Source organism: Lathyrus oleraceus, chromosome 3, assembly GCF_024323335.1.
Source record: "Lathyrus oleraceus cultivar Zhongwan6 chromosome 3, CAAS_Psat_ZW6_1.0, whole genome shotgun sequence".
NCBI lineage: Eukaryota > Viridiplantae > Streptophyta > Magnoliopsida > Fabales > Fabaceae > Lathyrus > Lathyrus oleraceus.
Genome location: NC_066581.1, coordinates 385,073,114 through 385,145,202, shown reverse-complemented (window position 1 = coordinate 385,145,202; position 72,089 = coordinate 385,073,114).

The window sequence follows — 72,089 nt, the reverse complement described above, 5'->3', positions numbered from 1 at the left end:
TCTGAGTTAACAGGGGACAGAAAATCTTCACCATCCATAGTTGTCAGCATCAAGGCTCCACCATAGGAAACCTTTTTAACAACATATGGACCTTCATAATTAGGAGTCCATTTGCCCCTGTTATCTGTACCGGGAGGAAGGATCCTCTTCAAAACTAAATCACCAGTCTGATAGCTTTGAGGACGCACTTTCTGATCAAAGGCTCTCTTCATCCTTCTCTGATACAACTGCCCATGGCACACAGCTACTAACCGTCTCTCCTCAATAAGGCTCAGCTCGTTAAACCTTGTTCGGATCCACTCAGCTTCGTCAAGCTTGACATCCAACAGCATTCTCAGAGAAGGAATCTCCACTTCAACAGGTAGAACAACTTCCATACCATACACAAGGGAGTAAGGGGTTGCCCCGATCGACGTACGTACTGAGGTACGGTACCCATGCAAAGCGAAAGGCAGCATCTCATGCCAATCCTTGTACGTCACGACCATCTTCTGCACAATCTTCTTAATATTCTTGTTTGTCGCCTCTACAACACCATTCATCTTCGGTCTGTAAGGAGAAGAATTATGATGTTCAATCTTGAAGTTTTTGCAAAGCTCTTTCATCATCTTGTTATTGAGATTCGAACCATTATCAGTAATGATTCTCTCAGGAACCCCATAACGACAGATGATCTCCTTCTTAATGAACCGGGCAACCACTTTCTTGGTAACATTAGCATAGGAAGCTGCTTCCACCCACTTGGTGAAGTAATCAATCGCAACCAGGATGAAGCGATGCCCATTGGAAGCGGTAGGCTCAATCTTCCCAATCATATCAATGCCCCACATTGCGAATGGCCAAGGCGAATTCATGACATTCAGAGGGCTTGGTGGTACATGCACCTTATCAGCATAGATCTGGCATTTATGGCACTTCCGAGCATATTTGAAACAATCGGATTCCATAGTCATCCAATAATAACCGGCTCTCAACAACTTCTTGGACATTGCATGACCACCAGCATGGGTACCAAAAGATCCTTCATGCACTTCTTGCATCAACATGTCTGCTTCGTGTCTATCCACGCATCGGAGCAGAACCATGTCAAAGTTCCTCTTGTACAACACATCGTCCTGATTCAAATAAAAGCTTCCAGCTAGCCTTCTCAGGGTTTTCTTGTCATTCTTTGACGCTCCTTCAGGATACTCCTGACTCTTGAGGAAATTCTTGATATCATAGTACCATGGCTTCTCATCCACAACAGACTCGGCTGCAAACACATACGCAGGCCTTTCGAGTCGATTCACAGCAACATGTGGCACATGATTCCACCAATGGACTTTGATCATAGAAGACAAAGTAGCTAAAGCATCATCCATCTGATTTTCATCTCGGGGGACATGATACAGCTTCACCTTCTTGAAGAAAGTCAGGATCCTTCTAGTGTAATCTCTGTAAGGAATCAAATGCAGCTGATTGGTATTCCAATCTCCATTGACCTAATTAATCACTAGAGCGGAATCTCCATAAATGTCCAGAGTTTTGATCCTTAAATCAATGGCTTCTTCTATCCCCATGATACAAGCCTCATACTCAGCCTCGTTGTTGGTTACATCAAAAGTCAGTCTGGCAGAAAAAGGTATATGAGCCCCTTTTGGATTGATAAGCACAGCCCCAACACCGTTGCCATTCACATTCACAGCCCCATCAAACATCAGTGTCCACTTGTCATCAGGATCCAGTCCTTCCTCGACAAGAGGTTCTTCACAATCTTTCATCTTCAGATACATGATGTCTTCATCAGGGAATTCAAACATCATCGGCTGATAATCATCAATCGGTTGCTCGGTGAGGTAGTCTGACAAAATACTACCTTTGATGGCCTTCTGCGACGTGTACTGGATATCATACTCAGTTAGAATCATCTGCCAACGGGCAACACGTCCGGTGAGAGTCGGCTTCTCAAAGACGTATTTCACTGGATCCATCTTAGAAATCAAAGGAGTATATGGCCTCAGTCGGCGAGCAGCCCAGGCCAAAGCACAGCAAGTTTTCTCGAGCTGCGAATATTTTATTTCACATTCGGTAAACTTTTTGCTAAGGTAGTATATGGCATGCTCTTTTCGACCAGACTCGTCATGCTGTCCCAATACACACCCCATCGAGTTCTCAGTCACTGACAGGTACATTATCAGAGGCCTCCCAGGAACTTGAGGTACAAGGATTGGAGGTTTATGCAGATATTCTTTTATCTTATCAAAAGCTTTTTGACAATCATCGTTCCACCTGATTGCTTGATCTTTTCTTAGAAATTTGAATATCGGTTCACACGTGGCAGTTAGGTGAGATACGAACCGTGCAATGTAGTTCAACCTCCCTAAAAACCCACGAACCTGCTTTTCAGTTCTTGGTTCAGGCATTTTTTGAATAGCTTTTACTTTCGCTGGATCAACCTCAATCCCTTTCTCACTGACAATGAAACCCAACAGCTTCCCGGATCTCACCCCAAATGTACACTTGTTCGGATTCAGCCTCAGTTTGAATTTTCTCAGTCTGTCAAACAACTTCTGCAAATTTACCAGGTGCTCCTCTTCTGTCTGCGACTTCACAATCATATCATCCACGTACACTTCAATTTCTTTGTGCATCATGTCATGAAAGAGAGTCGTCATAGCCCTCTGATAGGTAGCACCGGCATTCTTCAGCCCAAATGGCATCACCTTATAGCAGAACGTGCCCCAAGGTGTAATAAATGTCATCTTTTCCATGTCCTCTGGCGCCATCTTAATCTGATTATAGCCAGAGAAACCGTCCATGAAAGAGAAAACCGAGGATTGAGCAGTATTATCAACCAATACATCAATGTGAGGTAATGGGAAATCATCTTTCGGACTGGCTCTGTTCAAATCCCGACAATCGACACACATCCTGACTTTGCCATCCTTCTTCGGCATGGGAACGATGTTGGCCACCCACGGGGGATAAGTAGTAACTGACAGAAAACCCGCATCCAACTGCTTCTGAACCTCTTCCTTGATCTTGACAGCCATATCAGGACTAGTTCTTCGAAGCTTCTGCTTGACTGAAGGACAATCTTCCCTGAGAGGTAGCCTATGCACCACAATATCTGTATCCAACCCAGGCATATCTTGATACGACCAGGCGAATATCTCCACATATTCTCTCAGCATTTCAATCAGCCTTCTCTTGACATCTTCCTTCAAAGCGGCCCCGATCTTGATCTCTCTTCTGGCGTCCTCAGTACCAAGATTAATAATCTCCAACTCCTCCTGATGAGGTTGGATGACCCTTTCCTCTTGCTTCAATAATCTGACCAGTTCTTTAGGGAGTTCACAGTCTTCCTCACTCTCCTCTTCAGCTTGGTAGATGGGATTATTGAAATCATACTGAGCCATAACAGAACTGTTTATAGTGGAGTCCGTAAGATCGATTTTGCATGTTTAATGCTTTATTTTAGAAAAAAGAGTTCAAGAAAGTCACAAAAAACAAAAACATTGCCATTTTTATCGTTTTGAAAGTGAAAAATAAAACAGAACGACAAGGATCACAAAATTGTTTGCAAAACGTCCTTTATTAATGATATCATTGAAAATCATGATGAGGCCCTACAATGAACCACTACGCCTTGGGTAGAACGTAGGGTTTTGTGCAAAATGAAAAACAAAAGAAAATTACTCTGTTTCAAGAGTAACTTGGACCACTTCTTCAGTCGTCCAGTTGTTGATCGTCTCCCCTGGAGCACACGGGCGAACCCAGTTGTTCAGATCACAATCACTGTCTCCGTCTTCACTACTGGCTGCAAAGACATCTCCATGATTCATCAGCCCAGCGCTGGTGAAGGTACTCGGCCCCTTCTGCTCACCCTGCTCTGCCTGCAGGGGCTGATAACCAATATCGAATTTGTCTTCTTTGATGGGCAGGTCAACCATCTTGCCCCAGCCTTCTGTATTGCCCGAGTTGACAACCTCCATAGCCTGCTTGTATGATGCAATTGAGGCACTTGGCTTCTTCTGCTCAGCAAAAGCCACCTTCTCAAGAGCAACGGTCTCAAATGCCTGGCATAGAGTCTTATGGATCTCGCCATCCACCTCCACATACTTGAAAGAGGATAAATGACTCACCAGAATGTCCTCCTCGTCGCACACAGTCACAATCTGACCGTTCCAAACATACTTCAGCTTCTGATGGAGAGTTGACGAAACTGCCCCAGCCCCATGTATCCAGGGACTCCCCAATAAACAACTATATGCTAGCTGGATGTCCATCACATAAAAGATAATATCAAACACCTCCGGGCCAATCTTCACTGGCAACGTGACTTCACCAAAAACAAACCGTTTGGATCCATCAAAAGCACGAACAATGAGATCGCTTGGAGTGAGGACAACCCCTTCAACATCTATCTTACTCAGAATCTTCTTGGGCAACACGTTCAACGAAGATCCCGTATCCACCAGCACATGAGACAACACTGCACCCTTACACTCCATAGTGATATGCAGGGCCTTGTTATGATTACGACCTTCAGGTGTCAGATCCAAGTCTGTGAACCCCAAACCATGCCTTGTACTAACATTAGCAATAACACCCTCCAGTTGGTTGACAGAAATCTCCTGAGGCACGTAGGCCAGATTCAACATTTTTAACAAGGCGTTACGGTGTGCCTCAGAGCACAATAGCAATGAGAGTATAGAAATTTTGGACGGAGTTTGATTCAGCTGATCTACAATCTTGTAGTCACTCTTCTTAATAATCTTCATAAACTCCTCCACATCTTTCTCAAATGACCCCTCAGGCGCCTCTTTCTGCACAGGTTCTTCATCAACCGCAGCTTGTTTACCCTTTGCTTTGGCGAGAGCCTCAGCATTGTTGTCTCTCAAAGGCTGCGGTGCAAACAAACGACCGCTTCTAGTGAAACCTCAGGGTCCTCCTACATTGTCCACAACTGGACTCACAGTCACAGGAGCTTTACTCGGCAAACCAATTGTCACGGGAGACTGATTAACTGGCCTGATCTGACTTTCTGACCTTCGGTTGTTGCGGTAGGCAATATCATACTTCCACGGTACAACCCTACTATTCTCAACAACCCTTCTACCAGACACAACAATAGTAGTGGGAGCACTGACAGTTACTGGAGCAGATATGGTAACAGGAGTACCAACGGTCACTGGTGCATTAACAGTTCTCTGGCCACGTCCAGAACCCTCAGATGGTTTGAAATAAATGGTGACGGTTGACACCACTCCACGATCTTTCACGGCCCTAGCAAATTGCAAACAGCCCTCATCAATCAAACCCTGGATACCATTCTTCAACTTTTCACAACCATTCTCTGAATCTTCACAGTCTGAACAGCCCTTATCGCAGCCCGGGAACACTCCCCCATTCAACAGACGCTCTTTCACAACAAACAGTGACGTCTGAATATCTTCAACATCAACTACCAAATCCAAGGCCTCCTCACCTTCCACATTATTCACCATGGGCCCACCATGTTGAGGCATAGGGTTGTTCACAACATTCGGCACGGGAGCAAAATTGATTGTTTTGGCGTCAATTAAGTCCTGGACCTTATGATGAAAAGCCCGACAGTTCTCAATATGGTGCCCCGGTGCACCGGAGTGGAAATCACAACGAACGTTGGCATCATACCCAGCAGGTATCTTCGTCAACGGAGCCATCGTACGTAACTCAACAAACCCCAATCTGAGCAATTCTGGCAGCAACTCAGTGTACGCCATAGGTAACGGGTCGAATCGACGGTCTGACATTCTCTGTCTCGGCTGAAATGGACGTTGATGTTGTTGTTGTTGTTGTTGTGGTTGTTGAACTCTTTGTTGTTGCTGTTGTCGTGGCTGAGGTGCTGGGATAGTTACAGCAGCAACCTGGTGGTACTGGCCTCTGTTCATATTTCTTCTACTGTACACAGCATTAGTCTCACCCTCCCTCCTACGAGGTGCCCCAGAAAATGGCTTCTTTGAAGACGAAGAACCAACATCCTGAATCTTTCCAGCTTTAATGAGACTTTCTGTCCTCTCCCCACAGATCACTACATCAGAAAAGCTACCAAACGGGCAACTTCCCATCCGGTCCATAAACACTCCTTGTAAAGTTCCAATGAACATATCGGTCAACTCCCTTTCCAGCATAGGAGGTTGCACCCTTGCAGCTAATTCACGCCATCTCTGGGCGTACTCTTTGAAACTTTCTCCTAATTTTTGACATAAGCTCTGTAACTGAGTTCGGCTCGGCGCCATATCCATATTGTGCTTGTATTGCCTCAAAAAGGCTTCACCCAAATCTCTCCAACTTCTGATGGATTCTCTTTTCAGCTCCATGTACCAATCCAAGGAAGCTCCAGACAAGCTATCCTGGAAAAAATACATCCACATATTTTCATCGTCTGTGTAGGCGGAGATTTTTCTGTAGTAGGCCTGCACATGGGTGCAAGGACAAGAGGTACCGTTGTATTTGTCAAAGGAAGGCGCTTTGAACTTATAAGGAATTCTCAGTCCATCAACCAAGCCCATGTTTGTCACATCAAACCTCAGAGAATTCTGACACTCCATGGCTCTGATCTTCTCAGCTAGGGCATCAACTTTTCTGTCCTTCTCTTCAACTCTTCCATCCTCGTCTTCATCACTGAGCAAGGTAAACATATCCTCCTGCCTGTCAACCAGCGGAGCAGGATGGCGAACCGGAGCGTGAGTCATTCTGGCATTAACAGTCTCTGCAGCAAGAGGCTGTCTGTTGATTCTGATTCCCCTCAACTCATCACCCACAGCATAATCATTGACGGGAGCAGCAGCAGCAGCATTATCATTCACAAGAACACCCACTGGCGAAGCACGACTGGCAGGTGGGAGCACGGCTTCCTGTCTCTGGGCTAAGGCACGCAGCTCCTCTTGCCCTTGAACGACCCCTTGCATCATGGTCATGAATTGGGCCATGTTAGCCCTCATCTCAGCCAACTCTGCTTGCACTTGGTCCATATTCCTCCGTTGATTCAACCTCGTAGCGTAGCGGTGCGGACGTTGATCAGCAATCCTGCCTAAAACAGGAACCAGAGTGAGAAGTCTCGATCAAGAACACCTGTTATGCAAAATGATATGTGTATGATGCTAATGATGCATATGATGCACATGATATGTTCATTTCACAGGAATTCAAGAGCCTAATTCATCTTTCAAGAAATGGCACCCTGCAATACAAGCAACAAAGAAGCAACCTACACAGGATAATGAGCACAAAGTGAAACATCAACAATCTCCTCTATAGACATGAGCAACAAGGATCATACAACAGTATTCAAGCAAAGATACAAATGATCAGAGTACAACAATGAATCCCATCCAACAATCCTGGATGTGATTCTCAACATAAACAACAGATACAAGCTAAGAAAGGCATCCTCCTGGAATGAGAGTCTTCAGATACTGGCACTGGTCTATCAACAGGTCACATTCTGAACACTCAGGCAAAGGAGTGAGCTTCTCCTTCAGTTGTCTTCTGAGCTTCACAACTTCTCCTCCAAGCTGGCTCTCTGATGCATGTCTTAGGTCTACCTCCTTCTTCAATTGGATGTATTTGTCCCTAAGTTGCTTTTCCAGGTCTCTTATCTTCTTCTGATAATTAGCCTTAGCTTTCTGCAACCTCAAGCACTCACGGTGTTCTTCATTCAACAATGTCTCTATCTCATCATAGGACCTCTTCTTGCTCTTCAATCTGCTAGCATCTTCACCCTGCATGCCTTTGAGTTGATGAGCCAAGTTCAACTTGTCAGTTTTCGCTTTGTAAAGCTCCATATGGGTATCTTGTTCCTTCTCTTTCAACCGACGATTCTCCATCAAGGCTTGTTTGTAGTGCTCAGCAGGCACACTCTCAGAAAGGATCAAAGGTGGTTGCTCTTGCAATGACTCCATCCTATCATAGGGCAACAACAAAGTCTCCACTCTCTTCTTGACCCACTCAATGTAGTCAGGCATAGCAATGGCAAACTTCTTCCCTAACACAGCTCCATCCTTGACACCAATGGTCTTCCAAGCTCTTCCTACTTGCTCCAATCTAGCAGGGTCACTCCGCTTCTCAAAATACACACTCTCAGCTATCTCAGCATCAAGTGGTCTTCCATTCATAACAAACCCCAACTGGCGAAGAGAAAGAACCGGGTTGTAATTGATGCAACCCTTAGTCCCTATGAGTGGCACATTACGAAACGCTCCACAACTCATGATGACATTATGCACATCCATCCGGTAAGATTGCCACCTGATATCATAGGAGGTAAGAGACATAATCCTCTGAGTCTACCTATGAGTGCTCTGAGAATCCACAAAAGGTCCACTGGTTGGCAACAAGGACAAGAACCATCTGAGCAATAAAGGGAGACAGCATCTGATAGCTCCACCCTTACCATGTCTACTGTGTATAGCATAGTAAGTGTCAGCTAACAAGGTAGGAACTGGGTTTCCTCCAAGGAAAATAGTGACAGCAGCAAAGTCCACAAAGTTAGGCATACTCGGGAACAGCACAACTCCATAGATCATGATAGCCAACTGAGCATGAAAAGCTTCCCAATTTCCCTTCTTTGCTTCTTCTTTATCCATCCTTACTAAGTACTTCAAAGGCAACCCCACCACATCACCACTTGACCTCCAATTGTCACTCACTTCCTTGATACTCAAATGAAGAGCTCTGGCAATGACTCTGAAATCAACCTCCTTTGGCACATCCAAGAAAGGCACCTGAAATCTGATTGGGACATTCATCAAGATGGAGTACTCTTCAAGAGTAGGCGCTAACTGATAGTCTTGGAAGGTGAAACAGCGGAGCTCTGGATCATAGAACTGTAGAAGAGTCTGCAACGGTACTGGATCTACCACCATCTTCAACAGTGTCGACAAATCCCCATACTGATCAACAAACACCTTCTGATTACCGCCGGTCACAAAGTTGCTCAACTCTATCAAAGACGTCAATGGCTCACGGTGAAAACTGTAGGTGCAAGTCTGCCTCTTCAACTCTGGAACGATCGCCATCTCTCACAGTGAATAGACTCCTGAATGAGCCTGAGAAATGATATGCATGAGGAGATTAGCTTTTTTCTTTTCTTTTTCTTTTGATTTTTTCCTTTCAAAAATTTTTTATTGCATTATTTTTTTTTGAAAATAAACATGCTATGATGCAAATGATGCAAACACGACTGGTTGGCTGTGTATCTCGGAGCACAGGTTCAAAGCTTCGGCTTGAATTCGGAACCACAAAGTCATCTGAGGCCCAAAGTCATCTGGAACCCATATATCTCTGAACCACGTCACCAACAGGAGCCAAGAGTCACCAACAGATCAATAGTCACCAATTGTACCTGTAATGATTCATTTCCCTCCCCACTCACGGGTGTCATCTAGGCCAGGGTAAGGTCAAGAGAAACGCAGGATAAACAACCCTTTCATAGAATATCATCATGTACACACCAGATGTGTGTACCGATAATACCCCATCAAGATCTGAACTGCTCGTGATATCATGTTCCGCTAAGTGGCGCAATACCACCCGCTTCCCAAGAATCACTCTATTCCTAGGTGCCCTAGAGTTCACTCATAGCCTGGGTATTGGGCCTTTTACCTCTTGTAACTCCCACCCCACAGAGAGACAAACACACAACCAGCACAGATGAAAATATGATGCATGCAAACATAAATGCAAACATAAATGCAAATATACACAAATAAATGCAATAAATGAAACAGTAAAGCAACCAAACCCTGTCCTAGAGAGCGCTAGGAGTGACTCGCTTAGGGAAGATGGACCAGCAAGAGGTCAACTTCTCAGGAATTCCCCAGCAGAGTCGCCAGCTGTCGCATTACGCGAAAAACCGGCGGGAAAACGAAACAACAGAGCCGACACCGTGCGTTATTTATCCCAAAAGAGGGAAAGGAAACGCTCGAAGTAATCCTGGAAAGGACATGGTCTCGCGACCAGAGATGGATGGGATCGGGAGTCGGTTATGCGAAGGGAAGGTATTAGCACCCCTACGCATCCGTCGTACTCGACGGGATCCATGCTCAAAAAGAATAGAAAGAAGGTTTCTAGAAACTGCTCAAACACTGCACAAGGCTGGAAGGAAACACAGAAAAGACGGAAGAAACGGACTCGGCAGGATATCGCATCCTGGGCCTACGTAGTCTGTCAGACACAAACATCAGAGTCGACGTAGTTCGGGACAGGGGAAACGTGCTCGCTAGGATGTCGCATCCTATGCATACATATCTTCTCTGACCAGAGAAGAATCAGAGCACTCGTAGCTCGGCTAACGCACGCCAAACAAGACCACACAGGAAACCGATTGCCAATCGTTGGACTTACGTCAGACTCCACACAAATAGGCAAACATGGAAACCGAATGCCAATCGCTGGACTTACATCAGACTCCGAACCAACAAACACACATTAGAAACCAACTGCCAATCGCTGGACTTACGTCAGACTCCAACAAGCAAACAAGACACAGGAAACCAACTGCCAATCGCTGGACTTACGTCAGACTCCAAACGCACACAAAAGGGTTGAAAAAGAAAAAGGGCGCCCGGAGAGATCAGCTCATCTCCTGCCTACGTACCTCATCTGGTATGAGGATCAGGGCGATGTAGTTCCCCTAAACAGGGAAAGAACTTCTAACCTAACCAGAGACAAAGGGAGATAACAGACTACTAGGGAGACTACGACTCGAGCCTAGAAGTTGTCATGCATACGATCCCTATGTTGAGGTTTCTATCCTAACTTGCACAGGAAGCAAGCTATCCTAAACAGCACAGTCAAGCAAATACAAGCACAATAAAGCAATCACACACACTATATGCAAACAATCGGCTCATACAAGGCTAGGTTGTAGAAACAAGCACCCTGGAATGGGGTGTTTTTAGCTCTTAACCCTAACATTGAGAGTTAGGGTGAAGCATATGAAATGGAGATGAGGGTTATGCCTCATGGCTCTTATCCCTGGCCTGGGGGAGCTTGAATCAAGTAGAAAGTGTGGGAGTTCAGAATGTAGGAACTCTTCTCCACAGATGACTGACACAACAAGATCTTGGGTTCTTATTCAAGATGCATCAACACATGGTGTGTGAGCAAAGTGAATGACACAACTGAATAGCAGGGGATGGATTGCACATCCCTTTTATCTGCCCATTGCCTCTTAAGAGGTCTTTACCTGCTTGGCTAAAAATTAAACATCCACAAACATTGCCTCTTAAGGAGGGCTTCAGACAGGTGCCTGCCAAAGTAACATGACAGGTCTTCCAGACTACATGAAGATCAAGGAATTATACCTCAGTGGTATGCCAACCACAAACAAGCCAAGCAAAGTTCAAATGAACTTAAAGCAACTTAGGTACCTGTGGAAACAGCTAAACCAATCAGTACAACTTTCAGACAAACAATCAACAGTTAATAACCAACAGACAGATAAATCCAATCAGGCAACAATGGTGCAAGGCATAAGGAAAACACAAATGAATTGTCCTTAAAGCCTACAAAACACACAAAGGTTAACAAATGACAACAAATGACCAAGCTTAAATGAAGGAGCCACTCCAATCATGGAAATGTACACTTGAACCTGAAATCACAACTCAAAGGTAAGTAACAAACCACTAGGTCAAAGCCTAGGGTCAAAAGTGAATCAAAAATCCAAAACAGAACCTCAAACTCAACACAAAGCATGTTTATTCACTCAAGAACAAATCCTAAAAAGGACCAAATCATAATCAATAAGCAAGTCCATTTCATGTGCAAGATAAGTCAAAGACCAATTCAAGGCATCCAAATGATCAACATGAATGAAAATTCTCAATCAAAACAGAAATGATTCAAATAATTCTGGAAAAATTCATGAACAATCAAGACATTCAAAACATCCATCACACAAAAAATCAGAAACATTAGGGGTCATTTGGCATGGAAATCACATTGTACAAGTTGGATAATCAAATGTGTGACACAAATTGTCACACATTGTTAACAGAAGCATAAAACAGCAATGGTGAATGAGAAAAATGCCAAACCAAAACCAAAACATCCATCAATGTGTCTAGAATCAACATGTAAAATTTCAAGTTCATTGGATTAAAATCAAGCATTTCGCAAAGGAAAGAGTAAGGCAAGGTCACAAATGCATATATGTTCAATCATCCTAGAGCAAATTAATTTTCCAGCCAGTCACAACTTGCAAATTCATGATCATAAAAAACTAGACACTCTAAGGAGCATTTTGCAAAAAATTGGGATTGATTTGGATGATTTTTCAATTTTATATGATTTTATGAAGTTGATGGAAAAAATAAAAAGCAAAATAATCATGGCATGGCAAAATATGGAGGGAAAGTCTAAAAATCATGAAGCATTTGAACATTTGGAGGCGCCAAGGATCGAACCCGGTGTGGATTCAAAATGTGGCGCGCGCCAGGTGCTAAAACGCACCGTTTCATTTAATATGTGGCATTCAACGCTGAGGTGGCATGGTCAAAACACCCAAGGCCAATGGAAATGCAAGGTAAGCGCGCACATGGACCAATCAGGATGAAGCCCTAGCACAACATGGCAAATAACCAGGAAGCATTGCTAACTGGAAAAAACCGTTGCCATAGGATGATCTTCATCTTCTTCGTGAGGAAGAAGATGAACAATGTACAAGCTTCAACAAATTTCCAGAAATAAAAAACAATTACATCAACATGTAGCATTTTCCATGGAGATCAAAGATCAAGCAAAAGCTAAGCCTAGTTCCACATATTAAGGGAGAATCGATAGAAAACATTCATGGATGCAAATCTTTAAACACACATATCTTGCTCAATATTGCACCAATTAACACGATCTTTAGCTCAGAATGATCACCAACACAAGATCTACACAAATATAACAATGAATTTGAGAATAAGTGAGATCGAAACTTGACCTCTTGAAGAACAGCAAGTTGGAAACGCGTGCTACAAGGCTCAACAATGGTCCAAATCTCTTCTACAATGATTGTTGAGATGATTGATGGAGAGATTGAAGCTCAAACAAGCACGAATCCAGTAGAATTTAAAATTTCCATTAATGCTTCAAGCTTCATGTGTGGTCAAAACTGGCACGAATTCCTCCAAATTCACGTTCAAATCTCCTCAGAAACACTTCATGATCATGATTCCAACAAGAGAAATGGCCTTTGTGTGAGAAAATTGGAAGTTCTTTGTTGAGAGAAAAATTTGATCCAATTCCAAAATCTAGATCTAAAAGTGTTGTTAATGGCAAATGCAGTTGTGATTATACTTATATATGTCTTGCTAATGAACCTGAAATCATGCTTAAGCCAAAACTAAATGGGATTAACAAGTTACAAGGTGTGTGAGAAATTGGATTTTCACCTCATGCATGAGATGCATGCGTGAACAGTACCCAAAGCTGGCCCAAATCCACTTAAAAATAGCCCATGCACACTTTGGAATTGGTATTTCATGCATATGATCAACCAAATTGATTTTAGTAATTTTCCTTCAAAAAACTTCATGAATGAGTAAATGATCATGCAAATCAATTTCATGCCATGTAATGAGATATTTGGAAAGTGCATGTCATGAGGAACAAAATGCAAAAAGAACCACCAAATTTGGAGACTTGGTTCAAAAGATATGGCCATTTGAATTTTTAAGCACACTTTGCCATGATTGGATCATATCTCCTCAACCACACATCATAAATCCATGATCTTGGACTTTTTGGAAATGGGAGAGAAAGATCTTCAACTTTCATGTTGGACACAATTTCATTTGAAGCTGTCTTGATGATGTAAAATTGAGTTGAAGTTGGTCCAAAACCTTTCCATTTTTGGAAATTTCAAATTATGGGTCACTTTCTATTTTTGGGAAATTTTTGACTTGACTTCAAATTCTTCAATGTGAGTGTTTGAAATGTCAAATGAGACTTGTTTGAACATGAATGAAGTATCTCTAATCACTTCCCACCCCCAAATCCACAGTTGACTTTGCAGTTGACTTTTATGGGCCTCAGATGACTTGGACATGCACTGTGGACTCTGAGCCTTCAACACTTGGCCAAGTTGCTTCAAAATGATCCTTGGGTCATGTAAACTCATTGGAACCACTATAGGGCTTTCATCTCATGGAAAATGCTCTTGCTCTCTTGTACAGCTGAATCTCCTGACCAGTCTTGACTGATGAGGTGTAATGGACTATGCTATGTGAATGCAATATTAATGACTTAAAAATGAAATGAATGTACAACTGGGAGGTGAAAATTTGAGGTGCTACACGATCAATGGTCATTTGCTTCGGAATCCGACATTAGTATGGTGAAGCAATGACCTGTTGATCAATCATACTGAATCAACAATCGAGGTGTGTTTGACGGTCTGAAATTGGCGCATTAGGGTTGGTGACGGCGCAAGGGTTGTGCCACCAAGGAGTTGTGAATTTAGGGCTTTTTGGAACAGGTCTGTTGACTATTTCAAAGTTCTGTTATTTGGCCGTGTGACGTTCGTCACGAGCTTGTGACGATCGTAACAAGCTGGACGTGACGGTCGTCACGTGCTTTGTGACGGTCGTCACATTCACAAGTCCAGCATTATAGGCGTTTCTATTTTTGGCTGCGTGACGGTCGTGACACGCTGGGCATGACGTTCATCATGGGCTGGGTGACGATCGTCACATTCACCAAGTCAGAATTCTCGGGGTCTCTGTTTTGTGAATGCGCAAGAGTTGTGTTGATGCAAAATGATGTCCATTTCAAATGAATTGTTCATTAAAAATTTTGGACAGGGGCGCTGCCCCTTCAACCCCGCAAGGGGCGCTGCCCCCTTGACCCCCATTCCCGCTGTCCGGGCAACGGACCCCCGGCTAACTCTGCGTAGTGTGATCGGTCGCCGAAATTTAATTTTGTTTTAATTAATTAAAGGAATTAAAATTAATAATAATGTGTTTATTATTATTGCCTTGTGGTGATCAGTTATGGCCTTAGTCTTCCTTCATTTTGTTTTGGGTTTTTAAATACGACCTGCGTGTCGTGCCTCTCCTTTTGATCTCTTAATGTAACTTCTTTTCTCATCTCAAACCCTCGTATGTAAAACGAGTTTCTTCTGGAATGTAATGTTATGAAGAAAGAGAAGAAGACAATGTTATGAAGAAAGAGAAGATTTCAATATCAAAGGAGGACAACCTTGAAGATCTTGCTTGGAGAAGCTTAGAGAAGAATTCAATATTAAAGGAGGACAACCTTAAAGATCTTGCTTGGAGAAGCTTAGATCGTTATTAGGTTAGCTTAGGTTCTCTCATTGGCTTGGGAGAACAATTGCGCTAGGGGCCATAACTGTTTCATTATGTATGTTGATGCATGTGTATGTATGTTCATGCATGTGAATATATGTTGATGCATGTGAGAGACGATTTATATGATAAATAAGCCGGTGAGATCAGGACAATTGCAATTCCCTCAAACTAAATATTAAGTTTATGCTTTCCAAGTTTTAGCACTCATCAAGACTAATATCGGATAATGTAGGTTTCGCCTACGCGAGGTGCATGTTCTATATTAGTAAGGTGCGATGGGATAATTGTAATATCCAACTGTTAAAACAATGGGTCAAACTTAACTAAACAAATTATGAGAATATTATATATGTTTGCTTTCCAAGTTTTAGCATTCATCAAGACTGGTATCGAATAATGTAGGTTTCGCCTACGCGAGGTGCATGTTTTGTATTAGTTAAGGTGCGATGGGATAATTGTAATATCCAACTGCTAAAACGATGGGTCAAACTTTATTATAATAATATTATATATGTTTAGAAGCAAGAGTTGGAAATGATCCATATGATGGATTGGAATAAGGAGTTATTCACCCAACTGAAATTTTTTAGAGTTGTATGAGATACAATTGGAAGGAGTTCCTACCTAAATAACCTAGTTTTGTGTAATCCGCCTACGCGGACTTAGAACGAAGTGAAATATGGATCTCGACCCACTAGAAAATATTTCAACGGGATTTTCCGAATCAAATGATGAGGGTCATTTGTTTTGAGTAAAATAGTGGGAGCATATTTAATTAAAGGCCTAATTAAATATGTCAATGATACTTATATTTTCATTAATCCTTATGTAGATTACCATGACAGCAAACACCTCTAACAACATTTTATGATCAATCCTTGATAAGGAAAAATTGTCTGGGACAAATTTTCTGGATTGGCACCGAAACTTGAGGATTATCCTAAAACATAATAGAAAGCTGTATGTCTTGGAGACACTTGTTCCTGAAGAGGAACCTCCTAGTTCTGCACCTAAGGCAGAAAGAGATGCTTATAAGAAGCATGTCGATGATGCCAATGAAACTGCTTGTCTCATGTTGGATGTCATGAACTCAGAGTTGCAAAAGCAACATGAGAACATGACAGCGTTCGATATGATCGAACACATGAAGATGCTTTATCAAGAGCAAGCAAGGCATGAAAGGCTTGAAGTTTCAAAAGCCCTTTTTCAAGGCAAGTTAGCTGAGGGAGCCCTTGTAGGTCCCCATGTGCTCAAGATGATTGGGTATGTGGAAAACCTTGAAAGGTTGGGTTTTCCCCTCGGAAAGGAACTTGCGACTGATTTGATCTTGCAATCGTTGCCAGATAGATTCAGTCAATTTGTCCTAAATTTCAATATGAATGATTTGGACAAATCTCTTCCTAAGCTGCTAGCCATGTTAAGAACTGCTGAGCAGAATCTGAAGACAAAAGGGAAGTCCATTCTGATGATCGAAAATGGAAAGAGACAGAACAAAAGGCCCACCAAGCAGGGTGATAAAGGGAAAGGCAAGGAAGTTGCCAAACCCAGACCCACTGTTGCTGCTTTGAAGCCTAGTGGAGGCATAACAAAGGCAGACACCTGCTTCCATTGCGGTAAGACCGGACACTGGAAGAGAAACTGCCCAAAGTACTTGGAAGATGACAAAATCTCCATTCACAGGAAAAGGTGAAAGAGCTGATGATATTTTGGCCCTCATACATACTGATGTATGTGGACCACTGAACATACCAGCCAGAGGAGGTTTTCAGTACTTCATTTATCGATGATTTCAGTTAATACGGTTATGTGTATCTAATGAAACTCAAATCGGAGTCCTTTGAAAAGTTCAAGGAATTCAAGAATGAAGTACAAAACCAACTAGGTAAGAATATTAAAACTCTTCGATCAGATCGAGGTGGTGAGTATTTAAGCCTAGAGTTTGATGACCATCTGAAAGAGTGTGGGATCCTATCCCAACTCACTCCTCCTGGAACACCCCAATGGAATGGTGTATCTGAGAGAAGAAATCAAACCCTGTTAGACATGGTCTGATCCATGATGAGTCACGTCGATCTTCCAAACTCCTTTTGGGGACATGCACTATTGACAGCATCTTACACACTTAACTGTGTTCCATCCAAAAGGTTGAGAAGACACCATATGAGATATGGAGTGGTAAGAAACCACATATGTCTTACATAAAGATTTGGGGTTGCGAGGTTTATGTGAAACGACAAATTTCAACTAAGCTTGAGCCCAAATCTGACAAATGCTTATTTGTGGGGTATCCTAAAGAAATAAGAGGGTATTACTTCTACAATCCTTCTGAGGGCAAAGTGTTTGTCGCTCGAACTGGAGTTTTCCTAGAAAAGGATTTTATTTCCAAAGGAACCAGTGGGAGGAAAGTAGAGCTTGAAGAAATTCAAGAATCACAAAGCATATATACACCTATGGAGGAATTAGAGCAGGAAACACAAGAAGTTGTGGAAGAGCAACCTGCTCAAGTAGAACAAGACCAGCGTAGGTCAAGCAGGATACGTCAACTACCTGAGAGATATGGATATCTCATAACTGATCAAGGTGATGTATTACTCATGGATCAAGATGAGCCTGTGACCTACCAAGAGGCCATAACTGGTCCCGAGTCTAAGAAGTGGCTAGAAGCCATGAAATCTGAAATGGATTCCATGTTCACAAACCAAGTTTGGACCTTGGTAGATCCTCCTGTAGGTGTTAACCCTATAGGATGCAAGTGGGTCTTCAAAAGGAAGACTGACATGGATGGTAAGGTACATACCTATAAGGCAAGACTGGTTGCAAAAGGATATAAACAAATTCATGGGATTGACTATGATGAAACCTTTTCACCAGTTGCAATGCTTAAATCTGTTCGGATTTTACTTGTTATCGCTGCATATCATGATTATGAAATATGGCAGATGGATGTCAAAACTGCTTTCCTTAATGGAAATCTCCTTGAGGATGTGTACATGACACAGCCTGAAGGATTTGACATACCAGAGGAAGCCCAAAAGATATGTAAGTTACAAAGATCAATCTATGGATTGAAGCAAGCTACCAGAAAGCTGGAATCTTCGTTTTGATGAAACAGTAAAACAATATGGATTCATCAAGAACGAATATGAGCCTTGTGTCTACAAGAAGGTTAGTGTGAGCATGATCGTTTTCCTGGTATTATATGTAGATGACATATTACTCATTGGAAACGATATCCCTACCCTACAACAAGTAAAGTCTTGGTTGGGGAAATGCTTTTCTACGAAGGACCTAGGTGAAGCAGCCTATATATTAGGAATCAGAATCTATAGAGATAGATCATAAAATGCTTGGCCTAAGTCAGAGTACATAGACAAGGTGCTGAGACGCTTTAATATGAATGATTCCAATGGTTATGTGTTTTGCTGAAATGGTGGCGCTGTGAGCTTAAAAAATTCAAAGCAAGATACAGTTGCTGATTCTACAACCGAGGCCGAGTATATTGCTGCCTCAAATGCAGAAAAGGGAGTTGTTTGGATCAAAAAGTTCATTAGTGAACTTGGAATAGTCCCTAGCATTGTGGATCCCATTGGTCTCTATTATGATAACAATGGTGCTATCGCACAAGCTAAGGAGCCTAGATCTCACCGACGATCCAAACACATACTCAGGCGTTATCATCTCATTCGAGAGATAATAGATAGAGGAGATGTGAAAATATGTAAAGTACCTACACTTGACAATATAGCTGACCCACTGACAAAGCCTCTTGCGCAGCAGAAGCATGATGGCCATACTAGATCAATGGGCATACGAGGTATGCCTGATTGGCTCTAGTGCTAGTGGGAGATTGTTTGTGTAAGCCCTAGAGGCCAATACTTTTTGGTACTTGTATCGAATTATTTATTAATAATAAAAGGCATTTTCTTTATTATGGTTGATTAATAAAGTCCCTGGAATAGATAATCCGTTTAATGTATTAAGTGTGACTTAATCATGAGAACACATTAAACATAAGGACACTATTCTTAAAGTATCCGTAGTCGAGCTTTAGTGTGAAGTGGGATAATATTAAAGCATAAAGACTATTATTTTTATAGACTGATGATCACATCTCATGGATCATGGATAAAGAGTTATCAAGTCTTAAACATAGGTATGAATATTAGGAGTAATATTTATACCGGATTGACCCGCTATGAGAATACTATATAGAAAGTTATGCAAAGTGTCATAAGTTATTCTCATGGTGACAATAGTGTATTCCACTCTTCGACCTGAAACCACTATGGATCCTAGATGTAGAGTCGAGTGCTTTATTGCTGATCCAACGTTGTCCGTAACTGGATAACCATAAAGACAGTTGATGGGTACTCCACGAAGCATGCTAAGGGCCATGAGTGACCTAGATGGAATTTTCCCATCCTGCGTAACAGGATAAATGTCTATGCGCCCAATATTGAACTGGACAAGGATGACACGGTCTATGCCTTGTGTTCAATATAGACATAAGGGCAAAAGGGTAATTATACACATAATTATTATCATAGAAGGATTTGTCAGATCACATGACCTTTTCGTGTCTTGGGTAGCAGTGATGTGTTGCTAGATACCGCTCATTATTTATTATGTTAAATACGTGATTTAATATAATTGCCAATGCCGTGAAAACCTACAGGGTCACACACAAAGGATGGATTGATGAGAGATAGAGTAACTAAGGAATACCGTAAGGTACGGTGCCCTTAAGTGAATTATAGAACATCGTAAGGTACGGTGTACTTGAGTAGAATACGAAATATGGTAAGGTACCATGGGCTTAAGTGATTTTGGGCATATTATAAGATATGGGCCAAAATACACTTAAGTGGGCTTCTTAGCTTGAAGCCCACACAAGTGGTTCTATAAATAGAACCCTTGTGCAGAAGCATTGATGGCGGTTGCATTATTTTCGTTTTCTCTCTCTCTCTCACTCAAAGCCTTCATTCGTACCAGCTAGCACTGAGATTGAAGGAATCCGTTTGTGTGGACTGAGTAGAGATGTTGTCATCGTTCAACATTCGTGATCGCTCCGTGAATCTGCACCAAAGATTCCAATCGTCACAAGAGGTAAATATTTTATCACTGATCATGACCATTCGTAAGGATCTCTAAAGGAGAAAATTTTAATTTCCGCTGCGTTTTGGATCGCAATTCTCCTTCACAAAGGAATCCAGACTGAGAAAAGAGACAACGTCTTTGTTTCGGACAAGAGGTGCAACAAGGTTTGGAACCTGAAAAACCTCCATAACAAGGGGAATGAACCGTCGAGCCATGCGACGTTAAACGAAGCGCTTCGTGGGAGGCAACCCACACTTTTTATTTTTTAATCAGTTGTGTGTGTTTGTAGGTTTATACAGGAGTTCTACAAGGAGGGAACATCTCATAGCCAGAGGAACCAGCGGTTGACCTGACAAGAAAACCAAAAAACAGCCAAAAGGACAGTCCGACACGGCCACCCGTGTCAGCTGACACAGGCCGTGTCAGAAGTGGGAAAAGGGATGGAGGATCTTGGAAAACAGTGGCCTGACACGGCCACCCGTGTCAACTGACACGGCCACCCGTGTCAACTGACACGGGCCGTGTCAGGACCACTGTAAGAAAAATGGTTTTTGGGAATGGTAAACAGTGGCCTGACACGGCCGGCCGTGTCAGCTCACACGGCCCGTGTCAGGAGCACTGTAAGAGAATTTTTGGAATGTGGTAAACTAGTAGCAAGACACAGCCACCAGTGTCAGTTGACACGGTCGTGTCAGGCAGGCGGAATTTTTGAATTTTTTTTGAAATTTTTGATTTTTCGTGGGGCCCACCCACTTAGTCCACTCTTAACCACACATTTTCCCCTATCACCTCATCATTATCAGATTTTTACTCCACACATCATCACTCTCTCTCTCATAATTCTTCATCTCCTTCTCTCACTCTCTTACAAACTCCATTAAACCTCACTCACCTCACCACACAAAACCTTCCATACAACCAAGTTCCACTCACCTATCGTTAAAACACCCTTCACAAATATTACTCACCTCGTCGTCCCGGTCATAACCACGGTTTCAGATTTTCCTAACTCGAAAGTTCGGAATATTTCTATTTTTTGCAGGTCCAAAATGCCCCCGCGAAGAATCCTTACCGGAAAGCAACAACTTGCAGAGAGTGCGAAATCACGGAAGTGCCCGAGTCGAAATCCTAATCCACACAACATTGTGTTTGACAATCCGGAGCAAGAACGACGATACCAAATTCACCGGAAGCGAAAGCTCACGCCGACCAAGTATATGTGTGAGCATACTGATCGGTCACCATTTTACTTGATCTTCATCATGTTTTCGGCCAAAATTCATCAATGTGGTAACACTTTATTTTGAGTTTTAGTGTTTGAGTTTTAAGTATTTCATATTTGAGTATTTTTATGCTTATTTTGCTTTTGGTGTTAATTTAAGTTTTTAGATGCGTTTGATGTCGTTTCCATGGTATTGTGCATGTTTCAGAAGTAGTTGAAGAGTCGGAAGTGTCAAGGCAACAATGGAAGAGGATGGAAGAGTTAAAGAAAAAAATAAAAAATAATAATCCTAGAGCCAAACACGGCCCGTGTCTCCTGACACGGCCCGTGCTGCAAGCACAACTTCTTCCCATACAAAAACCAGAGAGCCAACACGGCCGGCCGTGTTGCTTGGCACGGCCCGTGTTGGCAGGTGCGCTGAATTTTCTGATTTCTTATTTTCACTCATGAGGTGATCCCATAGGGCATTTTGGACTTTTTGGCTTGGCTGTAATGTGTACTGTGCTATTTAGACCTAAGAAAAGGAGAAAAGAGGATGACGGGACAGAGAGAAGAAGAGAATCAAGATTTTTGGAGAACGAAGATCATCAAGCGCGGAAGCAATTGAAGATCAAAGCTATCTAATCTCTTGTAATGTCTAATCTTAAATTTGTACCTTCTTTGAATAGTATGATGAGCTAACCCCCCCCCCCCTATGCTAGGGGGGTGTCCCTGAATTGCTTTTGTAATGAACCTTCTTCCTACAATTTTATGAATGTTTATGTTTTTATGAATTCAATTTGTTATACACGAGTGTAATGCTTGCCGTATTGGAAAATTAGGTATTGATTTGGAGGTAAAGGAGGTCGGACAAATCCCTTTATCACTATGTGTATAATAACATCGCTAATTTCTCTTAGGAATGGGGATCTAATAGTGATGATCGGAAATTCTTGATATTCATACATGGGATTAATATTCTTTTAAATGGCTAAGGAATTGGGATTTAAAATTGAATGTTAATGGTTTCTGGCTAAGGAATTAGGGGAAACTACTCTTGAGAATCATATTGAATCATTCTAACATAGATGTCATAAAATAAGGATTAAGTTTATTTCAGAGCAATTCATACACCCCGGACCTAGCATGCTTAACTTTACTGCGTTCAAAATTCTCTATTTTTCTTTTATATTTTACAGAGCAAATTTACTCTTCACTTACCAACCAAAGGTTCTTTTGTTTAATTGAATCATTGCCAACACTGATAGTTCCTACGCAGTCCTCGAGATCGATACTCAGGATAATTCCTTTTCATTACTACATCGGTAAAAATAGTACACTTGCTATTTTCCCGATCACATACTCTGAACGCTCTAGGGATGAAAATTGAGGTAGACCAAATGTTCCATGTTTTGGGCATGCTCGAGTTTATGAGTTTGGAGGCGCCGACCTACAAGCGCATTACTCTCGAGTTCCTCGGCACTTTGGAGTTCCAACTGGAAAAGCGGTGGATTAACACAACCAGGTATTTTGGCGCCGTTGCCGGGGATTGCCAAACTATCTGTTAATAATTATTCAATTGGAATTTTGTTGCTCTGCAACTAAAATTTTACTTTATTTTAATTGTTTATTTCACTTTGCCTATCCTAACAATTGTCTAATATTTTTCTGCGAGGTAAGGCCTCAGCTGAATTTCTTTTTGACACAGAACCAAAACGATCGTTGCGAGCACGAATCAGAAAAGCCAGACACGACAGACTGGAAGCGCCAGAAGAACCGCCGATAGTTTCTGATTCCGAGAAAGAGGGAACTGTTTCAATTCATTCGGAACACTCTGATTCTGAAAATTCGGATACCGAGCCTGAAACTTTGGCAGCTGACCCACCTCCTGTGGAGAGACTATTAGGTGATTACGGGGGAGGAAATGCCCCGCTTGGAAGGATGACAATCGTGAATCAACCAGTTAATGTTACCCACTTTCAACTTCACCCCTCAACGATACGGCAACTAGAAAGGAGACCTTTCTCAGGAAAAATTAACGAAGATGCCAACAAGCATTTGCAAAGGTTTCTGACTATGACTACGTCGTTAAAGATTGAGGGGCATTATGAGGAAGCTAAGAAGCTGGTCATGTTTCCGTTTACATTGTCAGAAGATGTTGAAGAGTGGTTCTACTCTTTACCTGCTGGAAGCATCACAACTTGGCAACAGATGGAGACAACTTTTCTCAACGAGTACTTTCCGGCATCTGTATACATCCGAAAGAGGTACGACATAGTGAATTTTAAACAGAAGGAAGGAGAGTCACTTGGAGATGCGTATAAGAGGTTCAAATGATTGTTGGTTGCATGTCCTACTCATAATATGGATGCAACGGAGCAAATGCAGAATTTTGTAAATGGTCTTCCGATGAAGACTAAGCAACTCATTGACACAGCAGCTGGTGGCTCAACCAACTTTACAACATCCACTAGTATTAAAAAGATTATCGAAGCCATTGCAGCCAATGAGCACCTGGAGTTGTATGACCGCAGTGTTAGTCAACCCGAAGGGATAATTGACCTGAAATTGGCAAGTCAAGTGGTGAAGATGGAAGATCAAATAGCAACTGAAGTAGAAAGGAGACTGAAGAATATGGCTATCGATACTCAAACTGTGGCACAAGTTCAACCGGTTCAACCAACTCAAGCTAGTAATTGTGAAATTTGTGGAGGACCTCATCTTACTGCACATTGCGTTGCAACCGCACAACAAATTGAGGAGATCAAGTTTCTAAGGCAGAACAACCCTTATTCAAATACACACAATCCGGGTTGGAAAAACCATCCAAATTTCTCATGGAAGGATCAACAAGGACATGTGCAGAACCAACCACAGCAACAACAATTTCGACCTCAGCAACAACAACCATATCAACAACCTCAACAACAGTTTCAGCAACAGGTACCAAGAAAAGCTGATTGGGAGCTTGCCATTGAGAAGATGGCCGCTCAAAGCTCTCAATTTCAAGAAGAGACTCGAAGTAATTTAAAAAATAAAGGTGCTTCAATTAAGAATCTTGAAATACAGATGAGTCAGATAGCCCAACAACTAGCGGGTTCTCAACAACAAGGCGTGTTACCAAGTTCTACGGTTACTAATCCAAGAGAAAATAATCATGTGAATGCGGTGACCACAAGGAATGGTAAGTCGAAAGAAGTACCTGAGAAGAGTTCTGAAGAAGAAGACTTATTGCTTGAAGTTGATCTAGAGATAAAAGAAAATGAGGTTGCAAATGAAGAGGTTACTAGTGATGAAAGAGTGGTCAAAGACAAAGTTATTGATCCAAAACCGGCCGTCAAACTGCCATACCCAACAAGAAATAAGAAGAAAGGGCAGCATGAGAAAAACTTTGAGAAGTTCTTGGAGATGTTTAAAAAGCTTGAGCTAAACATTCCGTTCTTGGAGGCGCTTGAGCAAATGCCTACCTACGCAAAGTTCATGAAAGACATCATCTCGAAGAAGCGGACCATAGAGACTAACCCGATTATTCTAACGGAAACTTGTAGTGCCATTTTGCAGGGTATGAAGGTTCCGGTGAAGAAGAAGGATCGAGGTTCTGTAACTATTCCTTGTACCATTAGAGATAGATCCTTCAAGAAAGCTCTAATTGATTTGGGAGCGAGTGTAAGTCTTATGCCGCTATCCATCTATAAGAGGTTGGGGATAGGTAAAATTCAAGATACAAGAATGACACTCCAGTTTGCTGACCACTCTGTGAAGAGACCTTATGGGATAGTAGAAGATGTGTTAGTAAAGATCGACAAGTTTGTGTTTCCGGTGGATTTTGTCATTTTGGAAATGCCGGAAGATGAAGAGATACCAATCATTTTGGGGAGACCATTTTTAGAGACCGGGAGATGTTTGATCGACATAGAAGAAGACACGATGACTCTGAAAGTGTATGATGAAGAGTTAAAAATTGATGTGCGAAACACCATGAAGTACAAGGATGAGGTTGCCACTAGTCAACATATTGAGACAATCGATCAAATATGTGAAAAGGAAAATAGCTTGACAACACAAAAATTACCCTTGGAAAGGGTGTTGAGCTTATCAATTTTTAATGAAAAGGAAGTAGTTGACGAGAAAGATATGGAAGTATTAACCATGATGGAAGCATCGCAACCTTTTAAAGGTTATCGACACAACCGGTGGGAAGATTTAAGGCAGCCCTTAGTGGAAGAAAAGAAAGATGAACAAAAGAAGGGGACCGAATTGAAACAACTACCAGAGAACCTCAAATATGTCTTCCTAGACACAGAGAGTAAGTGCCCGGCCATCATAAGTTCACATCTAGAAGTTCTTCAGAAAAATAAGCTTGTCAAAGTTTTAAAAAAACATAAGAGTGCTATTGGCTGGTCTATTGAAGATTTGAAGGGAATAAACCCTATAATATGCATGCACAAAATTCTCATGGAAGATGATCACAAGCCGGTTGTCCAACCTCAAAGACGACTTAACCCAGCAATGAAGGAAGTAGTCAGAAAAGAGGTGGTTAAATTGTTGGATGCAGGGATGATTTATCCCATATCTGATAGTTCGTGGGTAAGTCCAGTTCATGTGGTGCCAAAGAAAGGTGGAACTACTGTGATAAAAAATGAGAAGAATGAGTTGATACCCACAAGGACAGTCACTGGATGGAGGGTATGCATTGACTATAGAAGATTGAATCTTGCCACAAGGAAGGACCATTTTCCCTTACCATTCATTGATCAGATGTTGGAAAGGTTAGCCGGTCATGACTATTATTGCTTCCTCGATGGCTACTCGGGATACAATCAGATAGCTGTTACACCAGAAGATCATGAGAAGACTGCATTTACATGCCCCTTTGGTATTTTTGCCTATAAAAGAATGCCATTCGGGTTATGTAATGCACCAGCAACTTTTCAGAGATGCATGCAATCAATCTTTGCAGATATGCTTGAGAAGCATATGGAAGTCTTCATGGATGATTTCTCAGTTTTTGGTAAGTCCTTCGATAATTGCTTGACTAACCTGGCTCTTGTGTTAGAAAGGTGCCAACAATCAAATCTTATCCTAAACTGGGAGAAGTGTCACTTCATGGTACGTGAAGGGATAGTCTTGGGTCACAAAATTTCCTACGAAGGAATAGAAGTGGACCAAGCAAAGATTGAAGTCATCTCAAAGCTTCCCCCACCGATGAATGAAAAAGGTATTAGAAGTTTCTTAGGGCATGCGGGTTTTTACCGTAGGTTCATAAGAGATTTCTCTAAAATAGCAAAACCCTTAACGACTCTTTTAGTTAAGGATAATACCTTTGTTTTTGATAAAGAGTGTGCTGTAGCATTTGAAACACTAAAGCAAAAATTAGTATCAGCACCAATTGTTGTAGCCCCGGACTGGTCTCTCCCTTTTGAGATAATGTGTGATGCAAGTGATATTGCAGTGGGGGCAGTTCTTGGGCAGCGTCAAGAAAAATTGTTACATGTCATTTATTATGCTAGTCATGTGTTGAACCCCGCACAGATGAACTATGCAACGACTGAAAAGGAGTTGTTAGCTGTAGTGTACGCCTTTGATAAATTTAGGCAATATCTGATGGATTCTAGAGTCATTGTTTATACTGACCATGCTGCTTTGAAGTATCTTTTTGCTAAACAGGACTCTAAGCCAAGACTTCTTAGGTGGATATTACTCCTTCAAGAGTTTGATGTGGAGATTCGTGACAAGAAAGGATGCGAAAACACTGTTGCCGATCACCTCTCCCGAATATCACCTATAGAAGAGACAGAAGACAAGCGTCCAATAAAGGATGAGTTCGCCGATGAACACATCCTCGCTGTCAATGGAGTGCCTTGGTTTGCAGATTATGCGAACTATCTGGTCGGTGGGGTAATCCCCGATGATTTTGATTCTAGCAAGAAGAAAAAGTTTTTGCATGATTGCAGGTTCTACTTGTGGGACGATCCTTTCTTGTATAAGAGAGGAGTGGATGGACTTATCAGGAGATGTGTTCCAGAGGAGGAACAAAGGGATGTGTTGAAAGCATGCCACGATTCTGACTATGGAGGACACTTTAGTGGTGACAGAACCGCCGCCAAAGTTCTCCAATCTGGGTTATACTGGCCAACTCTATTCAAAGATGCTCAACAAATAATTAAAGAGTGTGACAAATGCCAGAGAACGGGCAACATCTCAAAAAGAAATCAGATGCCCTAAAATGCCATGTTAGAAGTTGAACTCTTTGATGTGTGGGGTATCGATTTCATGGGTCCCTTCCCACCATCTTTTGGGAAGCAGTACATCTTAGTGGCGGTGGATTATGTCTCAAAGTGGGTGGAGGTCGTGGCCCTACCAACTAATGATGCTCGAGTGGTGATTAGGTTTCTAAAGGAGACTATCTTTGCTAGGTTCGGAGTACCAAGAGCTTTAGTAAGTGATGAAGGAACACATTTTCTGAATCATCTAATGGAGAAGCTCCTCTTGAAATATAATGTGAAGCATCGAATTGCGACTCCGTACCACCCTCAAACTAATGGGCAGGTGGAAGTGTCAAACAGGCAACTTAAACAAATCCTTGAAAAGACTGTAAACTCATCCCGCAAGGATTGGGCAAGCAAGTTGGATGATGCACTTTGGGCTTACCGAACGGCTTTCAAAACGCCAATTGGTATGTCACCGTACCAGTTAGTTTATGGAAAGGCATGCCATCTACCGCTTGAATTAGAACACAAGGCATTTTGGGCTTCAAAATTTTTGAATAATGGATTTATCCAAGGCAGGAAGTTCTCGGATCCTTCAGCTCCACGAATTAGAAGAATTTTGGAATCGTGCGTATGAGAATGCTAAGGTCTATAAAGACCAAACAAAGAAATGGCATGATAAAAGGATAGTGAGAAAAGAGTTTTATGAAGGACAACTGGTCCTTTTGTATAATTCTCAATTAAAGTTATTCCCCGGGAAGTTGAAATCCAAATGGTCAGGCCCGTTTGTTGTTCACAAAGTTTTCCCTCATGGAGCGATTGAATTAAAGAATCTAGCAAACGGGGATACCTTCAAAGTCATAGTCAGAGGTTAAAGTCGTACTACCAAGGACAAGAAATCGGTCAAATACATGTTGCTCGTCTCACAGGATGAGATGAACAACCGTCGAGCCATGCGACGTTAAACGAAGCGCTTCGTGGGAGGCAACCCACGGGTTTTCAATTTTTCTCTCTAATGAATTTTTTTTGGTGTGTTTCTATTTTTTGAGTTTGAATGTTTGTAGGTAATCGCAGTTGTAGCGGTGTATTCGTCGCTATATGATCTATCGATTAAATCATAAGCAAGGTATACAATGAATTCGAGTCGCCACCGCACTTTTATTTATCCAAAGGACTGGCTAAAAAGCGAACAAAAGCCTAAGAAGTTTTACACGTAGAAAACTAATAAAAAGATCAGAGAGTCTGGGTAAGGGGTAAATTACGTAATGGGAAGGTGTTAGGCACCCACTACGTCCTAGGTACTCCTAGGGAGCCCTTTTCACACTTGTTGTATAAAATTGTTATTTGTTATGACATAAGTATTGTGCAAACATGATTGGGATGATGAGAAAAGAATATACAATTTTATTGGGTTTGAACGGATGAACCCGTTGCCTACGTACCTTCCATCAAAGGTAAGGATCAAAACGCCGTAGTTCGGCTAAAAGATTTCCAAAAAGTTAGTGGATTCAATTTTAAACACAAGCCCTAAGGTCTTACGTTATCCACGGGAGAAAACTCAACCTTATACAAACAACAAGTCCACCATGTGAGAACAACTTCAACTTGCTAGTGAGGGGTTAACCCTATAATAAGCAAGGAAGACTTACAATTCAATCAACTAAGGACAAATAGGTGATATTAACATCAACCAACTAGGATAAATCAAACCTATAGCTCATGTATGAAAAGATTAAAAATGGACAAAGCCAAAACAATTGAATGGGTGAAATTAATTGATTATGATTATGAAAGTAGAGTCAAAATATGATTAAGATTAATTCAAAGAAGTATTATGAAAATGGAGTTTGAAAAAAAGTCAAGGACTTGGGGTCCAGGTTTTTAATTTGAAAAGCATGAAGATGTTTGCACAATATCTATCTCAAGTTTTGAAAGTAATGTGTGAAAAGGTTTAAGACATAATGGGGATGAATGGATGAAAATGGGATGTAAAAACTTCTTAGGAGGTTCACCTCTTGAAATCATATAGAAGATGATTCAAGTGTGTCCTTTGGAATGGGAAATGAGCAATAATAAACAATCAAAGCAAATGATACCGGATGCCACTCAATGGTCTTACTCCAATCTCACAAACAAAAAGCGGATACCGGATACCAATAGATGGATTTACACCAATCTCCTAAAACAAAACGGGATATCAGAGGCCACTCAATGGACTTACACTAATCTCCTTAACAAAGAAATAAAAAGTGGATACCGGATGCCAATCTATCTGGACTTATACCAATCTCCAACAAAGGAAGCAAACACTTGGATGTCAGATGCCAATTTATCTGGGCTTACTCTAAACTCAACAGATGGAGACAACTTTTCTCAACGAGTACTTTCCGGCATCTGTATACATCCGAAAGAGGTACGACATAGTGAATTTTAAACAGAAGGAAGGAGAGTCACTTGGAGATGCGTATAAGAGGTTCAAATGATTGTTGGTTGCATGTCCTACTCATAATATGGATGCAACGGAGCAAATGCAGAATTTTGTAAATGGTCTTCCGATGAAGACTAAGCAACTCATTGACACAGCAGCTGGTGGCTCAACCAACTTTACAACAGCCACTAGTATTAAAAAGATTATCGAAGCCATTGCAGCCAATGAGCACCTGGAGTTGTATGACCGCAGTGTTAGTCAACCTGAAGATATAATTGACCTGAAATTGGCAAGTCAAGTGGTGAAGATGGAAGATCAAATAGCAACTGAAGTAGAAAGGAGACTGAAGAATATGGCTCTCGATACTCAAACTGTGGCATAAGTTCAACCGGTTCAACCAACACAAGCTAGTAATTGTGAAATTTGTGGAGGACCTCATCTTACTGCACATTGCGTTGCAACCGCACAACAAATTGAGGAGATCAAGTTTCTAAGGCAGAACAACCCTTATTCAAATACACACAATCCGGGTTGGAAAAACCATCCAAATTTCTCATGGAAGGATCAACAAGGACATGTGCAGAACCAACCACAGCAACAACAATTTCGACCTCAGCAACAACAACCATATCAACAACCTCAACAACAGTTTCAGCAACAGGTACCAAGAAAAGCTGATTGGGAGCTTGCCATTGAGAAGATGGCCGCTCAAAGCTCTCAATTTCAAGAAGAGACTCGAAGTAATTTAAAAAATAAAGGTGCTTCAATTAAGAATCTTGAAATACAGATGAGTCAGATAGCCCAACAACTAGCGGGTTCTCAACAACAAGGCGTGTTACCAAGTTCTACGGTTACTAATCCAAGAGAAAATAATCATGTGAATGCGGTGACCACAAGGAATGGTAAGTCGAAAGAAGTACCTGAGAAGAGTTCTGAAGAAGAAGACTTATTGCTTGAAGTTGATCTAGAGATAAAAGAAAATGAGGTTGCAAATGAAGAGGTTACTAGTGATGAAAGAGTGGTCAAAGACAAAGTTATTGATCCAAAACCGGCCGTCAAACTGCCATACCCAACAAGAAATAAGAAGAAAGGGCAGCATGAGAAAAACTTTGAGAAGTTCTTGGAGATGTTTAAAAAGCTTGAGCTAAACATTCCGTTCTTGGAGGCGCTTGAGCAAATGCCTACCTACGCAAAGTTCATGAAAGACATCATCTCGAAGAAGCGGACTGTCGCATCCGCGAAAAAACAACCGGCGGGCTGAAACAAAAACAACACAGAGCCGCCACTGCGCGTTATTTATCCCAAGATAGGGAAAGGAAACGCTCAGAGAAACCTGGAAAAAGCATGGTCTCGCGACCAAAGAGAAAGGGTAAGGGAGTCGGTTACGCAAGGGGAAGGTATTAGCACCCCTCACGTCCGTCGTACTCGACGGGATCCACGCTCTAAGAAAAGAAAAGGTTGCTAAAACATCACACACACACACAAGGAACACAGGTGGGGTTAAGGGGAAAAGAGCTCGATAAGACATCGCATCTTATGCCTACGTATCTCGTCTGGAACGAGAATCAGAGCTGCCGTAGTTCGGCTCACGCACGCCAAACAAGACACACCGGCAAACATGGAGCCTGAATGCCAATCACTGGACTTACATCAGCATCCGAACCAAAACACACACCAGAAGGCAAACGGGGAGCCCGACCGCCAATCACTGGACTTACGTCAGCATCCGAATCAAAACACACGCAAGAAGATAACAAGCAAACACACACAAAAAGAAAAAAAGTGCCCGGAGAGACCTCGCACGGTCTCCTGCCTACATACCTCGTCTGGAACGAGGATCAGGGCGATGTAGTTCCCCCCAAAGGGAAAGGAAGAACATGCAAACTAGTAGGGAGTCGGGAACTCGAGCCTACAAGTCATCAAGCAAGCCAGAAGAGACGCTGAGACATCAGAAGAAACGGCACACACAGACTAACAGGGAGTCGGGAACTCGAGCCTGATAGCTGCCAAACAAAACACACGTAAAAAAGAAAAGGGTGCCCGGAGAGACCTCGCACGGTCTCCTGCCTACATACCTCGTCTAGAACGAGGATCAGGGCGATGTAGTTCCCCCCAAAGGGGGAGAAAATCTAGCCAGAAACCAAGGGAAGACACACTACCAGGGAGCTGTACTCGAGCCTAGTGTTGTCATGCATCATTGCCCTACGTTGAGGTTTCTACCTACTTGCACAACTGCAAGCTAATCCTATCCAGGAAGAAAGCAAGCATACAAGCATACAAGCAAACAAATATTCACAAAGCACACACTATAACCAGTCAAGTGGGGCTCAAACAATGGGTTTGACCGCCGAAGCAAGTCATCTGTACATGGGTAGTATTCGCTCTTAACCTTGCCATTGCGGGGCTAAGGTGAAGCAGATGAAAGGTGAGTGAAGATTAGACTTCACAGCTCTTATCCCTGACCAGGGAGAGCTTCAGACAAAGGAGCGTGGGTCCAGAATGGAGGGACCCTTCTACGCTCAAAGACTCTGACTCGATTGTGCAACAGCACAAGATCTTGGGTTTGTGTCCCAATGCATCAACACACAGCCGTGTGAGCAGAGGGACGACTCAACAGAATAGTGGGGGATAGATTGCATATCCCTTTGATCCACCAATTGCCTCATAGAGGTCTTTACCTGCTTGGCACAAATGTAAACAACCACAAACATCGCCTCTTAAGGAGGACTTCAGACAGTTGTCTGGCCAAGTAACAGGCCAGGTCTTCCAGACTACATGAAGAATAGAAGTCCTACCTCAAGTGGTTTAAAAATCAAGCAGCAGCAAGCAAGTTCTTAAAGAACTGTAAGCGACTAAATGTACCTGAAATCAATCAAGTATCATCAGTACTCAGACAAACCAACAGTAAACAGCAAATGTTAATCTATACAGACAACACAAGTCAATGCACACAAGTGCAAGCTATAAGCTCAAGCTCAAGCTTCAATCCCTACAAAACAAAGTCATGTTAGTAGACAACATTAAACAAATTCAATTTTTGCAACTTGCATTTATTTCTTTAAGCCTTTTGCCTTTTAACCTGAAAATCCACACCAAATGTGAGAAACTAGACCTCTAGGCCAAGCCTAGGGTCCAAAAGGGAGAAAAAAATCTAAACAGCAAGCAAAACCAATCCAAAATCAAATTAAAACAAATCAAAAGCAAATGCAATTGGTCCCATGCTCATACCATTCACCATCATCATTTCATGCACAATTTAACATCAATCATGCAATTTGCAACTTCACATGACCAAACAGAACTATCTCACTCAAAAGCATACCAAAACAATTCCAAAAATCCTCAAATAATTCACACCTAAACAGGACATATTCAATGTATGGCATGTCAATTTTCAGCTCAATTGGACAAAAGAAAGTATGTCAATGAAAATCAAGAAATCCAGACACAATTATTCAAGCCAAACCAAGACATTCAAGCAAGCATCCACTCCAAAAATTAATAAAACAGTGACAACATATTAGAAATGAATGGGACCAAAACTATGATGTCCTATAATGTGTCTACAATCCACATATCAAATTTCATCTTCATCCAATACCATATGAGAATTTCACAAAAGAAATACAAACATGTGTCACACAATGTTGCAAAATGAACCAACAGTGAAGAAAATTATCAATCAAATGGAAAATACCATAGAAAAACCCAGAACAATTCACATGTTATCTTGACATACCAATGATCATTCATGCAAAAAATTGGCTCAATCAAACAATCCTAGGTCATGCAAATAAAATCAGAAAGTTGACCTAACTTGGTGTGACACAAATTGTCACACCTTACTTAAAAAAATCATATCTAATTAACCAGGTATCCAAAATTCACAAACTCTACATGAAAATCACCATCAACATGTCCAGAACAAACACAAAAATTTTCATTCATTTCTTTACAAGTATGAGCATTTCATGATGGTTTTGGCAAAGCATACATAAATGTGACACATTCCACAAACCCTAGGCTCATTATTTTTCCATTCATGCAACAAATTCCAAAAAATATCCATTAAATTCTACACATTCTTATGAGAAAAATGCAAAAAATTGCACTCAATTTGGATAGAAAATGAATAAGATATCAATTTTTAAAGATTTGTAACCAAAAATGAAAATAAAAAGAAAAAGAAATAAGAATAATTATTTATTAAATGGCGCCAGTGGCATTTTTGAAAATATCTTGAACTTCACCAAAACGGCGCCGTTTTGAGCTTGGAAATGAAATAATTTCATTGGCTGGAAGCGGCGGTAAACAGCAGTTTGAAAAGGCAAAGGAAAAAAATGGATCAAACACCTATTGTTCATCACTTTTACTCAAACAAATTTCCAGAAACCTCAAGAACGCATGAACATCGAATTTCAACAAAAATTCACAAGCCTATAGTCATTGGAAAGGTCTAAGTGCCAGGATCATGGATATGTCATCTAAATGGCCTAATTCTCACTGTAGCTCACGGATCGAGCGCTTTAGGTTTTGACATCCAATCTTAAAATCAAGATATCTTGCTCTACAGTTCATCATTTCAAAAACTACATCTAGCACGATCATCTACATGGAAAGCACTATAGGACGCATATCACAATTCACAAAATGATGAGATTCGAAATCACACCTTAAATTGGAGACAGTGTTGAATCTTGAGGTTTCTGCGCGTGATTCCTTGAAACAGGTGAAGATTGAAGCTCAGCAAGGTAGTTGGAATGATCAGGTAAGCTCAAGGTTGCTTCTATTGGAAGAAAATGCAATTTGCCATTGATGCACCAAGAATGAACAGTTGAGATTCGTGATGGTTATGGAGATGCTTTCTCAAAACAGTTGAAGATCCATGTTCATAGAGCACACAGCAAAAAGAATCACTCGAATTGATGAAGAATTGAAGGAGTTTGGATGAATTTTGTTCTTGAAGGTTCTTGATGAATTTGGAGAATTGGAGGGAAAAGTTGTTAGAGTTTCTTGTGATTTGTGATTCTCATCCAAATTCAGTTATGATTAAGTTTAAATACTTCCACTTAATCCACCTCCTTAATCTCCAATTAACAAAAATGAATTGTAATTAGCATAAATGCAATTTTCAAAGCAAGGGCAAAAATGTATTTTCACCCTGGGGCTCATGACAGCTATATGACAGCTCACACACTCTCCAAATTCCATTTGTGATGTGTTGCAACTTGTCTCATGGCAATTGGTTTTGTATTTTTCATTTTCCATATGTCATACCAAAATTTGCATTTTCAAGTGAAGTTCCAAAATGACTTAGCCAAATATTGCACCTTGAAATGTTATGACAGTTGAAACCATCTCTAATTGGCATATGTGAGGTGTTGCAAAAATCCCCATACCAAAATTCCCATTATTTCTCAACTTGGACCATTTTGCCCTTGGATTTTTAACTGTACACTTGAAAATTGACTTTTTGCATTGACCATTTTTGATGAATTCCAATTATGCATCATGAAAGTACATGTCAAATGGAGTTTGCTCATAAAAAGATCACTCATTTTGGACACTCCATGTGAAAGTTATGCCACTTTGATTATAGGTCATTTTTGAAATTGAATGGACCATAACTTGTCAACCATACATGGGAATTTCAAGTTCTTGGACTTTTTGGAAAGATGAGAACAAGATCTACAACTTTCATGTTGAACAAATTTTCATTTGAAGCTTCCTTGGACATGTAATTTTGTGGTCAAAAACTTTCCATTTTTGGAAACTTCCATTACAAGTCACTTTCCATTTTTGGCAATTTTTGTTCTGACTTTATTTTCTCCATTCTTGAGCTTTGCAATGTCAAATAACACTTGTTCCAACATGAATGAAGTGTCTCTTGCCCTCTCCCACCTCCAAATCCATAAAATCAAGCACAGTTGACCACAATTGACTTTTTCAGCTGATAGATAAATTTGGCAATGCATTGATCAATCTGAGCCCCAATTCTCTGATGAAATGGCTCAAGGATGAAACCCTAGCCTCCATAAGCTCAATAAAACCATGGAATGATCCTCATATCCATCATAGACCCCATCTCCTTGCTATGCCCTGATTGGCCCAATGCAACTGATTAGGGTTGACCAGTGGTCAAAACCCTAATCTCAAGGAATCTTGATCAAACACTTGATGATGACAAACCATGATGATGATTATGAATCATTTTGAACAAGATGAAGACCAACCTCCTTGAGAATCACAAAACCCTAATCTGGACCTCCACATCCTCAGATGATCAATGATTAGTCCAATGAAACCCCAGCATGCACATGACCTCTTCATCTCCTGATCAAGACTTGTGAGGATGACTTGCACAATGTAACCACATGATATGCAATATGCAATGCCTAATGACCTAAAAATGATATGTAATATGTTATGCTAGTCCCAAGAGAGGAGGGCAAATTTTGAGGTGTTACAGCTGCCCCTATTCAATCCACGGTGAACCTGTCGATATGAACAGCCTCGGCTTTCAGATGATCAGGATGAAGAGTGATTGAATACCAAGAACAGACGAACAATTTGCACTCTGATGGGCAATAATTAACAATGCCAACCAGAATCGGCAAAGAAACACAATCTTCTGAAAGAATCCGTCCGGAACGGAGAAAGTCGGCCTAATCACCGAAACAGCAACGTCGACCTGGATACCAAAATAAATGGTAACGCAGGGATAACCACGGCCTGAACACCACATATCCGCTGGGGATTATCATTCCTTTCTTTTTCTTGAACCCCGGAACTTTCTTTCGCGCAAATGATCCCGGATCACTGCATTTGAACCCCGACATCTTGTTTCCTTGTGATAATTCCGCTGGCAACGTCGGAAATAACACTAATCACCACTCTGAGGGCGACATGTCAGAGGGTACACCTTCGACCAGACATTAACCAATGACCGGGAAGAAACCCGACGTTTACTGGACCTCGAATCAATGATATTGACAGACATCAAACAATGATGTTGACAGGACATCGAATCAACGATGTTGACAGGACATCGAACAATGATGTTGACAGGACATCGAACAATGATGTTGACAGGACATCGAACAATGATGTTGACAAGACATCGAACAATGATGTTGACAGGACATCGAACAATGATGTTGACAGGACATCGAACAATGATGTTTACAGGCATCACGCAATGATGTTTACAGGCATCAAACAATGATGTTTACAGGCATCAAACAATGATGTTTACAGGCATCAAACAATGATGTTGACAGGCATCAAACAATGATGTTTACAGGCATCAAACAATGATGTTGACCGGACATCGAACAATGATCGACCAGACACTAACTGATGACTGGGAAGAAACTCGACGTTTACTGGACATCGAATAATGATGTTTACAGGACATCGAACAAGGATGTTGACAGGACATCGAATCAATGATGTTGACAGGACATCGAAGAAAGCTCGACCAGACACTTACTGATGACTGGGAAATACTGTTGCTCACAATGCTGAACTCCTCGGAGTATCGTCTTCACTATCCGGCAAAACCAAATCCCAAGCGGTAACCACGGCTTGAGTCGCGCTGATCGCGTAACATTTCTATCTCTGTCCGACGGAAAAGTTTCCTCCAGCATCGCACTACTGGGGAATATTGTTGATCTGTCATCATGATGCTAAACTCCACAGAGTAACATCTTCGCTTTCTGGCGAAACCAAACCCCAAGCGGTAACCACGGCTTGAGACTAGCTATATGCTTGCAACAATGATGCATGATCTTTTTCTGCGTAATGCTCCATAATTATGGAAATGCTACGCGCTTTATTATTTTTCTATGCAACATGCTATGCTATTTTTTTCATGATGAATGTATAAAAAGTATCCCCTTCAAGGGATTCTGCTGAGGAGCACGAGACACTCTGCTGAGGAACTCGTCAATACTCCAATCTCCACCCCGCTGGGGAATAATACTGCTGCTGGGACAAGGCAACCCTTGCTGGGGAAGAACCTCCTTTGCACCCAATCCGCTCGGGAATTGCCGGGGATAAGAACCACCAATGCACTCTGTGGGGATACCACAATCTCTGACTTGCTGGAGATATACATCCACCTCTGCTTCGGGAACCCTCACAGATACCTGGCAACTTCACCGGGGAAATGCTCACCGATACTCTGCTGGGAAACAGCCACCTCCAGGCCTGGCAATTGGGGAAGCATCGATCTGACACCTGTTGGGGATAACCATCCAAACCCTGCTAGGGAAAACGAATGCCACTCCGCTGGGGATTACCCATGCAATCCACACGTAGGATACACTCAGCTGGGGATGCAGATATCGGCCTGCTACGGAAACTTGTCCAATCCACTGGTAGGATGAACACTGCTGGAGATATATTTCATTGAAACCCGCTCCACTCGGGGAATAGCAACCTTCAGGCTTGGCTGCTGAGGAAACACCATTTTAAACCTGCCGGGGATAACCATCCCGACTCGGCTGGGAAAGTCACAGACCTTGGATCTGCTGGGAATTTAGTCCTCACAACTCTGCTTGGAGACTTAGCTGGGAAATGAGAAAAGTTGGTACAGAACACCCGTCGACTCGTCGAACCACGGTATCCGCCTCCCAATCTCGTATCAGCTTTCCACTTTTGAGAGCTCTCAGACTCGTCTGGACCTTTTCTGCTCCATCATCTTGTATTCCAAGTCTCGCCGCGCTCGACGGAGAGCGAACCCCTGGGACTATACAGACTTTTCAATCTTCCGACTTTGAAGAGTCTTCTTGAATAATTCCAAAGGTCGTCGGACGGCTCTCGTCGTCTCTTCACCGTTCCTTCAACTCGCCTGTCCCTGATTGGACTCCGCGGGGAATTTCTACATACCTTCCAATCGTCCGACTTTGAAGAGTCTTCTTGATTATCATCAAGGATCGTCGTACGCCTCAACGTCACTCATCGCTTCTCTACCCATTCATTCGTTCCTGAGCGAACTCTCTGGGGATCTGTTACAAAGCTTCCACATCACAACCTGCAAGTGAGCGAAGATATCTAACAGTACCTGCAAAAGAGATCGTTAGATAAAACCGTGCCCCAGGCGTGTCAAGATTTCAACACTTGGGTCACTCAACCTTCCGAATAAGATTTCAAGCTTTCAATCTCATAAACATGCATTGGAAGGGACCTGTATGTCTTAAAATGCAAGATTCTTTATCAAAAATAATTGGATGTTTTTGCAATCAAAGCGGTAATGAAAAACAAAAACAAAATTATTTGACTAAATATGCATTTTATTGATTGAAAAAGTGTGGCTCAAATTGAGCAATACAAAGGAAGCAATTCCTGAAAAGAGGTAATTGCGCACAAAAGGAAAAATCTATCCTAATGGCAATGTGAAACCCGTGATCTCATCGAGTTCCAACTCAGTTACACCCCATATGTCCTCAGACTCTCCGTGCTTTCTGCCTTCTGAACAAGACGTTTCTGATTGATCCCCACCGGGTATTATCCATGATGCCTTAACCAAAGCGCAAACGATCATGCTGGACGCAATTGTTCGTTTCAATCCCTCTTTTGCCTGGACCGCCCTTTCGGGTTTTCAGTCCACCGGGATACCCTTTTTTGCCCAAGTCGCCTTTTCAGGTTTTCGACTTGCCGGGTGTACAATTTTTCATTTTATCCCTAATTTTTGCCCGAACCTTTCTTTCTGTTTTTTGGTTCGCCGGGATGCCCATTTTTGCCTGGACTATTTTATTCTTTTCGTCCAGCGGGTCAATTCATACGAAGTATTTTTTAACTGCGTCCGCATTCACAGGGGATGGAAACTCCTCACCATCCATGGTCGTTAGCAACAAGGCTCCGCCAGAGAAAACCTTCTTGACCACGAATGGACCTTCATAATTTGGTGTCCATTTGCCCCTTCGATCGTTTTGAGGAGGAAGGATCCTTTTCAGCACCATATCACCCACGTGATATACCCGAGGTCGCACCTTTCTGTCAAAAGCACGCTTCATCCGCTGCTGGTATAACTGCCCATGACAGATGGCTGCTAGCCTCTTTTTCTCAATCAGGCTCAACTCTTCGTACCGGGTTCTTACCCATTCCGCCTCTTGCAATTTCACGTCCATCAGGACTCTCAAAGAGGGAATTTGAACCTCAACAGGTAATACAGCCTCCATTCCATACACCAACGAGAAAGGCGTTGCCCCAGTAGTTGTGCGCCTCGAGATTCGGTACCCAGGATACCAGCTTCGTACTCAGCCACCACTGCTGGTGCATTCGGTAAACTCCGCTTCCATTCATGTTAATGGCCCCATCAGACATCAGAATCCGTTCGGATTCAGGGTCAGGCCCCTCCTCCGGGATCGGTCACTCTCAACCTTTCGATTAGAGCACCTCGAGATGTCCTCATCAGGGAACTCAAACTTCCTTGGTTGATAATCCCCAATGGGTTGCGGAGCGATGTAATCAGACAATACACCCCTTTATTGCTTCCTGAGAGTATCACAAATCAATCATCCTTCTTTTGCACTCTCGCAACCCGTCCAGTCATTGCTGGCTCTTCAAAAAACTACCCGATCAGATCCATCTCGAAATCCACAAAGTGGTATGAACCAGCATATACTGTCTCGGTCGGCGAGCAGCCTATGCCAAAGTACATCAAGTTTCCCGAGCAGTGAATGTATTGTTTCACAGTCGGTAAACTTTTTGCTTAGGTAAATTGCATGCTCTTTTCGACAAGACTCGTCATGCTGACCCAATACACCTCGTAGACCCCTCGAAGGCCGTTAAGTACAGATTAACAATCGCTCCTTCCGCAGGAGGTATCAGAATCAGAGGTTCCTGCAACTTATTCTTTTATTTTCCAATGCCCCTTGGCAATCATTATTTCACCTGACCGTTTGATCTTTCTTTTCAACATCCTGAATATGGGTTCACACGTGGCTGTTAGATGAGATGTGAACCATGACAGGTAGTTCAATCTTTCTAAGAAACCACGAACCTCTCTTCTTCTTTCTCGGTTCAAGCGTTTCTCTTATTGTTCTCTTTTTTTTTTTTTTTTTTTTTGCAGGATGAACCTCGATTCCTCCCTTACAATGAACCCCAACAGCTTACGGGCCCGCATTCTGATAGTGTACTTACTCGAATTCAACCTCAGTTTGAATTGTCTCAACTGGTCAAACGACCTGCCCCGGTCTGCCAGATGCCCCTCTTCTGTTTGGGACTTTGCTATCATGTCATAGCATTTGATTTCATGACGAATCATATCATGAAACAAAGTCACCATAGCTCTCTGATAAGTAGCACCGGCGTTCCGCTTCTCTAGAGGACAGTCTTCTCTCCATGGTAGCTTGTGCACAACGATATCGGTGTTCAACCCTGGCATATTCTGACATGACCAGGCGAAAGTATCCACATACTCCTTCAACAAGGCTACCATTCTGCTCTCGACTTGCCTCTGAAGCGGCCCTAATTTCACTTCCTTCCTGACCTCGGTGGTGCTCGGAATAACAATCTCAATCCGCTCCGCATGCGGCTGAATCACCCTCTCCTCTTGTTTTGGCAACCTGGCTAATTCCGGCAGATCACAATCTTCTTCGCCTTCTTCTTCGGCATGATTGCTCGGATTGTCGAAGTCATACGAGGTGTAACCAAATCGTTATCAACGAGATCCGGAGAATTATTTTTGAATTCGGAACGAGATAAATCAAAAAAAAGAGAAAAATGAAAATAAACATTGCCATTTTTATTTGTTTTTAAACTGCAAAAATAAATGAAAAACAGGGAACACCACTTTTTGACTGAAAAACATCCATTTATTAATGATGCGGAAATGTTGCAAATTATGAACATGATGTGGCCCTTACAATGAACCATTACGTGTCGGGCAACACGTATGGCTTTCATGCAAATAAAATCAAAACAGAAATCATTACTCTTCAGGATGAGCGACAGTGCTGATTTTTCAGGCCTTCCAGCTTCCTGGTACGCACGATTTTATCCACGACTCCAGCTCGTGGTCGCTGTCACTCTCTTCACCCACTGTATAGGCGTGATCTGAATCTAGCATTCCAGCACTGACAAAGGTGAACGACGGACGACGTCCTCTGTTCTGCTCAGACGAGTCTTGACCTGGATGATAACCAATCTCAAACATATCCGCCTTTACCACAATGCCTATGATCTGTCCCCAGCCTGGGATCCCTCCATTTCTCAACATTTCCAGTGCCTGTTTGTAAGAAGACACGGACGGTTTTTTCTCTTTCTCAACACCAACGGCATTTTTCACCTTGATGGTTTCAACTGCCAGACTGGGTACTTTACATCTCACATCGCCCATTTCTACTTTCATCTTTCTCTGGACCGATTCCCCAATTACTACACACCCCTTTGTAGCGATGGCCGCACAACAATCATCAACACGAGGGAAAGCTCCATTTTTCGTCGGGCGTTTTGGGACCACAGACATTGGCATTTTTAACGGATCCTTCTCAGTCACCTCTACCCCTTTCTTGTCCTTCGACATCATCTCCACTTTTACAGGACCATGCCTCGTCACGGGGTTAGCGCTATCATCTGTCGTCGGTGCAAAGGTGATTACCTTAGAATCCACCAAGTCCTGGATCACATGCTTAAAAGCTTTGCAATCCTCAACATGATGTCCGGGTGCCCCAGCATGGAACTCACACCTGACATTCTCATCATAACTGGCAGGCCTCTGATCAGGTTTCAATAGAGTCAACATCCTTGGCTGCACCAACCCAATATCCTTCAACCTTTTAAACAACGAGGCGTAAGTCACAGGCGGCTTATTGAAATGACGATCTGTCGTCCTCCTTCTCATTTGGCCCCCAGCTCTTTGTGTTCTCAATTGAGGTGGTGGTTGTTGTTGTTGTGCAGATTGATTACTAGTAGGGATTGTTACCGTATCAGCATATGGGTGATAACGATCCTTACCGCGTTCTCTTTTGGCCTGCACACCACCTGATTCAACTTCCTTCTCAAGATGACCATTGCCAGAGGGCTTCTTTGCTACAGAGCCAGAGGGATTTGTTACTTCGGATGACGGAGCCTTTCCCTGAACTTTCTCCTTGATCATCCAACCCTCAATCCTTTCCAACCTCTCGGCCATGGCCTTCTGCCCCAAGGCAAGCCCTTGCACAACACTGAACAAATCCCTCACCATTTCTTTCAGTTCGAGGATGTCGGTGCTGGGAGGATCCATCAGTTCGGATTTGTTGCCCCCAGCAGGATATCTGAGCAAACGAGCTATGCGCACCGGTTGACACCTACAAAACAGCAAACAGGTTAATATGCATGAATGCAACGTCTATCCATATGAGGAAGATTCCGTCCTTTGATTCTGGTTTCATCGAGACGGATAATATTTCACCAATAACATTCTGACATCCGGATGTCTCTCAACCAGATTCTCAATCCATAATACTCCCCATATGGCTAGATGTAGGTTTGATGCAGATGAATGCAAAATGAGAATGATGCAGATGTATGAATTGCAATGCATTGTGCCATCCTCCAAGTCCTCTGATCATCTGTTGCACTGAATCACAGCCCTGATCTCTGAACCGATCACAACCATCTGAATTACTGATTAACCACAATCCTTCTCAAGGGTTCCGAAATAAACGGAACTGACAGATACATCATCATCATCATCATCATCAGACCAACTCTGAGCAGATAACCACAACATCTGAATCGGCCCGGGGAATCCTGAAATAAACGGATCCCCACTGATAAATAACTCGGACAACACTCCGGCGTCTCGGCAATAAATGGCCATAAATCCGACTTATAAATAGGACTCTGATCAACGGAACCAATAGTCACCATCTGCACATGCATCTGAAAGAACCACCCTCCCCTCACAGGTAAATTCTAATCAGGTCACCCTAAGGCGGATAATAGTCTCGACAATCGGGCAGAGATACTCAATGGGTTTGCCCTTTCGGGTGTGCCATTGTAGCTCCCTTAAGATCGTCTAAACCAAAGATCCGGGAAATGATCGGTCACCGAAGTCAATAGCCCAAAAGAGATAATCCAACCTAAGCGGAATAACTCCACCCGGCAAGACTCTCTCAAATGAACCTCGTCCGGCTGTGGTGACATGTCTCCGCATCATGTCGTACAACATGTGAAGAGACATGAGACCACGCTAATCCTAGGTGTGTACTCAGGCCTGGGTATTGGGCCTCACTCAGAACACCCACCCCAAATCAGATGAACCACCTGCACAGAGGACGGCAACATGATAGTATGATGCATGCAAATATTTATGCAAATATATACACAGTCAGAATAATAAATGCAATAAATAAAACAAAACAAGCAACCTAAACTATCCTAGAACGCTAGGAGAGACTCGCTTAGGGAAGATGGACCAGCACAGGTCCACATCAACAAAGTCCCCAGCAGAGTCGCCAGCTGTCGCATCCGCGAAAAAACAACCGGCGGGCTGAAACAAAAACAACACAGAGCCGCCACTGCGCGTTATTTATCCCAAGATAGGGAAAGGAAACGCTCAGAGAAACCTGGAAAAAGCATGGTCTCGCGACCAAAGAGAAAGGGTAAGGGAGTCGGTTACGCAAGGGGAAGGTATTAGCACCCCTCACGTCCGTCGTACTCGACGGGATCCACGCTCTAAGAAAAGAAAAGGTTGCTAAAACATCACACACACACACAAGGAACACATGTGGGGTTAAGGGGAAAAAAGCTCGATAAGACATCGCATCTTATGCCTACGTATCTCGTCTGGAACGAGAATCAGAGCTGCCGTAGTTCGGCTCACGCACGCCAAATAAGACACACCGGCAAACATGGAGCCTCAATGCCAATCACTGGACTTACATCAGCATCCGAACCAAAACACACACCAGAAGGCAAACGGGGAGCCCGACCGCCAATCACTGGACTTACGTCAGCATCCGAACCAAAACACACGCAAGAAGATAACAAGCAAACACACACAAAAAGAAAAAAAGTGCCCGGAGAGACCTCGCACGGTCTCCTGCCTACACACCTCGTCTGGAACGAGGATCAGGGCGATGTAGTTCCCCCCAAACGGAAAGGAAGAACATGCAAACTAGTAGGGAGTCGGGAACTCGAGCCTACAAGTCATCAAGCAAGCCAGAAGAGACGCTGAGACGTCAGAAGAAACGGCACACACAGACTAACAGGGAGTCGGGAACTTGAGCCTAATAGCTGCCAAACAAAACACACGTAAAAAAGAAAAGGGTGCCCGGAGAGACCTCGCACGGTCTCCTGCCTACATACCTCGTCTGGAACGAGGATCAGGGCGATGTAGTTCCCCCCAAAGGGGGAGAAAATCTAGCCAGAAACCAAGGGAAGACACACTACCAGGGAGCTGTACTCGAGCCTAGTGTTGTCATGCATCATTGCCCTACGTTGAGGTTTCTACCTACTTGCACAACTGCAAGCTAATCCTATCCAGGAAGAAAGCAAGCATACAAGCATACAAGCAAACAAATATTCACAAAGCACACACTATAACCAGTCAAGTGGGGCTCAAACAATGGGTTTGACCGCCGAAGCAAGTCATCTGTACATGGGTAGTATTCGCTCTTAACCTTGCCATTGCGGGGCTAAGGTGAAGCAGATGAAAGGTGAGTGAAGATTAGACTTCACAGCTCTTATCCCTGACCAGGGAGAGCTTCAGACAAAGGAGCGTGGGTCCAGAATGGAGGGACCCTTCTACGCTCAAAGACTCTGACTCGATTGTGCAACAGCACAAGATCTTGGGTTTGTGTCCCAATGCATCAACACACAGCCGTGTGAGCAGAGGGACGACTCAACAGAATAGTGGGGGATAGATTGCATATCCCTTTGATCCACCAATTGCCTCATAGAGGTCTTTACCTGCTTGGCACAAATGTAAACAACCACAAACATCGCCTCTTAAGGAGGACTTCAGACAGTTGCCTGGCCAAGTAACAGGCCAGGTCTTCCAGACTACATGAAGAATAGAAGTCCTACCTCAAGTGGTTTAAAAACCAAGCAGCAGCAAGCAAGTTCTTAAAGAACTGTAAGCGACTAAATGTACCTGAAATCAATCAAGTATCATCAGTACTCAGACAAACCAACAGTAAACAGCAAATGCTAATCTATACAGACAACACAAGTCAATGCACACAAGTGCAAGCTATAAGCTCAAGCTCAAGCTTCAATCCCTACAAAACAAAGTCATGTTAGTAGACAACATTAAACAAATTCAATTTTTGCAACTTGCATTTATTTCTTTAAGCCTTTTGCCTTTTAACCTGAAAATCCACACCAAATGTGAGAAACTAGACCTCTAGGCCAAGCCTAGGGTCCAAAAGGGAGAAAAAAATCTAAACAGCAAGCAAAACTAATCCAAAATCAAATTAAAACAAATCAAAAGCAAATGCAATTGGTCCCATGCTCATACCATTCACCATCATCATTTCATGCACAATTTAACATCAATCATGCAATTTGCAACTTCACATGACCAAACAGAACTATCTCACTCAAAAGCATACCAAAACAATTCCAAAAATCCTCAAATAATTCACACCTAAACAGGACATATTCAATGTATGGCATGTCAATTTTCAGCTCAATTGGACAAAAGAAAGTATGTCAATGAAAATCAAGAAATCCAGACACAATTATTCAAGCCAAACCAAGACATTCAAGCAAGCATCCACTTCAAAAATTCATAAAACAGTGACAACATATTAGAAATGAATGGGACCAAAACTATGATGTCCTATAATGTGTCTACAATCCACATATCAAATTTCATCTTCATCCAATACCATATGAGAATTTCACAAAAGAAATACAAACATGTGTCACACAATGTTGCAAAATGAACCAACAGTGAAGAAAATTATCAATCAAATGGAAAATGCCATAGAAAAACCCAGAACAATTCACATGTTATCTTGACATACCAATGATCATTCATGCAAAAAATTGGCTCAATCAAACAATCCTAGGTCATGCAAATAAAATCAGAAAGTTGACCTAACTTGGTGTGACACAAATTGTCACACCTTACTTAAAAAAATCATATCTAATTAACCAGGTATCCAAAATTCACAAACTCTACATGAAAATCACCATCAACATGTCCAGAACAAGCACAAAAATTTTCATTCATTTCTTTACAAGTATGAGCATTTCATGATGGTTTTGGCAAAGCATACATAAATGTGACACATTCCACAAACCCTAGGCTCATTATTTTTCCATTCATGCAACAAATTCCAAAAAATATCCATTAAATTCTACACATTCTTATGAGAAAAATGCAAAAAATTGCACTCAATTTGGATAGAAAATGAATGAGATATCAATTTTTAAAGATTTGTAACCAAAAATGAAAATAAAAAGAAAAAGAAATAAGAATAATTATTTATTAAATGGCGCCAGTGGCATTTTTGAAAATATCTTGAACTTCACCAAAACGGCGCCGTTTTGAGCTTGGAAATGAAATAATTTCATTGGCTGGAAGCGGCGGTAAACAGCAGTTTGAAAAGGCAAAGGAAAAAAATGGATCAAACACCTATTGTTCATCACTTTTACTCAAACAAATTTCCAGAAACCTCAAGAACGCATGAACATCGAATTTCAACAAAAATTCACAAGCCTATAGTCATTGGAAAGGTCTAAGTGCCAGGATCATGGATATGTCATCTAAATGGCCTAATTCTCACTGTAGCTCACGGATCGAGCGCTTTAGGTTTTGACATCCAATCTTAAAATCAAGATATCTTGCTCTACAGTTCATCATTTCAAAAACTACATCTAGCACGATCATCTACATGGAAAGCACTATAGGACGCATATCACAATTCACAAAATGATGAGATTCGAAATCACACCTTAAATTGGAGACAGTGTTGAATCTTGAGGTTTCTGCGCGTGATTCCTTGAAACAGGTGAAGATTGAAGCTCAGCAAGGTAGTTGGAATGATCAGGTAAGCTCAAGGTTGCTTCTATTGGAAGAAAATGCAATTTGCCATTGATGCACCAAGAATGAACAGTTGAGATTCGTGATGGTTATGGAGATGCTTTCTCAAAACAGTTGAAGATCCATGTTCATAGAGCACACAGCAAAAAGAATCACTCGAATTGATGAAGAATTGAAGGAGTTTGGATGAATTTTGTTCTTGAAGGTTCTTGATGAATTTGGAGAATTGGAGGGAAAAGTTGTTAGAGTTTCTTGTGATTTGTGATTCTCATCCAAATTCAGTTATGATTAAGTTTAAATACTTCCACTTAATCCACCTCCTTAATCTCCAATTAACAAAAATGAATTGTAATTAGCATAAATGCAATTTTCAAAGCAAGGGCAAAAATGTCTTTTCACCCTGGGGCTCATGACAGCTGTATGACAGCTCACACACTCTCCAAATTCCATTTGTGATGTGTTGCAACTTGTCTCATGGCAATTGGTTTTGTATTTTTCATTTTCCATATGTCATACCAAAATTTGCATTTTCAAGTGAAGTTCCAAAATGACTTAGCCAAATATTGCACCTTGAAATTTTATGACAGTTGAAACCATCTCTAATTGGCATATGTGAGGTGTTGCAAAAATCCCCATACCAAAATTCCCATTATTTCTCAACTTGGACCATTTTGCCCTTGGATTTTTAACTGTACACTTGAAAATTGACTTTTTGCATTGACCATTTTTGATGAATTCCAATTATGCACCATGAAAGTACATGTCAAATGGAGTTTTCTCATAAAAAGATCACTCATTTTGGACACTCCATGTGAAAGTTATGCCACTTTGATTATAGGTCATTTTTGAAATTGAATGGACCATAACTTGTCAACCATACATGGCAATTTCAAGTTCTTGGACTTTTTGGGAAAGATGAGAACAAGATCTACAACTTTCATGTTGAACAAATTTTCATTTGAAGCTTCCTTGGACATGTAATTTTGTGGTCAAAAACTTTCCATTTTTGGAAACTTCCATTACAAGTCACTTTCCATTTTTGGCAATTTTTGTTCTGACTTTATTTTCTCCATTCTTGAGCTTTGCAATGTCAAATAACACTTGTTCCAACATGAATGAAGTGTCTCTTGCCCTCTCCCACCTCCAAATCCATAAAATCAAGCACAGTTGACCACAGTTGACTTTTTCAGCTGATAGATAAATTTGGCAATGCATTGATCAATCTGAGCCCCAATTCTCTGATGAAATGGCTCAAGGATGAAACCCTAGCCTCCATAAGCTCAATAAAACCATGGAATGATCCTCATATCCATCATAGACCCCATCTCCTTGCTATGCCCTGATTGGCCCAATGCAACTGATTAGGGTTGACCAGTGGTCAAAACCCTAATCTCAAGGAATCTTGATCAAACACTTGATGATGACAAACCATGATGATGATGATGAATCATTTTGAACAAGATGAAGACCAACCTCCTTGAGAATCACAAAACCCTAATCTGGACCTCCACATCCTCAGATGATCAATGATTAGTCCAATGAAACCCCAGCATGCACATGACCTCTTCATCTCCTGATCAAGACTTGTGAGGATGACTTGCACAATGTAACCACATGATATGCAATATGCAATGCCTAATGACCTAAAAATGATATGTAATATGTTATGCTAGTCCCAAGAGAGGAGGGCAAATTTTGAGGTGTTACACGGACCATAGAGACTAACCCGATTATTCTAACGGAAACTTGTAGTGTCATTTTGCAGGGTATGAAGGTTCCGGTGAAGAAGAAGGATCGAGGTTCTGTAACTATTCCTTGTACCATTGGAGATAGATCCTTCAAGAAAGCTCTAATTGATTTGGGAGCGAGTGTAAGTCTTATGCCGCTATCCATCTATAAGAGGTTGGGGATAGGTAAAATTCAAGATACAAGAATGACACTCCAGTTTGCTGACCACTCTGTGAAGAGACCTTATGGGATAGTAGAAGATGTGTTAGTAAAGATCGACAAGTTTGTGTTTCCGGTGGATTTTGTCATTTTGGAAATGCCGGAAGATGAAGAGATACCAATCATTTTGGGGAGACCATTTTTAGAGACCGGGAGATGTTTGATCGACATAGAAGAAGGCACGATGACTCTGAAAGTGTATGATGAAGAGTTAAAAATTGATGTGCGAAACACCATGAAGTACAAGGATGAGGTTGCCACTAGTCAACATATTGAGACAATCGATCAAATATGTGAAAAGGAAAATAGCTTGACAACACAAAAATTACCCTTGGAAAGGGTGTTGAGCTTATCAATTTTTAATGAAAAGGAAGTAGTTGACGAGAAAGATATGGAAGTATTAGCCATGATGGAAGCATCGCAACCTTTTAAAGGTTATCGACACAACCGGTGGGAAGATTTAAGGCAGCCCTTAGTGGAAGAAAAGAAAGATGAACAAAAGAAGGGGACCGAATTGAAACAACTACCAGAGAACCTCAAATATGTCTTCCTAGACACAGAGAGTAAGTGCCCGGCCATCATAAGTTCACATCTAGAAGTTCTTCAGAAAAATAAGCTTGTCAAAGTTTTAAAAAAACATAAGAGTGCTATTGGCTGGTCTATTGAAGATTTGAAGGGAATAAACCCTATAATATGCATGCACAAAATTCTCATGGAAGATGATCACAAGCCGGTTGTCCAACCTCAAAGACGACTTAACCCAGCAATGAAGGAAGTAGTCAGAAAAGAGGTGGTTAAATTGTTGGATGCAGGGATGATTTATCCCATATCTGATAGTTCGTGGGTAAGTCCAGTTCATGTGGTGCCAAAGAAAGGTGGAACTACTGTGATAAAAAATGAGAAGAATGAGTTGATACCCACAAGGACAGTCACTGGATGGAGGGTATGCATTGACTATAGAAGATTGAATCTTGCCACAAGGAAGGACCATTTTCCCTTACCATTCATTGATCAGATGTTGGAAAGGTTAGCCGGTCATGACTATTATTGCTTCCTCGATGGCTACTCGGGATACAATCAGATAGTTGTTGCACCAGAAGATCATGAGAAGACTGCATTTACATGCCCCTTTGGTATTTTTGCCTATAAAAGAATGTCATTCGGGTTATGTAATGCACCAGCAACTTTTCAGAGATGCATGCAATCAATCTTTGCAGATATGCTTGAGAAGCATATGGAAGTCTTCATGGATGATTTCTCAGTTTTTGGTAAGTCCTTCGATAATTGCTTGACTAACCTGGCTCTTGTGTTAGAAAGGTGCCAACAATCAAATCTTATCCTAAACTGGGAGAAGTGTCACTTCATGGTACGTGAAGGGATAGTCTTGGGTCACAAAATTTCCTACGAAGGAATAGAAGTGGACCAAGCAAAGATTGAAGTCATCTCAAAGCTTCCCCCACCGATGAATGAAAAAGGTATTAGAAGTTTCTTAGGGCATGCGGGTTTTTACCGTAGGTTCATAAGAGATTTCTCTAAAATAGCAAAACCCTTAACGACTCTTTTAGTTAAGGATAATACCTTTGTTTTTGATCAAAAGTGTGCTGTAGCATTTGAAACACTAAAGCAAAAATTAGTATCAGCACCAATTGTTGTAGCCCCGGACTGGTCTCTCCCTTTTGAGATAATGTGTGATGCAAGTGATATTGCAGTGGGGGCAGTTCTTGGGCAGCGTCAAGAAAAATTGTTACATGTCATTTATTATGCTAGTCATGTGTTGAACCCCGCACAGATGAACTATGCAACGACTGAAAAGGAGTTGTTAGCTGTAGTGTACGCCTTTGATAAATTTAGGCAATATCTGATGGATTCTAGAGTCATTGTTTATACTGACCATGCTGCTTTGAAGTATCTTTTTGCTAAACAGGACTCTAAGCCAAGACTTCTTAGGTGGATCTTACTCCTTCAAGAGTTTGATGTGGAGATTCGTGACAAGAAAGGATGCGAAAACACTGTTGCCGATCACCTCTCCCGAATATCACCTATAGAAGAGACAGAAGACAAGCGTCCAATAAAGGATGAGTTCGCCGATGAACACATCCTCGCTGTCAATGGAGTGCCTTGGTTTGCAGATTATGCGAACTATCTGGTCGGTGGGGTAATCCCTGATGATTTTGATTCTAGCAAGAAGAAAAAGTTTTTGCATGATTGCAGGTTCTACTTGTGGGACGATCCTTTCTTGTATAAGAGAGGAGTGGATGGACTTATCAGGAGATGTGTTCCAGAGGAGGAACAAAGGGATGTGTTGAAAGCATGCCACGACTCTGACTATGGAGGACACTTTAGTGGTGACAGAACCGCCGCCAAAGTTCTCCAATCTGGGTTATACTGGCCAACTCTATTCAAAGATGCTCAACAAATAATTAAAGAGTGCGACAAATGCCAGAGAACGGGCAACATCTCAAAAAGAAATCAGATGCCCTAAAATGCCATGTTAGAAGTTGAACTCTTTGATGTGTGGGGTATCGATTTCATGGGTCCTTTCCCACCATCTTTTGGGAAGCAGTACATCTTAGTGGCGGTGGATTATGTCTCAAAGTGGGTGGAGGTCGTGGCCCTACCAACTAATGATGCTCGAGTGGTGATTAGGTTTCTAAAGGAGACTATCTTTGCTAGGTTCGGAGTACCAAGAGCTTTAATAAGTGATGAAGGAACACATTTTCTGAATCATCTAATGGAGAAGCTCCTCTTGAAATATAATGTGAAGCATCGAATTGCGACTCCGTACCACCCTCAAACTAATGGGCAGGTGGAAGTGTCAAACAGGCAACTTAAACAAATCCTTGAAAAGACTGTAAACTCATCCCGCAAGGATTGGGCAAGCAAGTTGGATGATGCACTTTGGGCTTACCGAACGGCTTTCAAAACGCCAATTGGTATGTCACCGTACCAGTTAGTTTATGGCAAGGCATGCCATCTACCGCTTGAATTAGAACACAAGGCATTTTGGGCTTCAAAATTTTTGAATATGGATTTATCCAAGGCAGGAAGTTCTCGGATCCTTCAGCTCCACGAATTAGAAGAATTTTGGAATCGTGCGTATGAGAATGCTAAGGTCTATAAAGACCAAACAAAGAAATGGCATGATAAAAGGATAGTGAGAAAAGAGTTTTATGAAGGACAACTGGTCCTTTTGTATAATTCTCGATTAAAGTTATTCCCCGGGAAGTTGAAATCCAAATGGTCAGGCCCGTTTGTTGTTCACAAAGTTTTCCCTCATGGAGCGATTGAATTAAAGAATCTAGCAAACGGGGATACCTTCAAAGTCAATGGTCAGAGGTTAAAGTCGTACTACCAAGGACAAGAAATCGGTCAAATACATGTTGCTCGTCTCACAGGATGAGATGAACAACCGTCGAGCCATGCGACGTTAAACGAAGCGCTTCGTGGGAGGCAACCCACGGGTTTTCAATTTTTCTCTCTAATGAATTTTTTTTGGTGTGTTTCTATTTTTTGAGTTTGAATGTTTGTAGGTAATCGCAGTTGTAGCGGTGTATTCGTCGCTATATGATCTATCGATTAAATCATAAGCAAGGTATACAATGAATTCGAGTCGCCACCGCACTTTTATTTATCCAAAGGACTGGCTAAAAAGCGAACAAAAGCCTAAGAAGTTTTACACGTAGAAAACTAATAAAAAGATCAGAGAGTCTGGGTAAGGGGTAAATTACGTAATGGGAAGGTGTTAGGCACCCACTACGTCCTAGGTACTCCTAGGGAGCCCTTTTCACACTTGTTGTATAAAATTGTTATTTGTTATGACATAAGTATTGTGCAAACATGATTGGGATGATGAGAAAAGAATATACAATTTTATTGGGTTTGAACGGATGAACCCGTTGCCTACGTACCTTCCATCAAAGGTAAGGATCAAAACGCCGTAGTTCGGCTAAAAGATTTCCAAAAAATTAGTGGATTCAATTTTAAACACAAGCCCTAAGGTCTTACGTTATCCACGGGAGAAAACTCAACCTTATACAAACAACAAGTCCACCATGTGAGAACAGCTTCAACTTGCTAGTGAGGGGTTAACCCTATAATAAGCAAGGAAGACTTACAATTCAATCAACTAAGGACAAATAGGTGAGATTAACATCAACCAACTAGGATAAATCAAACCTATAGCTCATGTATGAAAAGATTAAAAATGGACAAAGCCAAAACAATTGAATGGGTGAAATTAATTGATTATGATTATGAAAGTAGAGTCAAAATATGATTAAGATTAATTCAAAGAAGTATTATGAAAATGGAGTTTGAAAAAAAGTCAAGGACTTGGGGTCCAGGTTTTTAATTTGAAAAGCATGAAGATGTTTGCACAATATCTATCTCAAGTTTTGAAAGTAATGTGTGAAAAGGTTTAAGACATAATGGGGATGAATGGATGAAAATGGGATGTAAAAACTTCTTAGGAGGTTCACCTCTTGAAATCATATAGAAGATGATTCAAGTGTGTCCTTTGGAATGGGAAATGAGCAATAATAAACAATCAAAGCAAATGATACCGGATGCCACTCAATGGTCTTACTCCAATCTCACAAACAAAAAGCGGATACCGGATACCAATAGATGGATTTACACCAATCTCCTAAAACAAAACGGGATATCAGAGGCCACTCAATGGACTTACACTAATCTCCTTAACAAAGAAATAAAAAGTGGATACCGGATGCCAATCTATCTGGACTTATACCAATCTCCAACAAAGGAAGCAAACACTTGGATGTCAGATGCCAATTTATCTGGGCTTACTCTAAACTCCAACATATGATCATAGGAAAACAAATGCCAAATTACACGGACTTACAATTGCATCCTCACATACAATCAATCAAATGCAACATATGATCACAGGAAAGCAAATGCCAACTTACAGGGACTTATAATTGCATCCTCACATACAATCAATCAAATGCAACATATGATCACAGGAAAGCAAATGCCAACTTACAGGGACTTATAATTGCATCCTCACATACAATCAATCAAATGCAACATATGATCACAGGAAAGCAAATGCCAACTTACAGGGACTTATAATTGCATCCTCACATACAATCAATCAAATGCAACATATGATCACAGGAAAGCAAATGCCAACTTACAGGGGCTTACAATTGCATCCTCACATACAACAAACAAATGCATCAAGCAAAGAGAAAAAATGAGTGGCCAATGAAATGGTCTTATACTCACTTCCATATCATAGGAACAATGGCCAATGAATGGTCTTACAATTGTCCTCAATGGGTAAACAACAAAGATATGTCACAAAGACAGATGAAATGATCATGCAATAATGAATAATTAATGATGATAAATGCATAGAGCATACAAGCAAACATGTGCATATGAAGCAAACAATCAATCAATGAAATCATTCAGCACACACTATAACCAAACAATCAGGCTCACACAAAAGGTTAGGCATTGAAGCCAACTGGAATAGGGTTAATGGTGCTCTTAACCTTGCCATTGAGGGGCTAAGGTGAAGCAGATGAAAGGATATGAGGGGTGTGCCTCATTGCTCTTATCCCTGGTCAGGGAGAGCATTGAATATCAGAAGGTGTGGGAGTTCAGAAGGTAGGAACTCTCTCCACAGATTATTGACTCAATAGATCTTGGGTTAAGATCTCAATGCTACAACCATGTAATGGGAGTAAGGAGAAGACTCACAGAATAGTAGGAGATAGGTTGCTTATCTCTTGGATTCTACCAATTGCCTTATTTGAAGGACTTTTCCTGCTTGGGACAAATGTAAACACACACAAGCATTGCCTCTTAAGGAGGACTTCAGACAGTTGCCTGGCCAAGTAACAGGCCAGGTCTTCCAGACTACATGAAGAAAAGGGATTATACCTCAATGCAAATTGCTATAAAGCAAAGCAAAGCAAGTTCTTAAGAACTAAGCAACTAAAGGTACCTGAAATAGTCAAACAGAATCAGTACACAACTCAAAGTTAAATCAAAAGGAGATAAGGATTAACAGTCAAAACAATCAGGTAAATGTGCCATGCACAAGACTCAAAGCATATGAGTCACGCAACCTACAAAACAAACAAGTTAGTCATGATAAACAAACAAGCTCAATCAATTTGTAATGATCTCTTTGGGTATTTGTTGCTTAACCTGAAAAAATGAACTCAAACATGAGCAACAAGACCACTAGGACAAGCCTAGGGTCAAAAAGGAATGAGAAAGTCAAAACAGCAAGTGATAGCCAACCAAAATCAAGTTCAAACAATCAAGAAACAAAATCAATTGGTTTCATGTTCATATCATTCATCATCATCATTTTATAAACAAATTAGGTCAAGGCATGGCATATGAAAGCTCATAGAAGTCAACAGCAAGACTCAACTCAAAACCAATCATAAACAATTCAATAAATCATAAAATAATTCATGATCAAACATAATCCATAACATGACATGCATATCAAATTTCAGCTCATTTGGATCAAGGGAAAATGGTCAATGAAAATCAGAAAGTCAAAGCAAGTTTAAGCATGCTCAAAGAAGTCAACCAAACATGTATCAATTTCAAAAAATCATAGATCCGTGATAACATATGAGAAAGGAATGGGATCAACACCATGACAAAGCTTAAGATGTCTACTAATCACATGTCAAATTTCAAATTCATTCAATTAAGTATGAGGATTTCACAAAGCATATGGCATGATGTGTCACAAAAAGTCAACATATGACCAAACAGGGGAGAAAAATCTCAAACAAATAGGAAATACTACAAATAATTCCAAGAAAAATCACATGTAAACTAGACATCCAAGAGTACATTCATGCAAAAATTCAAAGCAATTTGAGGTCAAGAAGTATGGTAAATAAAATCATGAAGTTGGACATCAATGGTGTGACACAAATTGTCACACCCTAATTCAAAAAATCATAACTCACAAACTAGAGATGATAAATTCACAAACTCTACACCAAAATCACCATGAATGTGTCTAGTTTAAGCACAAAAAATTTGGAAGCCATTGGATAAAGCATCATCATTTCACAATTGATTTGGCAAAGTGTACATAAAATGAGCACATATCACAAACCCTAGCATAATTTAAAAACCATTCATCCAAAAATTCTGGAAAAATCATGACAAATAACTAGAGATTGAGATGAACAATATGCAAAAAGTCTCATTAATTTTGGATTAAAATTGGATGAGCTATGAATTTTCAAAGATTGAGCATCCAAGTGAAATAAATATTGAAACAACATGGATCAATAGGACAAGGTGGCACGACCGGTGGCATACTTGTAAATAGATGGAAGTATAAGTGAAACGCTGCGCAGCAATTAGGGACGTGTCACTCAGCAACTGGTCATGGCAATCAAACAGTAGAAATTCCATGCAAACAAAAAACACAGCAAGGCAAAACGAGAGCAACATGAATTCTGGGCATTTTTAGGGTTCCTCATTACTGTTCATCATCATCCCAATCGTGAAAAATAATTTGTCCCAGAAATGAACAATAGACATATCACTCGACTCATCAATCAACACACATCCACAATATAACATTCATTTTCATCAAATCAAGCTATCAAAGAAGCATCGAACAAAAACAAGTTTGAACACCAAATTTCATTTCAGCATAACTTGGTAAATACTCAACCATTTTCATGGATTCAAAGTTCAACATGTTCATGGCAAGGAGATCTATCTAATGCATAGCATGGTTTAGCAAATAGTGAAAATCGAAAACTCACCAAATCTGAAGTGCAGTGTCGACTCAGTGATTCTTTGGTTGCAAATGGCAAAAACAGTTGCACTGTAAGCTTCCAAGAGATGAATGGTGGAAGGATTTTGGCTCAGCAACCTTGGAAGCAGCTCAAAACCGAATCTGCCATTGATGGAGCTTTAATGAAAACAGAGTTGTAATGGCTTTACAGTCGTGGAATAAGGCTTGCAATGAGCTCCAAAATGATGATGAATGATGAAGCAAACCACACAAACTCGTGTTCTTTGGCAATTTTCAGAAAAAGTTTTCAATGAGCAAAATGAGAGCTTGAGAGAAAAATGCAATTTGGTCTGTTTAGAATGAGAGTGGCTAGGGTTTTCTGAGAGAAAATGAAGAATATATATGCTGTTTAAGGTTCTAAGCATGATTAGTTTAGGTGGTAATTGGAATTTTGTAAAATGAAGGTGTTTTGCTAATTTGATCATTTTTCACTTAAGTGGCAAGGTGGATGTGCATAGCTGCGAAAATGGGCCTCTAGCAAATCCAAAATGTGTTTTCTGAACCATCTAAATTGGTGGAATGTGGTGGAATTGTTTAATTTGCAAAGTCACTTTTTTACTACACTTGAATTAATTCATGCTAGTCCAAAAATGCCATTTTGATTGGTGAGTTTTTGGTAAATGATGATGACATATTTGGAAAGAGGGCATCAAATGTGACTTGTAGCAAAAAACCCCACCCAATTTGGCCAAATGGTTTGGAAGATATGGCCTTTTGAAGTTCAAAAATTTGTGAGAATGATTTGATCATAACTTGCCAACCATACATGGGAATTGAGTGTTCTTGGACTTTTTGAAAATGGAAGAACAAGATCTTCAACTTTCATGTTGGGCAAAAATTCATTTGAAGCTTGTATCATGATGTAATTTTGAGGACCAAGACTTTCCATTTTTGGCAAATTCCAATTACAGGTCAACTTTCTATTTTTGGAAATTTCTTGTTTGACTTCAAATTCTTCCATGATGATGTTTGACATGTTATATGAGGCCTATATGGACATGAATGAGACCTCTCAAACCAATTCCCACCATCAAATCACTGATTAAATGCACAGTTGACCAAGGGTTGACTTTCTAGGGCTTTGCTTGACTGAACCATATTCTGATGAATTCCAAACCCTAATCACTTGAGATCTTGATTCCAAATGATATCATAACATATATGAACTCTTGATTATTGATCATGGTGCCCAAATTCTTCAAGAATGGCCACCATCCACTGTTTAACGACTGATTTGACTGTTTGACTGATGATTGCTTCAGCTGCAAGTAACATGGTTAGATGACAATATTTTTGTACTTTTTGGTTAGTAAACATATGAAAGGCCATGATATACAAATGCAAAACATGCTTGGTGATCAAGAAACACAATCACAAGATAACCCACCCACTAGGAGGGAAGCTAGGGCATGCAATGATCCTTGAGGCCATGATATGATATGATATGGGCCATGAGGGATCTTAGGGCCAAAATTGGGGTCTTACAGCAGTGTGCTACTGGTGAAGGTGAAAAATTCGAATGGGGTAACAACTAAGGTGTTCAACCGTGGACGTGTAAAGAGAAAAGTGCAAGACAGAACAAGGCAACACGGTCGGCCGTGTTGGCTAGCACGGGCCGTGTTGCAGGCTTACCAATTTCCTCATACATTTTCCAGAGGAGCAACACGGGCAGCCGTGTGTGCCAGCACGGGCCGTGTTGCTCATATGGCCTTGCCCCCATACATTTTCTAGGGGTGCAACACGGCCGGCCGTGTTGGCTAGCACGGGCCGTGTTGCAGTGCGTAACTCAGAATTTTTTTTAAATTTTAGAGACGTTGGAGTGGGGCCCACACGTCTTTAAATACCTTTTACCACTCCCCCACTCACTTCTCAGCCACTTCATCTCCTCCAACCCTATTTTTCTCTCAAATCTCTCAAACTCCATAACCTCCTTCACCTTAAACCTCATATTTCATCATCATCCAACCATTTTTATTCAGAGTTCCTTCACAAAAGCTGGGCCGTTTCTCGCACTCTACACCGCGACGGTATTATTTTTCTCTATCTCCACTATTTTTTTCCGCTAACTTTTCAGGTGACCATTATGCCCCCCAAAAGAGCCGAGCGAGGAAAGGTTGTGGTAGAGACCTCAAGGCCGAGACAAAGGGCCCGGAGGATGCCAAATGCACACGGAATTATTTTTGAGGATGATGACCATGATGAAAGGTACAAGACTCACCTTAAAAGGAAGCTTGTACCTACAAGGTATGTTTGTGATGATACTATGAGTGCTTTAGGAATTCTAGATGATGTATCTCAAATGTTCCACAATTTAGGTATTTTTGAATTTATGCATGTTGATGTGCCTTCCTATGAACGCATCACTCTAGAGTTCCTAAGCACTGTAAAATTTAAATTGGAAAAGAATTGGACTGGTCATGTTTATGAATATTTTGGTACTATGAGTTTCCGGCTCTATAACGAAGATTATTCGATGTCGGTTATTCAACTTGGGCAATGCCTCCGGTTACCATTGGTAGGATCTGGGGCAGTGCCAAATGACTTTTTTGCAGGTTCCTTTTGGTCTTCTATTACAGGTTTACCGCAGTATGAACCCCGGAGTGCAAAGGCATCATGGATTCAGAACCCGTGTTTCCGATATGCTCAAAAAGGGTTAGCATTCACCTTGTTCGGACGAGGAGATAGTACAGGTGTAGCGGCAAAGCGGGAGTTATATTTGATGCATGCCATGGTTAATGAGGAACCAGTGAATGTGGCGGCATTCGCTGCCGACCATTTAGGTACCATGGGGCGTGCCAGCTCAGGTGCCATTTCAGTGGGTGGTATGATCACACAAATTGCCGAATGGTGTGGGTGTAGGCCGGTTTTGGACGGAGAGACCCCGATGCAGGCGTTGGGTAAGCTTGACCTCCATGCCCTGTGCACGCAAGGAATGCTCGAACAAAGCCGTCATGGGTATGTGTTGGTAAGCCGGACACGCCGGTTGTTCCGCTTACCAAACACTGATAAAACTAATGTTGATAACAATGAGAATTGGTTGTATACTTCTGTTAACCCCGAAGAGGCGGGAGAAGATGATTTTCGTGTAGGTGAAACGATGGAGGAAGATGCACCGGCAAGGGAGAGGGGTGTTCCTCACCCTCACACCTCTCACCACCGAGGTATGGGAGCCTCCTCTGCTGGATGGACACCCATGGACATGGATCAGTTCCGTGTCGAGCAGGCTCGCCAGGGAGCGGAGATTGATCGGATCATGACAGAGCAGCTCCGTCAAGGGGCTGCCATTGATGATATTCAAAGGATGATGCAACAGCTGATGTTGCAATTTCCACAACACCCTCCTCCGCAGTAGGCACTGTAAGTCCCTCTTGCATTTGGGTTTAAACATTGGGGTCAATGTTTAGTTCAAGTGTGGGGGGGTTCTTTTCATTGTTTGAGTTATTTTCCGTTTTGGTTTTTCATTTTTTTTTAAGTTAACTTTGATTTCTTTTATTTTCAACTGTTTGGGTGTTGGGTTACAGATTGATGGATAAAAACCAGAGGTGTGATGGAAGGATGTTTAGTGGATGAAAGACACAACCCGAACTTACTCTCCCGAGGCACCTTGGAAATTTATGCAGCCGAAGAAAAACTATTGTTGGACGCAGTGTGATGAAAGCTGGATTGAGATAGAAGTATGGTACACCTTAACCAAAAAGAAGCTACATTACACAGAGAGTGCTTTGGAACCTGCAAGTTTACCCCACATGATGAGACTACAAAAAATCCAAATACTAAGATATCATCATGAGAGTTAATCCAGGTATGACTCTATCGCTCTGGTTTTGCGTACGTTCTACTGACATAGCACTGCATTAAGACACACACTGAGGCACGTTTTTGTTGTTAACCTCGAGCCTTTCCAGCCACCCTTGTACGTTTTATCCGTTGCAATCCCCTTTTGAGCCTTTAACCATTTTGTTTGTTTTTTTAAACCACTTATGTTCCCCTATGGCCAGAAAATATATAATAATCTCTTTTACCCTTGCCCGGCATGAATGTTGTAGATTTTGAAACTGTGTTGAATTCTAAGTTGGGGGTGGTGAATCTAATACAAAAAGGGACAAGCGTGCGAAAAATTGTTACAAGAAAAGAGAAAAAGAAAAATAAATTGGAGTTTTTTTTTTTGAATGCTCTGAAAACAAAAAGAAGAGAAAAGAAAAATAGAACTGATAACAACACACTTGTCCCAACTAAACGACTTGAGTACATTTGCAATACTCAATCTGTTGAGTAAAGTTAAATAGTCGATGTCGAACCCCTTTATATCAAAATAAGCACAGGTACAAGAAAAATAGCATGAGTGCCGAGCACAAAAACCCTTGTGTATCCGTTTGTTGTTTATCCCACCTGTCCTAAGCCCTGTTACAACCCTAAGTCCTCCTTAAGTGTGTGAATTATGTTTGTGCAATAGAAGTAGAATTTATTCAAAAACTAAGAGTCGATATTGCATATGCTGAGTCTTGAGTGCTAACCCTAAGAGATTGTGTGAGATGTATGAAAAGCTTGCAGGTAAAGAGGTGCTGGACTGTGAGGTGGATCAGGTGGCCGAAATCTTGACCATGAAGGTAGGAAACTCGGTGCGAATAACATCGACTATATAGTGGTGAAAAGGAATTCTGGGGTGACCTCTGTTTGTTGTCTCTTGCATCACTTGAGGACAAGCAATGAGATAAGTTTGGGATTGTGATCGGTCACCATTTTACTTGATCTTCATCATGTTTTCGGCCAAAATTCATCAATGTGGTAACACTTTATTTTGAGTTTTAGTGTTTGAGTTTTAAGTATTTCATATTTGAGTATTTTTATGCTTATTTTGCTTTTGGTGTTAATTTAAGTTTTTAGATGCGTTTGATGTCGTTTCCATGGTATTGTGCATGTTTCAGAAGTAGTTGAAGAGTCGGAAGTGTCAAGGCAACAATGGAAGAGGATGGAAGAGTTAAAGAAAAAAATAAAAAAATAATAATCCTGGAGCCAAACACGGCTCGTGTCTCCTGACACGGCCCGTGCTGCAAGCACAACTTCTTCCCATACAAAAACCATAGAGCCAACACGGTCGGCCGTGTTGCTTGGCGCGGCCCGTGTTGGGAGGTGCGCTGAATTTTCTGATTTCTTGTTTTCACTCATGAGGTGATCCCAGAGGGCATTTTGGACTTTTTGGCTTGGCTGTAATGTGTACTGTGCTATTTAGACCTAAGAAAAGGAGAAAAGAGGACGACGGGACAGAGAGAAGAAGAGAATCAAGATTTTTGGAGAACGGGGATCATCAAGCGCGGAAGCAATTGAAGATCAAAGCTATCTAATCTCTTGTAATGTCTAATCTTAAATTTGTACCTTCTTTGAATAGTATGATGAGCTAACCCCCCCTATGCTAGGGGGGTGTCCCTGAATTGCTTTTGTAATGAACCTTCTTCCTACAATTTTATGAATGTTTATGTTTTTATGAATTCAATTTGTTATACACGAGTGTAATGCTTGCCGTATTGGAAAATTAGGTATTGATTTGGAGGTAAAGGAGGTCGGACAAATCCCTTTATCACTATGTGTATAATAACATCGCTAATTTCTCTTAGGAATGAGGATTTAATAGTGATGATGGGAAATTCTTGATATTCATACATGGGATTAATATTCTTTTGAATGGCTAAGGAATTGGGATTTAAAATTGAATGTTAATGGTTTCTGGCTAAGGAATTAGGGGAAACTACTCTTGAGAATCATATTGAATCATTCTAACATAGATGTCATAAAATAAGGATTAAGTTTATTTCAGAGCAATTCATACACCCCGGACCTAGCATGCTTAACTTTACTGCATTCAAAATTCTCTATTTTTCCTTTATATTTTACAGAGCAAATTTACTCTTCACTTACCAACCAAAGGTTCTTTTGTTTAATTGAATCATTACCAACATTGATAGTTCCTACGCAGTCCTCGAGATCGATACTCAGGATAATTCTTTTTCATTACTACATCGGTAAAAATAGTACACTTGCTATTTTCCCGATCACATACTCTGAACGCTCTAGGGATGAAAATTGAGGTAGACCAAATGTTCCATGTTTTGGGCATGCTCGAGTTTATGAGTTTGGAGGCGCCGACCTACAAGCGCATTACTCTCGAGTTCCTCAGCACTTTGGAGTTCCAGCTGGAAAAGCGGTGGATTAACACAACCAGGTATTATTTCGGCACCTTACGTTTCCGGTTGTTTAACAATTATCATGAATTGTCTGTTGAGGAGTTAGCTGCAATACTCCGACTCCCTCTGAATGGACCCGGAGCGGTCCCAGGCGGGTTCTCTCCTAAGGATTTCTGGATCACCATAATTGGGAGGACGGATTACTCCTCCAAAGGTGCGAAAGCCTCGGGCATCCAGAATCCCTGTTTCAGGTACGCCCAAAAAGGTTTAGCCTATACCCTATTCGGTAGAGGCGACAGCACTGGGGTAGCTACTCAGAGAGAGCTATTCTTCATGTACTCGATGGCTCAAACCAAGACCATCAATGTAGTTGCCTTTGCAGCAGACTACCTGGGTAGAGTCGGCCGAGCAAACTCCGGAGGCATATCCGTGGGAGGAATGATCACCCAAATTGCATTGCATTTCGGGTATCAGGCTGTTTTACTCGAGGACACGCCATTTGCAGGTAACACAAAAATTGACATGTCTGCTCTGATTTCCCAAGGTATGATTGCGGCTGCCCCTACTTATTATTCTGTACTCATTCATAAAAGGTTTATCATCGCTCTACCGGATCCGGACAGAGTTGCTATTACTGACTGTGCAAATTGGTTGTATGTGAGTGCCGATCCCGATGCGGATGAGGGCCACGGAACTAACCATTTTAATGCAGGTGAGCAATCTGTAGATGACCAGGCAGAAGGAACGGAAATAGAAGAGGAAGATCCTCAAGCACCTCCTGAGCAGTTTGTCCCACAGCATCAGGAACCCATCCAGTAGGTGGCGGGTTCGTCATCTTGGTCAACTGACTAATGGAGCTGGGTACAGACCGAGATAGGTGACTTAAGGACTGAATAGCAAAGGCAAGGCATCGAGCAAGCCCGTCAGGGAGCGATGTTGGATGAGATGAACAGCATGATGCGACAGTTGATGTTGCATTTCCCGCATCCACCTCCTCAGTAGGACCCTGTGAGTTCCCTCCTCCGCGCTTATTCATAAACATTGTGGACAATGTTGAGTTCCAGTGTGGGGGAGATTTTATGTATTTTATTAGTAATTGGTTATTGTGTTATTTTTATTTTTTTTAAGATTTAATTTGTCTGTTGAATGTACATTATGTTGCAAGTGTGTGTGTCAAGTTTATGTTGATAGGTTGGAAAAAGTAATGATCACAATTGAGAGTGGATGAAAGGATCACACCACTCACTATGGCTTGTTGTGAAGGATCTCCCCAGAAAGTGACACTGCTGAAAGTAAAGATCGGACGCAACGTATACAGCTTAACTGACACGAGTATCCTGCACATTCCGAAGTAAGAAAGAAATCTCACCACATTAAGGAGCATTGTGGATCCTGTCAAAGCTGAACCAAACCAAGTGAGTCATAAAAGGCCAAACACATTAATCATCATGAGCGTCATTCAGGTTTGTCTTTATCACTCTAAATTTGCATAGACTCTCTGGGACTGTCACTGCATGATACACACACTGAGGCACGTTGTTTGTAATTAACCCTGAGCCTTTCTAGCCATCCCGAATAATTATATCCCTCGTTAACCCCCTTTGAGCCTATATCCTTTTTTGTTTAAACACAATAAATGTAACCATTGGCCAAAACACTTCCTCACCCTGTTCAGAGTCATGATAATGCATTCAAACCTGTGTTGAAAAGCTAAGTTTGGGGTAAAAACCCCAAAAGCTCTCAAAGCCCAAGAAAGTGCAAAAACAAGAGAAAAAGAAAAAAATGGTGAATCGAGAAAAAGAAAGAAAAAAATTCGACAACTCGAAGATTAAAAAAAAAGAAGCACGAAAACGGGAAGTCGGTGAAAAAGAAATAAGCAAAGAAAACCGAGGAAATAAAAGAAACAAACACAGGATGTAACATCAACTCTGAACCAAAAGCCCATTGTTTTCCTTTTTTAATCCATACCCTAACCCAAGCCAAGCTACTACCCGAAAGACCTCAAAAGTGGGTGTGTTATGTGTAGGTGATGAGAAAAAATAGACTATTCAAACTTGTGAGTGATATTGCATACTTTGAATTATGAGTGTAAACAGCTTACCCCGAGAGAATTAGTGAGAATGTGATATAAGCTGACAGGTAAAATGGTGCTTTGAAGTGGAAGTGTGAATAATGACTTACAAGGATAGGCAGGACTTGTGGAAGGAAAAGGGAAGACGTTAGCGAATGATCTCAACAGTGGTGGAAAACATGAAGAATTCTGGGGAGTGATCATGAAACATTACTTGGGACAAGCAATGGGCTAAGTTTGGGGTTGTGATCAGTCACCATTTACATTGAATTTTCATTACTGATCTGACACAAAATAGAGGCATTTGACACACTGTGCAAGCATTTATGGTACATTTCGAGTTAGTTTTACTTCTGTTATTTTATTTACACATTTTTAATCTTTGTTATGTTTTACCTTGATTTTATGCGTGGGATAACTGTGTTTTTGTCCGACAGATCCAGATAGAAGAACTGGAGAATTCAGAACAAGACAGTGCGAGATTCTGGCACACAAAGGAGAAGAAAACCCCGGTACAGGAGGCCTGACACGGCCACCCGTGTCACCTGACACGGGCCGTGTCAGGGAAAGGGAAGCAAGAGAAGAAAACAGTAGCCTGACACGGCCACCCGTGTCAGCTGACACGGGTCGTGTCAGGTAGAAATCTCAACCGTATCATCCTTGCCATGGGCGTGTCAGCTGAAACAGTAGGCTGACACAGCCACCCGTGTCAGCTGACACGGACCGTGTCAGCCCAAGCCCAAAATTTCCAGTTTTCTCGGGCTTTTCATTCTGCGGGCTTTTTAGAGACATCCTTGGACCTGTCCAACTGCTGCTGGGAACTTTCACTATAAAAAGAGGTCTTCTACTAAAGGAAAAATCATCTTGGAAAACAACAAACCACAGTATTGTAAAGCAATCAAGTATTACAGAGATCAAGGCATTTGGAGAGCTGAAGAGATTCATGAGCGGGAGCGATTGAAGATCAAAGTCATCCAGTTACTTGTAATGTGTAATTTTCATCTTGAATTTGTTTTAAACAATATGAGTAGCTAAACCCCGTAATGCTAGGGGGTGTCCCTGATTTAGAATTGTAATGAATTTGAGTCTACATTTGCATTTATAATATTTTGTTTACGGTAACCTTTTGATGTGTTTATTGCTTTCTCTTTCGGACCAATTGAGATTGATTTGTGGTTATCAATTAGGCTGGACCGCCATTGATAAGGTTTTCATCAGGTTACTCTACAGTAGATATCACATAGGACTTGGGATACCTTGTATGAACCAGAGCATTCTTGATATTATACAACTTAACTTCGCCCTAATTGGCTATGGACATAAGAATTAGGGTAGATTGATTAAAGGTTTTCTCACCAAGGACTTGGGAGAAAATACCCTTGAGAACTGGTAGTAATTGATATTTGTTGATGCAATAGTAACTCAGAGTTGTTACAGGGATAAATCATACACCTTCCCTGGCATTGTTCCTTTTTCTCTATAAACCCTTATTTTCATATTTCTTTACCTTTACTGTTATTATTATATTTGTACACTCAAAAACCAAATTAATACTTTTTTTTAATTGAATGATAATTTAAACTCAATACTAACGTGCAGTCCTTGAGATCGACATTCGGGGAATTTCCCCATTATTATTATAAAAGGAAAAATAGTACACTTGCTATTTTCCCGATCATTCACAAAGCTCTCAATCATCACGTATGCCTCCCAAGTATCTCAATTTGTCAATTTGATCAAGATAAACCAAAGGGCTTGAGGATTGTTTCCCAAGGAAACCCCAATTCATTTGTGCCTTGACTGTGCCTTGCTCATGAAGCAACCTCAACCTATGATCAAATTCAATCAAGGTAAGTTCTTTCATTCATCATTTTATGCATATATGAGCCTTTGTGAGTGTCCTCAATCATCAATTCATTAAGATTTGATGTTTGGACTTGAGAAGTTGATCAGTCAATTCATTTGACTATTTCGAAATCCACTGAGACCTAACTTTTGATGTGTTTGTCAAATGAATATGACCCCAAGAGAAAAAATGTTTTTAAGAACCATATGAACAACTTTCATGTTCATCAAAAATCAATTTGAAACTTGGAAGGTCATCATTCATTTCAAAACATTATAGGTCATTTTGACTAAAACCCTAATTTTTGGTCAACTTCCCAAGGACCTAACTCCTTCATTTTTCATGATTTTGAGGTGGGATCAAATGAATTGGACATTTTAAGATGTCTACTTCATTTGTTATGTTGGACAAAATTTCATAATCCTAAAAGAAATACATGTGATAATACAAAACATTATAAGTCACTTTGGACCAAAGTCATTGAAATGTGAAAAAGTCCAACTTCAAGTGCCCATCACCTTCTCATAAAAAATCCAAATGATGCAGAAGTTAAGTCCAAATTTATTTTCTTGAAAAGATCTACAACTTTTATATTGAAGGTTTTGTCATTTGAGGCTTGCATCATTGAAACAGAAGGGCTTGAAGTTGGTCCATTTTGGCAAAATTCTCATACACATGTTTTGTACATTGAACTTCATGGCCTGTTTTCATAAATTTACCAACACCAAATGGATTTTTGTTCAACATAACATTTGTTCCTCATGTCAATACCTTTCCAACCATTACCCACATGGCTATGTTTCAATTTGGCAAGAGGCATTTTCGAAGAGGAGAAGATTTGTGTTCAGTTATGCATAACATGATCAAATTACTTGCACACCACATTGCCTTGCCATGTACACGTCCAATTTCATTTGTTTCATCATCAGCATGCAAAACCAATCAAGTTTGGGCCTCCCATGCGCCTGTACAGGCCCATGCATGGAGGACCCAAGCTCATGCACAAACGAGTTTTCCATTGCTTGCATCATCTCTTGCTATAAATACACATGCCTAGCTTCATTCAAAACGAACCTCAAGGCGCCTGAATTGCTGTAGAAGTAGAATCCTAACCTCCATTAAAAGGAATTTTGCTTTTCTCTTTCAATTTTCAAGTTCAATTTTCAACTTCATTGGTTGATCATTGAGCTTCAATTCCTAGACCTTGCTTCCTTGCCATCTCAAGATCACACTGCATCAAAGAATTGGAGTAGATCAAGTGTTTGAAAGCTGCTCTTCAAAGGTTGTTGTTCAAACTTTTTTGATGCGAAACTCCCTGGATACTGATCATTTCTTGTGTTTGTTGGTACCTCTGAAGTCCTCATGTGAGAGGCAATTGATCTGTGCATTTAATTTCATGAATTGAGCAAACTCAGATTGAACTCCATAAATTTCCATCTCAGATTTCTCTTCCTATAGTGATCTTGAGTGGAAACCAATGGCACAGGGGTGATGTATATCACCCCAGCTTTCCAATGATATGAGGATCGTGCATTTTAATGGGGGTTTTGAAAACCTGCAAATCTTGGCCGGAGCGGTGAGTCTCGCCGGAGAAGACGGTGGTGTACACCACCGTCCCCACGTGGATGAGCTCTGGACCATTGGATTTCATTTCCAGATTTAATCCTAGCCTTTGGATGTTATGACTTTATTAAATGCTTTGTGTTTCGCTTTGACTGGATCCACACCATGAGCGCGCGCCTATCAGCCCTCTGATCTTCCACGTCATTTAATGAGGCAAGATCAGACGCTCCATGTTTTTTCCATTTTCTAATTTTTCATTCTATTTTCTTTTATTTCATTTTATTTCAAAAATTCATAGCTTCTTCATTTTTAATCCAAAAAATATGGGACCAATTGCATTATTTCCCTTTTTAATTTTAGTTTCTGAAAATGATTTTTAATATTTTTTATGAGTTCGTTTAATATTTTTGTGAATTTTCTCTTTTCTGATCATTTTTAATTCATTTAAAATAGTTTTCAATATTCAAAAATGCCAAAAATATTTTCCTAACATCTTTGAATGACGATGAATCTATGAAAAATATTCTCATCAATTTCTTAATTGATTTGAGATTTTAGTTCAATTATGTTATATTTTCTTCATTTTTAATTGTTTAAAATTAGTTTCTGGTTTCTAAAAATGCTGAAATTTTTTGTCAAACTTTGTTTGACCATGTTGAACTTAGGATGATCCATTTGGACTTTTCCAAGTTTATTTGAAATGGATTTGAAGTTTGACCTTTATTTGTTATTTTAATTCAAGTATTATTTTAATATTCCAAAATACCAAAAATATTTTCTTTGTTTCTTGACTTCTAAGCTTCATCTCACTTCTGTTTACCATTGATTGACTTTGATTTCATTCATATTTGATCAATGTGTGTTGGTGATGTTATTTGATTTTCAATTATGTACATTCTATTTCTTCTTCTTCTTCTTCTTCTTTTCTTTTTGATCAATGAGTTAATGATTGGTGGTTAGCCTTGACATATGAGGGACTTAACCTTCTTTGATTCAAATCAAATTCATCTTGATCAAAGATCAAGTGAATTGCTTTGCATTGGAGATAGGTTGCTTCTTGGTCAAGCAAAAAACCTAAATCCATACAAGATCATTCTTCTTTTCTTTTGGCATGGCAAGTTGTAGGAGCTTGGCTTATTAGTCATGGTCTCTAACTTGTGTTTGTTGCCTATAGTTTTATTGACCGGCCTCAGATAGGTGTGACTACTACATTAGTCCACTTACGATTGCTTAACATATCGCTAAATTGCCTTATGGCACATTAACACTAACTACTAATTACTATCTTTTAATCCAAGCATTTAATTCTTGCAATTTACTTTAATAAAATTTAATTTCTTGCACATTAATTCATTTGTCTTTGCCCTTTGCTCACTTGAGCTCATGTTTATGTTAATGCAATTTTCCTTTTGCTCACTTGAGCATACTATTGTGTATATACTATTGTGCTTATTTTGTTTTGTTTGTGTGAACCCAATGCAAATGGAGAAAGGACTTATATTTTTAGGACCTTACCTATGTTAAATGGAATCAAAGAGCAACTAGGCATCATGCCTTTAGAATACTAAAAAAGAAAATTGTCAAAGAGCAACTAGGCCTCATGCCTTTAGAATGCTTAACCTTGAAGAAGACATGGAAAAGACCTAATTCTAAACTCACTCTTGTCCATTCTTTCTATTGCATTGTGGAACTTTTTGATTTGTATGTTCTTGTGTGCTAGGGATCCTAAACTTGAGCCAAGTAGAAGAACCATTGTCATGAGCATCCAAAGTGAGAGATACAAAAGCCAATTGGAAGATTCTAGGAGCTTGATTGATTGTTTGCTTGATTGCTTGAGTTATTTGCTTATTGATTGCTAAATTCAAAGGAAGGAGCAACTTGGATCATCTTTATGATCTCAAGAAGGGAACTCCAATGTGGTTTTATTTCTCTTCCTTCATCTTTGCATGTTTAGGACCTAGCCCTTCTCTTCTTCTCTCCACTCTAACCCAAGTCAAACTTTTGTGTAAACATTAACATTGCTTTTCAAAATTAGAAACCTAGGCACTATGCCTTTGATTTTTTTTCAAACTCTTTTCATAACACTTATTTTGAATTAAATCCTAAGTCAACTATGACCTTACTTTGTAAATATTTTTCATTGGTAAATAGAACTCACTCAATTGTTTTTTTTATGGTTCCAATGGTCATTTGTGTTAAAGCTTTTTCATAAACATTAGCTATTAGGTTTGAGTTATCCTAGAGGTTGATATAATACTCACATATATCCTTAGTGATGGATTATAAGTCTTCCATGCTTATTATAGGGTTAACCCCTCACTAGCATGTTGAAACTCTCCTCACATGGTGGATTTGTGGTTTTAGGTTGAGTTTTCTCCCTTTGATAACAAAAGATCTTAAGGCTTTTGACC